Raw genomic sequence first — 61737 nt, forward strand, 5'->3', positions numbered from 1 at the left:
TGAATATAAACCCCAACATTACACAACTCCAGCAACGGCTACTTTTGCACCGTCCTATGTTGGTACGCCATATGTATCTCAGGGTATCAATGTTAGTACACCTTTACACGTAGCACCAGCTACAAGTAGCGAATCATATGCAGCATCCTTAGTACAGAGAAGACCAGCTCTGTACCCTCATATAGGATCAATGATACAACAACCTCCGCCTGCGTTTATGACCCCTGTGATGACAACAGTCGCATCGACAGGCCCGTCACCAATGCAAATTGACACTAGCAGGTCATCAAGATCACGCACTAAAAAGCAAAAGGAAAGAAGTCACAGCTCTTCGTCAGACTCCTCTCTTGATAGGGAGTACTCTAGATGGCAGGAAAACTCTGGGGCGAGAGACAGGAGTAGAAGTCCCCAGCTTCCTAAAATGCAAGTTTTCACAGGAAGAGGTTTTCTTACGTGGGAAGCCTTTATCTATCAGTTTGAAAGAACAGCAGGAAGGAGACAATGGGAAAATAGGAAGAAAGTTTGCCGACTATTGGACTGTCTAGCTGATGTGGCTTTAGAATATGCAAGAAAGGTCAACATCGATGATGACTATAAGGCTTTAAGGAAAGCACTGAAACAGCGTTTCAGCAAAAAGGACGAACCTGTATCAGCAAGACGTCAGTTGCAGTATGTGAGGCAGCAAGACAGTGAAACACTGGAGGAGTTTGCTGAACGGGTCCATTTTATTGCAATGGATGGGTATGATAAATGTGACAATTCTGTCATTGATCAAATTGGCACAGAGGCATTCCTCAGAGGTTGCAAGGACAAGGAGGCTGCCCGTCACGTGATAGAAAGAAACCCAGAGTCCATCAATAAGGCGTTGAAAATCATGAAAACGTCCATAGCAAATCAGAAGGCTATTTATGGATCTAGAAGTCCAAATTTTGCTCACAGACAGGTCTCATTTGCTGATAGCGCTGGTAAATCACAAGATAAAGAAAGTGCTAGTACTGTTAATAGTCCATTGGAAAAGGAAGTAAGGAACTTGACTCAACTTGTGACCAAATTGACAGAGGTGATGCTTTCTTCTGATCAACATACACGTGGTAGGTCTCCTGAGAGATATACACCACCTAAGTACAATGCGTATCGATCACCTACACCACCTCCTAATCAAAGTTCATACAGTCCCCAACAAAGGTCATATAGTCCTCAACAGAGGTCATTTAGTCCTCAGCGTCAACGTTCACCATCACCACGTCCAAATTCTAGAAATCCAGGCTACTTTAAACAACGGTCTCCCTCACCTGGCGACAGAGCTTATCCTAGCTCTAATCCAACAACTGAGTCGTTAAATGCCAACGGGTCGAGCCGGTAGGCCAACACTCGACTCTAAAATCACATGGCCAAGGGAAAATACCACCCGACAAATCAGAACCGAGGCCCACGGCTTCGTCTGATATTGTTATAAGACGTACGATTGGGAAAAGTTTGGCAGTAAGGGGAACAGTGTTTCAACAAAATGCAAGTATGATTGTTGATACAGCAGCTATGATTACACTCGTCAACGATAAATTAATACCCTAGAATATAGAATGTTCCGAAACAGTGACGCTACGTGGTTTGGGCGAGCAACTGGTCATTGGCAAGATCATTAGGAACACACTCCTGAATATAGATGGGTTAGAAATAAGATGGGACGTGTGCAGGGCACCACTTACAGATGATGTCATTCTAGGTCTAGATATCCTGGATACGCTTGGTGCAGTCATAAACCTCAGCACTCCATCACTTACAGTTAACAACAGAGTTATACCTGCATCATTCGTTACTGGATCTGATGATAGTGCTTCTCAACAAGTCTGCATTAAGCGTACAATCACAGTCCCGCCAAATTCAAAAATGATCCTTAGCATTGATACACACAGAGGATCTGATCAAGAGTTTATTTTGGAGCCATGCTCTCTTGCCAGTGGAGTTTTAGTTTCGCATGTTGTCGGAAAAGGCAAATCTTGCCCTGTAGCTATTTTAAATGATGGGAATCGTTACATACGTATTAAAAAGGGTACACCGATAGGTCATTTAGAAGAGATTGACAGTATAATGGAGGAGACTTCGGAAGAAAGTGAAACTCGAACTCCAGATGTCCGTCGTGGCATCGTAGAAACACAAACCAAGGTGCCCATGGCACCAGGTTTAAACCAAGAAGAATCTTCTAAGTTGCCATCCCATTTAACAGACCTGTATGAACGTTCTATAAAGCATGTGATTAGTCAAGAAGATAAGTTAAAACTCAAGAAGTTATTAATCGAATACCAGGATGTATTTGCACAGCACGACCTAGATCTCGGTTGCCTTACAGCTGTCCGGCATAAAATAGATACAAAAGACCACGCTCCAGTTAAACACCGGATGCGAAGAACACCTCTTGGATTCCAAGATCTCGAACAGCAACACCTTGACAAGATGTTACAAGCAGGTGTCATTGAGCCATCATCTTCTGAATGGGCCTCAGTTCCAGTGCTGGTAAGAAAGAAAGATGGAACCGTGCGCTGGTGCATTGACTACAGAGCTTTAAATGACAGAACAATAAAAGATTGCTTCCCTACTCCTATTATTGAGGATTGCTTGGACTCACTCCAAGGCACCACCACGTTCTGTACATTGGACCTTGCCAGTGGCTATTATCAGATTGAGCTTGAGCCAGAAGACCGAAAGAAAACAGCATTCATTACAAGATATGGGTTGTTCGAGCACACCAGAATGGGAATGGGCCTTTGTAACGCTCCAGCAACATTTCAGCGGGCCATGCAACTCGTTTTAAGAGGACTTACTTGGACACAGGTGTTAGTTTATCTTGATGATGTCGTGGTTCTCGGTCGCAACTTCGAGGATGGTCTCATTAATTTGAGGGCTGCATTTGAAAGATTTAGACAGTATACCCTGAAGCTGAAACCGAAGAAATGCCAACTGTTTCAGCCCGAAGTTGAGTTTTTAGGAAAACTGGTGAGTGCTAATGGCATCTCCGTTTCTCCTTCTAAGATAGAAGCAGTGAAAAAGTGGCCAACTCCCAAGTCAAAGAAAGAACTCATGTCATACCTAGGGTTTGTCAATTACCACCGGGATCACCTGCACAATTATGCAGAAATGACTGCATGTCTATACGACCTTGCTCACAAAACAGGAGAAGTTGAATGGCAACAGTGTCACGAAAAGGCGTTCCAACAGTCAAAAACGGCGTTAATAAGTGCACCTTGCTTGACATATCCTAATGCCAATGATAAATTCATATTAGATACCGATGCATCTGACACCACCATAGGTGCAGTTTTATCACAATTACAAAATGGTGAGGAAAGGGTTATATGCTTTGCAAGCCATGTTCTCTTGAAGCCTCAGCGTCGTTATTGTACAACAAGGAAAGAGTTACTGGCCGTTGTTAAGTTTTGTCGGCATTTCCGTCACTACTTACTTGGTAGACGTTTTATTTTACGCACTGATCATAACAGTTTGGTATGGCTGATGCGTTTCAAGCATATTGAAGGACAACTAGCGCGATGGTTGGAAGAATTGTCATCATTTGACATGGAGATCATCCATCGTCCAGGAAAGAAGCATTGTAACGCTGATGGTCTAAGTCGCATCCCAGACGATGTTCCTGAATGTGACTGCTATTGGGCAGGACTTGATCCCACAACACTCCCATGTCATGGTTGCAAATATTGCCTACGAGCTCACGAACAGTGGAGCAGATTCGGAAATGACGTAGACGATGTGATTCCATTGGCTACTAAGTCAGTGATAGCATCAGTACGTACTGTTTCAGTAGTCGCTGAAAATGACAAGGACATGTCCACTGACCAAGAGCCCACGGCTCTGGCAGGGGATTGTCACTCAGATCCATCACCAAATTTAGACGATACTTTACCATATGCTGATGGCAACCCATGTAGCAACTGGGCACCTGAATACCCACCTGAACAGTTAAAGATATTTCAGCAAGAAGACCCTGATTTGGCTCCAATATTAAAATGGATGGAGGAAGACGTCGAGCCAACACAGGCTGAACTACGTTTGCAAAGTAGGGCAACTAGGTCGCTTTGGTTGTGTAGACCTTGCTTTGTCATGTTTAACCATGTTCTATACTACAAATTCATAGGTTGTCCAGCACGCCAAGGTCTTTGTTTAGTTGTTCCATCAGAATTAAAAGGAGAGGTGCTTAAAAATTGTCATGACACCAAAACATCAGGACACTTGGGTCAGAAAAAAACGCTCGATAAGTTAAAGCAGGCTTTCCTGTGGTATAACATGCGCAAAGATTGTGACGATTATGTTAGTACTTGCGCCACCTGTAGTCAAAATAAAAAGGCGCATGTGCAACCTAGAGCACCACTTGGGCAGTTCCACGCTGGGTATCCGATGGAGAGAGTACATCTTGATATTCTTGGACCTTTTAATACAAGTAATAGCGGTAATAATTATGTTTTGATGATGGTGGATCAGTTCACAAAATGGGTAGAGATGGCTGCGTTACCTGAACAGACTGCGAAGTTGATTGCTGAGAAATTTATTGTGCATTTCGTGGTGACATTTGGGTGTCCCTTGGAAATCCACACTGACCAAGGACGAAACTTTGACAGTGACTTATTTAAAACACTATGTGATGCCTTGGAAATTGCCAAAACCAGAACAACCCCGTATCATCCCTCATCAAATGGCCAGGTAGAGAGGTACAATACCATTGTATTGGCCATGATTAGATGTTTTATTGAGAAGAATTGTCGTAACTGGGACAGAGACTTGCCTTTCTTGTCTATGGCAATGCACTCAATGGTGAATAGGCAAACTGGATTTACGCCGAATCAAATGATGTTGGGTAGAGAGACTATTCAACCTGTTCATCTTCTCCTCGGCATGCCACAGTACGGTCAGAACAGAATGACCCCCAACGTTTGGGTAAAACCTTTAGTCGGTCGGATGCAAAAGATTCACGAATTTGCAAGGCACAGTCTTCACACCTCGCAACTAAGACAAAAGCGGGATTATGACCTCAGGGTTGTTGAACATAAATATCAACCAGGCGATTTGGTGTACAAGGCAGACTCAACTACAAAAGTCGGGCAGAGCAGGAAGCTTAAATCACCATGGTGTGGACCGTTTCTTGTCGTGTCTAGTAGACCCCCATTGTACACTATCCGAGGAAGAAAAGGAGACTCAGTAGTGCACCATGACAAGTTGAAACTTTGCAACGACAGGGATATTCCGACCTGGATCAAAAGACTAAGGCATGCGTTATTCCAAGCTGAAAGTGAAATGGATGAGAGCTGGGATGATCTTGATGATACAATACCCTATGGTGTTGACTTTAATGTTCAGGGCATGTTCGATGCAAATCAGCCCACTTTTGATAGTGTTGTTTTACCCCAGTCATTAGGTGACCCGTCCTATACCCATACTCCGTTGACACAAGAACTGGATCAGGGGCCCCAGTGTGATACAGTTACCGCTTTAGATGCTACTAGTAATAGCATTGATGAACCTCAAAATTTAGACCTGGGGGAAATTTCAAGTTCAGATAACGGTTTCAGTGGGGACATTGTAGATGCCGAACTCAGCAGCACAGATGACGAGAAGAGGCCCTCGGCCTCTCTGTCTTCTGAGCACACATCCAGGTATGGTAGGCCAATCAGATGCCCACTACGATACCAAACGTAATAGATATTGTGTGGGATAATTTCATATGTATATATGTATATATTTATTTTTGCGTGTTCGTACTTAGTAATAAATGTGCATCATTTTCGCTATTGTATTTCTAATCATGTTATGTTTTGATTTCCTCTCATTCTAGGATGGAAGAGGGGTCTCGTTCAGACCAGGATGTGTTGTCACTGAGTCCACACAGCGAGTGGCATGAAAGTAAATCCGATTGTACCGATCTTGACGTGGCAGATCTAATGGTTATAGATGAAGTAGGGCCAGATGAAGACGTATGTCCAGATGAAGTAGGTCCAGCTGAAGAAGTAGGTCCAGATTACCAGACTGCTGGTGTAGCTTCTGGGGCCCTAGGCCCTGTTGAGACACACAGCAGTGTGGGTGTAGAAACTAGTATTGGTATATACCATAGTGAGATCGATGAGGAGAGAAGCGGTGCGGTAGCAGTCTCGAAAAACAGATTACGGCAGTGTCCAATATGTGGGATGGTGTCCAGGGAAAAGACACGCCGTCATGTCCTCAAGAGACACCTTCCATGGTTTTGGTCGGGTGCTACTGCCTGTTGGGATTGCTGTGAGCAGGAAATCCAGGCATCTTCTCTAGCCAGGAGACACACAGAGGAACATAGGATTGGTTGTTTCTTTGATGAAGAACACCTTCATCTGTGGTGCCAGTTGGTGAGTGGCTCTCTTCACCTTGTTAAATCGTGGTTTGGCTTAACAGATCTCGAAGGCTTGTTACAGTATGTACTTGACCGGCAATTACATGAAACCGTCACCAGTGGTTTCAGTGACCAAGAGCAACAGCTACTGGTGTTCTATGCACAGAACTATAGTCCTGACCGCCTGTCGCACATCAGTGCTAACCCTCCCAACCATGTCATCAGTCTGACCAACTGGGAGATTATGACTAGCCTATTACGCAGAGTAGGACCTGCTCAACAACAGTCTCTGTTATCCTGTGATAAATTTGTTACTTACGAGGGTGCATGGATTGTAGACACTGTACCAGTACTTCTAGAGCCATTTGTCTTTGTAGACAGTCATTTTCATTTAGACTTAATCCTCAAGAGACTACATTTTAACACATTTTTACATATGAGCTCACGAATATCTCCGGCTGAGCATAACAACACCTTTTACTACGGAGTTGCCAACTATGTATTCCCAGAACATTGGGACAGCTGGTCAGTACAAGTTGGAGCTGCAAAGTCAGTGTATGTATCATTCGGAATACATCCCCATATTGCTGCCAAAGGAGTAAGTCACAAGCAACTTGAGGACTTGGACCACCTGTTGGGAAACTACAAGTGCGTAGCAGTCGGCGAAATAGGCCTTGACTTCACATCCAGGTGTGGATGCAAGCGATGTCACACTCCACAGCAATGTCAACAGCGAATGTGGGACTGTCAGGAAAAAGCCTTGTTGGAGATGCTGCAGATCGCACAACGTCGACAGTTGCCTGTCATCTTGCACTGTCGTGATAGAGGTAGTGGTGATGCTGCAGCCCGTGTATTGGCCATCATTCGCAGTGGTTTTGCTGAATTGCACTATCATCGCCATTGCTTTGATGGTAGTATTGAGGAATTGAGAGAATGGCAAAACCTTCCTAATGTTGTGTTTGGAATCACGGGCAAGTTTCTAAAGGACACGAACACAAACAGTGATGCGATCTCAAGGATCTTACCACATCAGTTAATCCTTGAGTCAGATGCCCCGTTTCTTTCGCCAAGGTCATGTTGTGAGGTGAACCATCCCTGGAATTTGATAGATGTTGCTTTGGCAGTGAGTCAGCGCAGAAACATTCCGTTGAACATTTTAAACTGGATGGCTAATGATAATGCCCTCCGATTCTACGGTATCCCAAAGTTAAGACAAGAGCCAGCTAGCTGGGGCCCTAGGCCTCGTTAGCAATTTTTCAATAATAGAGATTTTGATAGATTCTGTAAATAGTTTTATCAGTACCAGGAAGGTTCCGATATATGTATATGCGTTTCTTTTGATATGGATGACTTTGAGTTTCTTAATCAACTCAATATTTTATACAGAAACTGATTTTCATACAGAGTGTTTTAATTTGCATCTCTAACTATTACCCGCAACATCAGAGAGTTATGAACTAGCGTTAAATTCTTGGCTGTATTTTATCTTGTTTTTAGGTTTATTTTTTAGTTTAAATATGTGACTGATTCTACATGAAGGGGACGGATGTGGTGCCGCTTATGTATACATAGAAGAACCAGTCCATATCTTACAGTATGCCAAGCAATACCTCTGGACGACTGACGTCACGAGGATTCTCTTCTACTTCCGTTTACTGTATTAACCACATGTATTATTATATTGCTGTCTACTGATTCATCAGATATACAGAGATTTACAGATATTAAAGGTATTCTGTTTATTACACATACACTTTACTTATTTGTACCATATCGGCACAACAATACTTCTTTAAATATTGTTTTTACAGAAACATGCTGTTTAACGGGTAATGTCTTATAGCTATATCAAGGGACTTTATATATTAATCTAATCTTTATATAAATCAAATTTAAATCGCTCGTCATGGTAAATCTATACGACGCTAAGTCCATAACACAGGGAGACACAGGGAAGTCTGTTATTGACTGTCCAAATAATTATGACGTCTGGAAACTCCTGGAAAGGCTTTTTTTTCTGGGAATCCTTCCTAATATGAAAATAAAAGTAAGTTTGTCAGCCAAGGTGGGCTTAGTTCTGCATATATTCTAAACTACTAGTAGGCTTATTTCTGCATATATCTGTATATTCATGCGCGTAGCTACGTTTACGTCAAAACGCCCGGGCGTACACTTGAATTTTGAAAATATAACAAATAATCGACATAGAATAAGAAAATCTAATCAAAAGCATATCAGCCTTGTGCTTCTTTTTGTAATGGATTGTAATTTTGAATAAAAAGGGACTAACTTTACTCAAATAGATCATTTAATATATTTGTTCGAATCTTTTGTAAAAGTCTGAATCCACTATGAATTCTACCTTCTTTTCTTATATTCAAAGCAATTCACTATCTGCTCAGATTCGATATGCTGTTTGTATTTTTGTCGAGAATGTGATTTATGTCCCAAAAGCGAGACAAAGCGGCGTCAATATTCAGGTTCCGAATGTGGATAAATTCTTTTAAATGACTCCGACCGTGAAATTTTACGAAAGTTGTACTGAAACTGTTTATGATCAAAAGAGTATTTAGAACAATATAATAATGCAATTATATCTTTAATTTTCCCGCATTTTAAGGATAAAATGTATTTCTTTCTGCAATTAATAAGTGGGCTTACATTTTGTTATTTCTTCTACTTGTCGAACCTTCATCGAAATTTATGAAAATGTCGAATAAACTTTTTCTATGACTAAAGCATTTGTTTTCGTTCATTTTTCGGTTCTTTTCTGATAGACAGATAGCCGGACTCTTCTTTACGCAATTACATGCTCAATTTATAAACCTGCATAGATTGTCGTGAAATATTCCAGATCAAGAAAACAATATCAAAAGAAAATTACAATTTTTTTTTCAAATCCCTTTAAATTGTGGAAGAAATCCTAGGTGTTCCAGAATTTTTTTATATTGCACCTCTTAGAAATATTTTTTTCGTGTTCATTAAAAGATGCTTTTGTTGATTATATGCTCACTCACGGCACCATTTAAACGTATCTAAAAGTAATATTGGTTTGGACGTTTTCTCTAAAACCAATGACCATTTGGGCTAGCTTCCAGTTTAACACGATGAATAAGTTAACATATTACAAAATTTAACCAAAAAAAAAAATAAACCATTTATATTCAAAAGTATGTTGTTATCAATGATTTTTTACTGACAGGAATCATATGGCATCTCATTCTCTATAGCTTTCGGGGGCTTCGTCCCTTTCGAACCCACTACCAACAGATGCTTTGACATTGAGCGGTTGGCACCCCTCATATCCCTCGCCAAGGTTCGGGCGTACACGTAAAAATGACCCAGCTACGCCACTGATATTATAAACTACTAGTAGTAGTTTCATCTAACTCGAAGTAGTTATAACTATAAAATCATGATGGACCCTTTTTGAAATTTAAAGAATTGTGAAATTGATATGATTATTTAAATATGAGGGTAAATTGATAGTTTGGAATTGGCTCTTTTACAAATTGGTTGTAAATAGTGTCCGTGGTGTGATGTTGCCATCAATGGCAGTGTACCTCATCTGGATCATCAAAACAAATCAAAAATGTGTAGTATAAGACAAATAAAAATACACAATAAACATCTCTTGTATAGAAATACAAATTTAAGTTTTTAATTTAACATGTGATATTGGTTGTGTATGTACCTATTGAAACAAGTCACATGATGTGATGAATACCATATATGGAATTCACCTGCAGAGCTAACATTTTTTTCATATCTAATTGTGTGTTGATGATTTTCTCAATATAGACTACATTTTTACTTTGGTAAAAATATTCTAAATATTCTAAATCACTGCAATTCAAGTTATATCTAAATTTGTGTACCACGTTTAACACATTGACCTGTATCCGACGAGAACAATATTCATGTATAATTCATTTACATGCAAGTCTTATGGTCCCTTCTCTATCTTTGAATCTACCTGATATTTAGAATTGTATATCTAAGGAAAACAATGACTTTTTGTCTATGAGATAAACATATATCTAAACAACCAAATAAACATGCAAAAGATCTCTAGATTAAGATGTCTCTAAAAATAATTAATATGATTACTTGAATTTTTACTTGCTCTTTCACTGGAATATAAAAAAAGAATAGTAACTGATGTCAGATTCTAGCATTGTTTGAGAATTGGTACATTAAAAATGTAAAAGATAACCTTAGTTATTGAATTACTATTAATATGAATTGTAAAGTGGTAAACAAACAAATAAATTTGAAAAAAGAATAGGACAGTGACTGATTGTGTTACACCTATTACAAGAAGTCACATGACATCCCATATATGGAACTTGGATCATGTTAAGATCTTTCTACATTATCCTTTATGCATTTTAAACATAAGGGCCATTTTAAAAAAAATGAAGCAAAAGTGTGACATGGGGGGTCCAATTTCAAACTTAATATTTTGTATTTCTTTTTGTCTTGCCCTATTACCAATACTTTAAATTTTATAATTCCAAAGTTTCAGGCCGAACGAAACAGACACATTGAATAATCTTAAATTTTAATAGCATACATCTCAAAAATATTTAACAGAAACCATACTACTTAAAAACAAGTTTGGTAATAAAACAGTCAAGAAAACATTGCTCAGACCTTTTCCAAATGAAAGTAAATATAAAAAGGAAAATTTTAAAACCAAAATTTCCATCTTTACTGCTAAATCATATAATAACAATCAAATTGAATAGCTTAATTTGAAAAAAATAATAGTAACTAGTGATTGAAGTTTTTGCCAATAAAAAGAATCTTAATATATTTCAGTTACAATAGTAAACTTTGAAAGCCCTGAGATTTTGTGATCATTTGCAAAAAACAAAATGTCATTTCATTGTACCGTTTTAATGTAATTGTATGTAGAAAAAGCCTTCTAATTTCAGTATTTTGTCACACTCCTGACATATTTTATAAAGATTGAAAAATGCTTTAAACTTTCACAAAAAATCACTAAACACATTGCTATATCATTGATTTCAATTTCTGATATCTTTACCCATAGAACAGAACTTTCTTTTTAGGACCATTTAAAAAAGAACAAAGAGAGGCACCCCAAAATGTCAGGAGTGTGACAACTGTCTTTAAACATCTACCAAAGAATACAAAGGACTTAAATGTTTTATTTTTTTTATTTTTCAGAAGTGGCTATTCCAAAGAAAAGAAAAAAAATCATTACCACTGTGATATGTTTATATCATAGATGTGGGAGTGCATTATATATGTCAGAAGTGTGACGCTTTTTTAAGGCATTTTCTGTCAATTCATAATTTCACAAGAACAAGTTCCACAAGTTTCTTTGTGTAAGAAATGTTAAAACCAAGTAATATTCATATCATTTACCTCTTAAATGTGTTATTTATCATGATTGTTTTGGCACAATCAGTTTTAATTAGTCATTTTTCTATTTTTTGTGCACTGAGTAATGCAAATTTATCAAAGGAAATAAGTGTGTACAACTATAATATCATATAGGAAAGTGAGGAAATGAATTTTGTACAAAATAGAACAATTATTTTGATTTAAAATGGTATATTTAAAGATGTTTCAAGGATTAACCATTCAGATGTAATTCGTCACACTCCTGACATGAATTTAACAATTTAAGAAAAATATGAAAATTAGCTTTATTTTTAGGACAGATAATTGAAAGACAGCTAGTAAAATGAAGAAACTTTTGGTAAACCTTCCATTCCTTAAAACATCTACTAGATTTGCTGAAATAAGCAGGGCAAAATTTTCTAGAAGAAATGATTCATAGAAAGAGACTTCGAATGAGAGAACCCGCAAATACTGGCTGAATCTGAAATTAAAAATTGATCAGCGGAAGTTGGACCATCTTAAAATAAAAACCTATAAAACCTAACAAAAAAAAGCTTAAAGAAAGAAGAACTTCAAATTCCAAATTTGATAAACAGTCACAGATCTGTCCTCATTTTAATTTTTGAGCTGTTTTTGTTAGATTCTAAGTCCTTATTCAACCCAACTTCTTTTGTATCTTTCTTCCTTTTTTTCTACTGTTTCTCTGCCACTGCCTTTGTTTTTCTTTATATTGTTTATCAAATTTGGAATTCAAAGTTTGTATTTGACCGGGAGAGACCAGCAGATAGACCAGCCATTGTTGAGGAAATAGATGATGATGAAGAAGAACAACAACAAGATCCACAACAACATCAACCACAACAACCAGAACCTCATCTTCCTGAAGAGCCACTACCCGAAATACCCAAGAAAGGTCAACAGAAAAGGAAAACACTAACATTGTTGCCATTAGTTGTGAAGAAGAAACCCATTACCAATTCACAAAGAAGCAGCAGTAGGAGCAGCAAAGGTGTTACGTCAAAACTGACAGACTATTATATATAGAACACTAGACATATGTGATATTTGAGACAATCATTTAGATTATATTAATAAAATGATGTTGTTAGCGTTACAAAATATATTGAAGGATGTTCACCTCTATTGTTTTTAAAATTTTCTAATGAAGTGCAATGTAAAAGTTTGGACACTGAACCCAACTGTTCGGTCCATAATTAAATATCATATATTTTGAAATGTCTTCTTTGTATAGCTTATAAAATTCTGGTTGTATTTTCATTGTTTTGATAGAAGAAAGGGCCAACGGTAGAAAAAAAAATACAGAGGATAATTATTTTTCACCAATAATAATCAAGGGCTAAAAATCTAGAAAAAAAGCACATCTTTGTTTTCTGTTTTTTACTTTTTTTATTTCATGTGCTGACACTATATTATAGTCTATTATTTTAAAATATAGTAGTGAACATCCTTATGTCAATTGTATATTTGACCCTGTGATATTTATATAACCATGTACATAACATAAGTTAAGTTATTTTTTTTTTTTAAATTATTTATTTATAAGGTAATAGAGATTTCTACAGACTTTGTTCCTTTTTTCATCATTGTGAACACAATTTAGTGAAGATTAAGTGGTAAAAAACACCATTAAGAAATATTGTAGATTAAATTATCATTTTTCCTGGAGCCAATTGTATATTTTTTCTATGCTAGATTATTTAACCATGTACATAAATTAAATTAATTTATTGTAAGAAAAAGATTCATTTTTCTGAAAATTAAGAAATATAAATTTCTTCAAACTTTTTTTCATTTTCTTAAATCATTGTCAACATTATCCTTTTCCTTAAGCCAATAGGTTTTGTCCAGTGCTAGATTGTTTAACCATGTACATAACAAAAGTTTATTTATAATGAAATAACTGAAATTGATTAAAAGCTAAGTATAAATATAGAAATCTACAAACCTTTGTTTTGAAACTTATATCATTATCAACAATAAAATAGAATGTAGATTAGATTATCATTTTCTTTTCCCATGTACCTTACATAAGTTAATTTAAATAGAAATTAATCTTTTCAGAAATTTAGGTAATAAAGGTTTCTACAAACCTTAGTTTCAAATTTTTTATCATTGTCAACATTATGCGTGTTTTTTTGTACTGGGTATGGATAGTAAACCCCATATTGACAGAAACAAATGCCTGTGGGTGTACCCCACATAATCAACGAAAATTGGTATCCAATGAATCATAATGAATCCACAGTAATATAGATTACTACAACCTAAGTTGTCTTTTTTTTTAAATCATTGTCAATGTACAGTTCCTTTATTGATATAGAAAGATGTGGTATGATGCCTATTAGACTCTACAAGTCACATTATATGTTGACAAGAAGATGTCAAAGTGAAAATAGATATAAAAAAATGTTAGTGCCAATGAGATATTTCACCTTCCAGGTCTCAATTTGTTAATGAAAACAATAGTCATGTTAGGTATTCGTCACAGAGCTTCAGCTCACACCTAACAGAAAGATATAAAGTGCCACAAAAATATCCTACTTGTGTAAAACCATTGAAACAAGAAACACTTATGTACTCAACAACAAACAACATACACCGAAAATACTTGGTTACTAATTTGGGACAGATGCAAACAAATGAGTTATAACTTTCAAAATGTTTCTAAAGAGTACCAAGCTATACCCTTAACTGAAACAATAGTGTAAAATCACAACATTACACGACAATAGCACTGTGTCCAGCTGTGTCCACCTGTAGCCAGCATATTTTATAAGTTTTATATAGAAATTGCGTTGTGTCAACTTGTGTCCGCCTGTGTCCCCTCATTTCTAGAAGTTTTATATAGAAATAGCACTGTGTCCACCTGTAGTCAGCAGATTTTATGAGTTTCACATAGAAATTACGTTATGTCCACTTGTGTCCACCTGTGTCCCTTCATTTCTAGAAGTTTTATATAGAAATAGCACTGTGTCCAGCTGTGTCCACCTGTAGCCAGCTTATTTTATAAGTTTTATACAGAAATTACGTTTGTGTCCACTTGTGTCCGCCTGTGTCCCCTCATTTTTAGAAGTTTTATATAGAAATAACGTTGTGTCCAGCTGTGTCCGTCTGTAGCCAGCAGTTTTCATAAGTTTTATATAGAAATTGCGTTGTGTCCACTTGTGTCCGCCTGTGTCCCCTCATTTCTAGAAGTTTTATATAGAAATAGCACTGTGTCCAGCTGTGTCCACCTGTAGGCAGCATATTTTATAAGTTTTATACAGAAATTACGTTGTGTCCACTTGTGTCCGCCTGTGTCCCCTCATATTTATAAGTTTCATATAGAAATTACGTTGTGTCCAGTTGTGTCCGCCTGTGTCCCCTCATTTTTAGAAGTTTTATATAGAAATAGCACTGTGTCCAGCTGTGTCCACTTGTAGCCAGCGTATTTTATAAGTTTTATATAGAAATTACGTTGTGTCCACTTGTGTCCGCCTGTATCCCATCATTTCTAGAAGTTTTATATAGAAATAACGTTGTGTCCAGCTGTGTCCACCTGTAGCCAGCTTATTTTATAAGTTTTATATAGAAATTACGTTGTGTCCACTTGTGTCCGCCTGTATCCCCTCATTTCTAGAAGTTTTATATAGAAATAACGTTGTGTCCAGCTGTGTCCACCTGTAGCCAGCATATTTTATAAGTTTTATATAGAAATTGCGTTGTGTCCACTTGTGTCCGCCTGTGTCCCCTCATTTCTAGAAGTTTTATATAGAAATTGCGTTGTGTCCACTTGTGTCCGCCTATGTCCCCTCATTTCTAGAAGTTTTATATAGAAATAGCACTGTGTCCAGCTGTGTCCACCTGTAGCCAGCTTATTTTATAAGTTTTATATAGAAATTACGTTGTGTCCACTTGTGTCCGCCTGTATCCCCTTATTTCTAGAAGTTTTATATAGAAATAACGTTGTGTTCAGCTGTGTCCACCTGTAGCCAGCTTATTTTATAAGTTTTATGTAGAAATTACGTTGTGTCCACTTGTGTCCGCCTGTATCCCCTCATTTCTAGAAGTTTTATATAGAAATAACGTTGTGTCCAGCTGTGTCCACCTGTAGCCAGCATATTTTATAAGTTTTATATGGAAATTGCGTTGTGTCCACTTGTGTCCGCCTGTGTCCCCTCATTTCTAGAAGTTTTATATAGAAATTGCGTTGTGTCCACTTGTGTCCGCCTATGTCCCCTCATTTCTAGAAGTGTTATATAGAAATAGCACTGTGTCCAGCTGTGTCCACCTGTAGCCAGCTTATTTTATAAGTTTTATATAGAAATTACGTTGTGTCCACTTGTGTCCGCCTGTATCCCCTCATTTCTAGAAGTTTTATATAGAAATAACGTTGTGTCCAGCTGTGTCCACCTGTAGCCAGCATATTTTATAAGTTTTATATAGAAATTGCGTTGTGTCCACTTGTGTCCGCCTGTGTCCCCTCATTTCTAGAAGTTTTATATAGAAATAACGTTGTGTCCACTTGTGTCCGCCTGTATCCCCTCATTTCTAGAAGTTTTATATAGAAATTACGTTGTGTCCACCTGTGTCCGTCTGTAGCCCCCATATTCATAAGTTTTATATAGAAATAACGTTGTGTCCAGTTGTGTCCGCCTGTAGCCCCCATATGTAGAAGTATTATATAGAAATAGCATTGTGTCCAGTTGTGTCCGCCTGTAGCCCCCATATTCAGAAGTTTTATATAGAAATAACGTTGTGTCCAGTTGTGACCGCCTGTAGCCCCCATATGTAGAAGTATTATATAGAAATAGCGTTGTGTCCAGTTGTGTCCGCCTGTAGCCCCCATATTCAGAAGTATTATATATAAATAACGTTGTGTCCAGTTGTGTCCGCCTGTAGCCCCATATTCATAAGTTTTATATAGGATTAGTACTGTGTACAGCTGTGTCCACCTGTAGCCAGCAGATTTTTAAGTTTTATATAGAAATACCGTTGTGTCCAGCTGTGTCCGCCTAAATCACAAGTTTTATATAACACTGAGTACTGTAACCACTATAATAGACATTGATTGTTTATCTGTTTATATAGTTCTATATATACGTGTCCATGTATCCCCGGACACAAAATGCATGCTAACTATATTTTGCACCGAAAATAGGACATATCTAGTCAGTTTAATTGAAGTCTGGAGCTGGCATGTCAGGTTATGCGTTTACTTTTCTACATTGGTTAGAGGTATAGGGGGAGGGTTGAGATCTCACAAACATGTTTACCTCCGCCGCATTTTTGCGCCTGTCCCAAGTCAGGAGCCTCTGGCCTTTGTTAGTCTTGTATTATTTTAATTTTAGTTTCTTGTGTACAATTTGGAAATTAGTATGGCGTTTATTATCACTGGACTAGTATATATTTGTTTAGGGGCCATCTGAAGGACGCCTCCGGGTGCGGGAATTTCTCGCTACATTGAAGACCTGTTGGTGACCCTCTGCTGTTGTTTTTTATTTGGTCGGGTTGTTGTCTCTTTGACACATTCCCCATTTCCATTCTCAATTTTATTTTTATAATGCAAAGTTTAAAATCCTCATTAAAGTTAATGTATAAGAAATACTGACTTAGAATGGCTCCGAAACTTTACGATTGGAAGTTTAAAGCATTTTAATTCGGAAAATCATGAAAGTATCAAATTGAATGTAATCTAAATTTACAAATGTTGTAACCACTTCGTTTAAATAATACAGAGTGTGCTTTCGTTAAAGTGAGTGAAAATAGACAAAAAAAATTTTAAGAAATTCTTGTTTTACATTTTGAATAAACAACAAATTTCCGTATTAAATTCAAATTCATATGTCAAAAGACAAAATATTTTTTTTAAAGTCAAATTTTTTCCACTATTGGAATTTGAAAAAATTAATAAACGAGTATGAACATTTTGTTTTTGTGTACGGTATACAGCAACTTAACTATGCACCGTACAGAAGGATTTATGTGCTCAGCTAAACACCGTACACAACGCTTCTTTTCGGAATAAAATATCGAAAAAAAAACATATGCATGAAAGATTTCAATGCCAATTATTGATACCATTATACTTATTACATACGCACAGTGGTTCTCTATCAGAAAAAGAGTTGTAATGGATATAGAATTATATCGGATGAGACGAGTGCCAACTTCTTTGACATGTTTTTAGTAATTGTTCTTGTTTTGGTGAAATAATGAGACATTTTTTATCATCAACCTAGTACGACCAAATCATTTCTTAAAACAATAATTATGTTTAGATTGAGGTACACATTGATATTATGTGAACACAACAAAGATTTTCGTTACCGTTTGAGGTTAAAATCGATCACGCCCGCTTGGTTAGTACCAATTAATATCCGCTGTACTGATGATACACGGTGTTTATGGTAACGGCAAATATGTGCCTTTACCTAGAGCGCTTCGATCCAAAGAATTGTAGTATTTGTCCTATTAGAATCGAAATAATTCATGGGAGCTTGAATATAAAAAAAAATGTATTCAAGCTCCCATGAATTAGTTCTTAAGTATTCGTCACTTGAGATTTTTCGCTATATATTGTATGTAAAACTACATTTTTCAAAACAATATTTTGGGGTCATTTTTGGTTAGATTTTAAGCAACTTGATACCAATAAAAGCAGAATTGTCACAGGTGTATTTGTTTATTTGGTTAATGTTTTTTTGTGGATCATTTTCATTTTTTTTACAAGATAAACACAAATATTTTTTTCTGCTCAGAAATTTGCTATACATTCAACAAAATTAAATTATAAAAATTCATTGTATGTCACGGTTTACATCAAGAGAAGAAAAAAACACCAGAAGACAAAACTATTACCAAATAAACGAACATATACTTTATACAATTATAATGTCTTTTAACATGTTTAAGGCCTTGTTGATAAAAATCCAACCATAAATGCCCTCAAAATATTTTTTTGAAAAAATGTGTTTTTATATGAAATATATCTAGCAAAAAAATGCAGGTGATGAATACTTTTGGCCAGGTACTGTATTTCTTGGCACCTTCCGGCGTTGAAGCCCCTTTGACATTTTGTTTCATAACAATTATTTGATCATTATTGATATTTATTGAATAAATTTCAATAACAAAGTTACTTTATATACATAATAGGTCAAGAAAAACACACCAAAAATTATTTTCAAAACTTTTAGTGTTTTCTTGTTCAGGGTTGGAACCCTCCTTTTTTGGACGATTAATGTATTTGAATGAGCCCAGAGGACATATGGTTTGAACCCCCTTTTATCCTAGGTTTGCCCCCTTTTGGATAAATGGCAGGATCGGATCCGCCCCTGTATTTACAAAATATAGAAATATAGTAGAGCTACTCGCACGAAAATGATTCTATGAATTTAGCAACACCATAGTATTATTTTCCGCGGGAAAACTGGGACCCATATGTAGTTTTCGAAGAGGACAAAACCACGGTTTTGCGCCTTTATTTATTGAAGCACTTGAGTTATTATTTACACTGCAAGATTAAATCATACAACTGGTTTCAAAGAAATGAAAACTTCACTCAAATTAATGCATAGATGTGCAGCAAATTATGATTTCAAGTTCAGTTCTAAAAATAGAAAAAGGAAGTAAGTAGTTAAAAACGAAACCGAAAGCTGGATTTCCCCTAGAAAATTTCCAGACACTGTAAGAATTCATGTAGTTTTGGTTTGATCTTTTGATATTTTACCTCGATGCATTGTAAGAATTATTTATGTAAATGAAATTTGTATATTCCAATATTATAACCAGATTTACATTCGCATAATTATGTCAAGTGACAATTAAAGGGTTAAAAAAAACAAATTCATCAGATCATGTTGACATGCAAAGGAAAACCCAAGTATTTGTCAAATCTATATGTTCTCAACTTGTTGCTCTTTAGTGCCTTATTTACCCCTATCTGTACATTGTTGAAGTGTAAATCTCATTTTATATAATTAGAAAATCAGAGTTAGGAAATGGCTACTTTCCTTCTAACATGTCTAAAAATAGGGCTTTACATCTTATATCTGATCTGGGTCCCTGTTGAAAAGAATTATCCCTTACTTAAAGCTGTGTCCCTGTTAATCATTAGGGACCAAAATGTGTCTAAATTTGATATGGCAAAAAAAAAAATTATTACATGTGTAAATTCTACTAATGTGCTGTAAAAAAAAAAAGGGTAGGTAGACTGTAGCTATAGGCAATATATTTTATTTTAAAAACATTTTTTAGCTGGTTTCTACTAGGGAATCAGTTTGACTCTATCAGTGCTTGTTCCAAAATGGCATAAAAACTGTTAGGGTTGGTAGGATAAGCGGAAACATGTATTATTTATTTCGGCCTAAACTTTAAAAATATTGATACCAGAAGTGAAAATCCTGTATTAGGCCACAATTAAAAATATTTCAGTTTGCCCAAACCCGACCCATGATGACTGGGTGTGGGTAGGTAGGTAGGCAAATTCTTTTTTTTTCTTTTTTTTATCAGAATTTGCATGAAAATATTAAAAGATCTTAAAACAGTATATCTTTTTTTTTCGTCAAACCATGGAAGTATTATATTGTCAATATAATACTTCCATGGTCAAACCTTTGTAGAGAAAACCAAAAGCCATGAATTTAAAACCTCTATAAATAAATTACTCTACTATATGATTTGTATCATGAGATGTTTATAACACTGACAATTGCTAGCTGTGTGAAAGGGCTGGTGGATTTATGAAGTGATTTTCAACAGTTCCATCAACACGATGTTTGTGTAAAAAAAATATCAGCTGATTATGTAATGATTAAATTTGTTTGCAGTTTTTAAATCCTTTTTCTATTAAAATAGATTAAATGTCCTAAAATATTTATATGAATTATTATCTACCATCCTTAGTTTGTGTCTTTTTTATGTTTTGAAAACAAATTTGTATTTACATTATCACACAGATAAACTAATTTGGCTATAAATAGATCAAAGCATGTTCTGTAGAATATCCAAACTAAAAACGTATTTGTTATAATTTTATTTCTTTAAATAATCAAGTTTAAATTTTTGAAAATAATCATTATTGATAAAATATAATTGCATAAAGTTAACGTTTTCTGAAGACTATTTATTTTTAGGTCATGGTTCTAGAGGCTTCCTCACAAATTTGTATAAAAATCCAATATGGCGTCCATAACATGTTTTTACTTTTGCACATGTGAAAAAAATATTTCTGACAAAAGTCAGATTTCTCTTGTCAAAGGGATTTATATTGCAATAAATTATTCAGAGGGAGTTACATTCAGTTAAGATTATATTTCTGATTCTGTGAACAATTATAGTTTTATCAAATTCTCCCAAACAGCAACGTACTGATCTTGTCAAATGAGACTGTAAATTTGAACGATTTGAATAAAAGGGCATCTAATTTACATGATAAAGAAAGATTATAATTAAAGACAACGATTTATCAAGAAATAATTCCTTTTTATTCAGTAAAAACAAAATCTTCTTGCAAGATTGTAAATTTGCAACTTCCGGATCCATTTCCTGTCAGAATAACATTGAAAATATTCGATTGCACATGGTTTTGAACAAATCTACCTGAATATTCTTATCAGATATTCGATAACACGATGAAATTAACATTGAGTATATAGGTAAGGGTTTGGTAGTACAGACAACTACAGCGTAAAAAAAAACTGTGCCACTTCACATGTTTTACTTCTTTACGTTCGTTAAATCAGAGATAAAAACAGAGAACATCGAATATCGATTAACTGCGTCTTTTATACGCTTTCTTTTATTTAATCTTATTCACAGTTACTTTCAAACGCAAAGACGACAAACATTAAGTTTTGTATGATGACGGAGCGGACCCAAAAAAAATCCGAAAAAAAAAAAATCTTCAAAAACACGTCAAAAAAAGAATTTGAGTCGGCGGGTTTATTTTGGGTCGGTCGCGTTTGGGCAAACATACAATCTTTTTATTTTGGCCTTATTATTATTTAAGATAAATGATGTATAGTCTGCATGTATAAAGTACAAACATAAGTAGTATAGAACATGGTTATTGAAAATAATTCATTTAAGTCTGCACGCATAAAGTACAAACATAAGTAGTTTAGAACATGGTTATTGAAAATAATTCATTTAAGTCTGCACGCATAAAGTACAAACATAAGTAGTTTAGAACATGGTTATTGAAAATAATTCATTTAAGTCTGCACGCATAAAGTACAAACATAAGTAGTTTAGAACATGGTTATTGAAAATAATTTATTTAAGAACATACAAATGACAAAGTTTGTCTTGAATGACAATAATTTTACATGAAACAGTAGGTTTTTCTTCAGTTGTTTTCATGATTTGTGTTTGCATGATTAACTGCTAGTATCAAATATATATGGTCTCTATTTTTGTAGAAAAAGAGTTTCAGATAAATGAAGTATTGATATGGGAGATCAGCAATCAAAAGACTTAGAAGGACAACAAGGTAAAGAACAGGTCTCTATAAGTACATGTAAATACAGTACAGTAATATATATAGTATAATATAACAGTAAAAATTTAACAATACTCATCATGCTCATGTATAGTTATTATTTTTTTTTATTACATAATTAAAATTATAAATCTTTTTCTCTTTCAAATTAAGTTGATGTAGACTAGCTTGTAGCTGAACTATAAAAATGATAAAAAAAAAAAAAACCAGCTATAATTTATGACTTTATTTGTTGCTTTGTTGTAAGGTCTAAAAATTCAATAAATTGCAATTCTTCAAAATGTTTGGAAAAATGTTAGAGCTGTTTGTATGATAATTTTATTACATGACAGAGACATTATCCTATATATAGATATAACGTATAACGTGTCGGTACCCAGATTGCACCTATTTTGACAGTTTTTTCATCTACGTTTTTTTATGATAAAGACAAAAATGTCCATTCTGTGTTTATTTTGTAGCCGTATCCTTCTTTATTATAAAGGTACACCAATTTGATTTTTATTCCATATGGAATAATAGAAAAATTGGTCTAAACTGACCTCCAAACCATCAATGATTCTGAAATGAGGAGTACCCAAATTGCATCCATGCTTAAATTCACATCGTCAAAAGTCTAATAACAGAGCTTTTGTTTAATTTCTTCAAATATTTTGAACAATTGGATATTAGTCCATGCTTACTCTTCATTATTTTTTAAGTGGATACTTGTAACATATTGTATTTGCTCATTTTAAAAAGATGACGTTTTGATGACGTCGCATGGCGACGTTTCAGTACATTTTGCTGTTTCAGTAAATACTTCATCTGTTGATAAATACTGTGAACGTTTTATGCATATCTAAATAGTGTTACCTATGTTGAAAGATGTGCTTAGTATCAAATCATAAAAATACAAATTGTTTAGTCTCTAGGAAATCTTGTAAGATTTTCGCTGCTAGTTTTGCTAAATAGGTGCAATTTGGGTACTCGGTGCAATTTGGGTACCGTTACGTTATATACCAAACCAAAACAAACGACAAACACATCATTAAAATAAACTCTTCATCATTTTGATTAAGATATCTAACTAATGTTATTGACACTATGTGTTAAAGTAAAGTCATATTTATGATATTAGCAGGTTTAGTTAATTCAGAAGAGCATCCTGAAGAGAATGTGCCTTATCCACCCCAACATAACTATAACAGAAGAAATGTGTATGGGAATACTATACCTAACGGTCATGTGTTCGACTCTGGTGGTGAATCAGATACACAAAGTAGTTCATCAAGTTCTGGAGCTAGACCAAAGTACTCAGGCTTAATGTCACCAAAGGAATCAATTACTGATAACCATATTGGTTCACAGTCCAAAAACATGTCAGGATTTTCTGAGTCAGTACCAGACCTTTCTGAAAAGAGTGCTAAAAATGACTGGAGCAGGATAAGGGATTTCAGAGAAGGGACCAAGAGTAAAGATGACAATTTTACACCCCTAAGAAAAACTTTAAGATCAAACAAGAATTTTAATGGACAAAGAAGTGTAAATAATCCACATGCACACATGAGTGTTATGGAATCAAATAGTCCTGCACAAAAACAACAACATTCACAATCTCTTAGGCAACAAAACATTACTTCACCAAACTCATCACAACGGGGACATACAGTGTTTCCTCACAAAAGTGTTGAAGCCAGTAAAGTAGGATTATCTGGATCACAACAAGTGTTTTCAAACTCGGCTTCTGTTAGAGTAAACCACAAAAAGCAGTATACAGTAGAACAGGAACCTGTTAGGGAACAGGATAGAATCAGTCAGAAACCAAAAGTTAATTCATCAGCTGTTAGCATGAATAATATAAATCATGTAAATGTTCAAGAGGCTTGGAGTCAGGTAATGTAATTAATATTATAAAACTGTATAAAAAGCAAATAGGGAAACAGCCATATATAATCTAAATTTTGCATTGCATTTGATGGTTTTGTTGCCAGAATGGCATTTTAGAAATTTTCAAAGTTCAACATGTTCAAAGGGACAATTTGATGAAAATAATCATGATTATGTCATGTTGAAACCAGATAAAATGATGTTTGTAATGTAAACAACATTGTTCTATATTTATTGTTTTATGTTCAAAAGAGAACAACAAGTTTATAACTTAAAAGACTTTAGTTAGATATCATTTATTTGCTTCAGATGTTTTTGCTAGCTCAGCTATTTATCATGTTTATAAAGTTCCACAAGAATTGCAGCTTATGTTATAAACCCATTAAATAAAAGTGGATCCCATTGAATTTTGTAAAGATGAATTAGTCAGCAAGCTGCAATAACAACCCTCTCCTTTGCTTTACACAACAGCTATAATGTCAACCACTTTCACCTAAATTATCTGCGAAAACAAACAATATACATCAGTGTGACAGTAACCCAGCAATTCCATACAATAACATGAATAAGTTTTCAAATGTCATCTTTAGAGGTAAAATTTAATGTACAATATATGTTCTCCAAACAACAAGTATGTTTATTTTCTGTGTGATAAAATTTTGAACGTAATGAAAGTAGTATAATTTTTATGCCTCACCTACGATAGTAGAGGGCCATTATGTTTTGTGGTCTGTGCCTCTATATGTTCGTTCCTTCGTGCGTCTCTTCGTCCCGCTTCAGGTTAATTTTTTTGGTCGAGGTAGTTTTTGATGAAGTTGAAGTCCAATCAACTTGAAACTTAGTACATATGTTCCCCATAGTATGATCTTTTTAATTTTGATGCCAAATTAAAGTTTTGACCCCAATTTCACGGTCCACTGAACAAAAAAAAGATCGTGCGAAGCTCAAGTTAAAGTTTTGGTTAAAGTTTTTGGTGAAGTTAAAGTACAATCAACTTGAAACTTAGTACACATGTTCCCTATGATTTGATCTTTCTAATTTTAATGTCAAATTAAAAGTATTGTCCCCAATTTCACGGTCCACTGAACATGTAAAAGGATGGTGCAAGTGGGGCATCTGTGTACTATGGACACATTCTTGTTTTATAATCTACATGTATCTAACAATTTTTCAATATTATTTAAGGAATGACTGTAATATTTTTTCTGTCTATGAAAAAATAACATAAAAAATTTGGTGCACACTGAATAACGCGCGTAGCGGGTTATTTAACAGTGTGCACCACATTTTTTATGTTATTTCTAATAGACAGAAAAAATATTACAGTCATTTCTTATAATTTAATTCTAAATTCCATTTTAAACCGTAGAAAACCATGAAAAAAACGTTGATGACGTCACGGTCACATGACTAAATTATGTCTCTCCGCTCATAACAAAATAACATCAGCCAATCAGAAGACCATTACATCCAAAATTAAATTAATATACAAATGTATTATATAGACAATTATATATTTCATAACCAACATAATCCTAAAAATATACAATGATGTGTATGTATAACCTTTTTATAGTTTCAGCAGATGCAACAATCACTAGAACAGTTACAACAAAGTAGTAATGAAATTCTACAGGATCTTGACAATGAGGAAAGGTATTATTAACAGTATTATCGATTATGGTAGATAAAAGGAAACGTATGTATATATCAACGAGACAACAACCTCACGACATAAAAAACCAAAAGGCATCTTTAAGTCAACATTCAGTCTTCAAAAATAGACAAAACTGTGTCTATACAATAATGTATTTGTCTGTCCATCATCCAATTGTGTTTTCTTACTTTTGTTTGCCTTAACCAAATGATATGAAACTTATTCAGATCTAATGATTTTACCACCAAACACAAACTTAGTATCATGTAAAACAATTATGTCAATTGAATATAAAAAAAGATGTGGTATGATTGCCAATGAGACAACTCTCCACAAGAGACAAGATGTGGTATGATTGCCAATGAGAAAACTCTCCACAAGAGACACAGAAATATACAACTATAGGCCACTGTAGTTTATTTTGTATGTTTTAAACTTTTTTATCCATTTCAGAGAAAATGAAGAATGGATATCTGTTATTAACAAAAGAGCTACAGGTAATTTAAAAGTAATTGTTATTTGTTTTGTCTTGATTTACAAGCCAAACAGATTCTGAATATTTTACTGTACAGATCTTTTTCACAGCCAATATGACACAACTTGAATGCTTAGATATGTCTTATAAAAGTAAGGAGAAAGCCAACTGTCCATCTCTTTTTATTTTCCTGTCATGAATAAGATTGATAAATGATTAATTTTTGTTCTATTTTTAGGTATTGAAAATCGTTTACTGAGAATAGAAGAGAAGACAAAGGACGATGAATTAACACTTCAACAGTTAGCAGATCTTGTCAAAACAATCAGTGGAAAATTTGAAGATATAGAAGATATTCTAAATACACTGTCCATTCCTAATGATTGTGATGATGTGAACAATGTTGAACAATTAAATGATGAATCAGCATCAGAGAATGTTTCAGTAATGTCTGTAACTGAGGAGGTATCCCCACTGACAGTTTCTGAACCAATGTCTGATGGAACAGTGTCCGAACCAATGTCTGGAGGAGGTAAGGAGGAATCAGACAATGTAGAGGAAGAATTACAAGACATTAATATTGATTATTCCTCTTTGCCAAATATATCCAAAGATAATAGAGGTTATAAACAAAGATGTACGGGAAGGAGTGATGACAACAGAAGACAGATAAGGAAAGATAGAAAAAATAAAAATAAAAATGCAAAGACAACTAGTGAAAGAGATCACGAACAGTCAGTTCAATCTCGTTCAGGAGCTTCTTCTTCAAATGTTACTGTTAGAAAAAAAGAAACAAAGGAAGCATCTAAATCAAGTGATCAAACAAATTCACCAGCGAGACGGGGGGAGAAACAGCAACCTACTACATCGCATCAAACTACTTCACCGGCAAGACAGGCGAAACAACAGCAACCAACTACATCGCATCAAACTACTTCACCAGGAAGACCTCCAGTTGTTAAACAAAGGTATTCAATATTTTCCATTGCTTTTTACATTACATGTTTTAAGTCAGATAGAAAAACATTTGTATGACCTTTTTAAAATAGTAAACAAAAGAAAGATGCAAAAATTAAAGGGGAGGTAAGGAAAGAGGGAAAAAGTAAAACAAAATTTTTTAGTTACATTCATATTAATTACCTGGCTTTGTATTCTAAATGCAGTTTTAATACATGGAATATATTGAAACTTAAAACTGATAATTATTTGTTAGAAAATACATATAGAATTCAGGTACAAAATATCAAAAATGACATATAAGAAACAGAATCAAAAACATGTCAGTCCCAATAATGTAGATTTATAAGCTAATTAAATAAACAGTTTGTCAATACAGTACATTTGCTTCAAGTCATTTCTTCACCTGAGGTAAATGTTCATTTACTGTACCTATGAATCATAAAAATAAAAAGAATAAGGTATATATATCTATACCACACAGGTACCATATGATAAGTTTTGAATCATGAACCTTAGTCAGTACTTCTATATATACTGATGATTTTAAAGTCATTTGTAAGTGATATAGACTCTTATACAAAATAGCTGACTATTCAGTATGGGCTTTGCTTATTGTTGAAGGCCGTATGGTGACCTATAGTTGTTAATGTCTGTGTCATTTGACATTGGCAATCATACCACATCTTCTTTTTTATATATCTGTTAATACTTATTTAGACTAACTCTAAACTAGAATTTAGGAATGCAACTACAGAAAATGTTTGATTTTAACAGTAGTCTAGGTTCCTGATAAATTATTCCCAAAATGATATTTTAGAATGTAAAAAGCTTGTTCAATCGAAAATATTAAACTATGACCAAGATAGAAGATTATTTTTAGGATAAAAGAAATAGGTTTCACACTTTGTGAGAATTTGCTATTTGATACATAATAATAATGAAATCGCCATAAATTACAAATAGATAACTCTAGCTGATCGATATCTAGTGATTTCTAATTCTGACTCTTTACGAAATATTTTAAGTATCTGACTTGATATTTCTGTAAACATCATACTCCTAAACATGGCATGTTTAAATATTATCCTCTTCTACTATATATATATAACTGATGTTCAAAGAAAACTATCATTATTATAAGGAATTTATTGAAATGAGTCTGAGAAGGTCTTCTTTTCCTTTTCAGTAAACCCAGTTTAGCATCCAGTTATAGTCTTCCTGATGATAGAGATGATTATAGAAACCTAGCTGTTCTGGCAAGTGGTAAGGCATAGAATAAAACAGTCAAATAATCATTATAGAAACCTGTCTGTTCTGGCAAGTGGTAAGGCATAGAATAAAACAGTCAAATATTCATTATAGAAACCTGGCTGTTCTAGCAACCAAGTGGTAAGACTGTCTGTTCTGACAAGTGGTAAGACAAAGAATAAAACAGTCAATATCCATTATACATGTTATAGAAACCTGGCTGTTCTAGCAAGTGGTAAGGGAAAGAATAAAACAGTCAAATATTAGTTATAGAAACCTGGCTGTTCTGGCAAGTGGTTACGCAAAGAATAAAACAGTCAAATATCCATTATAGAAACCAGGCTGTTCTAGCAAGTGGTAAGGCTAAAAATATAGCAGCAAATATTTGTTATAGAAAACTGTATTTTTTTCGGCAAGTGGTAAGGCAAAAAATAAAACAGTCAAATATCCATTATACATGTTATAGAAACCTGGCTGTTCTAGCAAGTGGTAAGGGAAAGAATAAAACAGTCAAATATTTGTTATAGAAACCTGGCTGTTCTGGCAAGAGGTAAGGCAAAGAATAAAACAGTCAAATATCCATTATAGAAACCTGGCTGGTCTAGCAAGTGGTAAGGCTAAAAATATAGCAGCAATTATTTGTTATAGAAAACTGTATTTTTTGGCAAGTGGTAAGCCAAAGAATAAAACAGTCAAATATTTATTATGCATAGAAAATTGGCTTTATTAGCAGTAGTTTAAAGTAAAAAACAGTCACATATTCATTAAAGAAACCTGGCTTAGTCTACAGTTCTGACTAGAGGCAAGACACAGAATGACATTATTATGATTAAAGTGTGTTAAACTGTTTTTTCTTTTTTATGCCCCAACTACGATAGTAGAGGGGCATTATGTTTTCTGGTCTGTGCATCTGTTCGTCCGTCCGTTCGTCCGTCCGTTCGTCCGTCCGTTCGTCCGTCCGTTCGTCCGTCCGTTTGTTCGTCCGTTCGTTCGTCCGTCTGTCCCACTTCAGGTTAAAGTTTTTGGTCAAGGTAGTTTTTGATAAAGCTGAAGTCCAATTAACTTGAAACTTAGTAAATATGTTTCTTATGATATGATCTTTCTAATTTTAAAGACAGATTAAACTTTTGACCCCTATTTCACGGTCCACTGAACATAGAAAATGAAAGTGCGAGTTTCAGGTTAAAGTTTTTGGTCAAGGTAGTTTTTGATGAAGTTGAAGTCCAATCAACTTGAAACTTAGTACAAATGTTCCCTATGATATGATCTTTTTAATTTTAATGCCTAATGATATTTTTTACCCATTTTCACGGTCCATTGAACATGAAAAATGATAGTGCGAGTGGGGCATCTGTGTACTTTGGACACATTCTTGTTTTTTGCTACATCAGACTTGTTACAAATGTTTTTTAAAGAAAATAGTGCGACCCTTTTTGAAAATTATGGTTATAGGTTAAATGTCAAGGTTATCTGATACATTTATATAACATTTATAAGGAAATGAAACTAGATCTTCATCAATTCATGTCTTTTAGTACTTTCCAAGTCATTATTATGACATTTTACATTGTTTTAGATGTTAAATCATCTTATTATTCTGTCTTCTTCAAAATAGTTGATGCAAATCATGACAGAAAAGATAATTCTGTAGACTGTTCATATAAAAAAAATCTCAATCTGACTTCAGTAAATTCATTGCTTTAAACTGAGTGTTGTCAAATCGTACACTATTGCCTAACCGGTTACTCGGATAATCATTTGACCAATTAACCAGTTAACCGGTAGTTTAAGTTGGTGTTTGAAAGCCTTATATCTTAAGTATCCTACAGATAGCTATAAGATGTGGTAACAACCTTCCATCCAAGTCATAAATTTACGCTTTTTGTTCTTAAGCATTATAAGGCTTGTTTGTGAGGATTCCTTGCGAAGTTTGACTTTTAATATTCAGATACATCGTATCAACTATGGCGTTAAATGTATCAACTTCAGATTGAGAAATAGAAAAAAACTTCTTGATCTAGTAGAGTAGAATATGTCTGAAACCAATTATTTTTTTCCTTTTCTCTTGTCTCCGATTTTAATGTGGAGTGTTTCAATTTGAAATGATTAAGCATGTTACTCGTACTATCATGTATACATTTAGTACATTCACATTGGTTTGCATTTCACAATATTTTAGTTAACATTTCGTTTTAAGTATATCAAAGCCTTACACGGCGGAGGTTGCACATTTAGAAACACGCTATTAGATCAAAAATAAAATAATGAAGTAAATCATAAAATTTAATCGTATTACTGATTTAAAGTTACTGTTAAAATAACAAGTATACTAATCATGTTTCATTAAGATCTTGCCCCAAGCTGAGCGACAAGTTCTAATTAAATTATGTTTTTCGGATTAACAATAGCAATCAATAGACTGGACAATTGATCTGTCAAATTAATTACCGCGACGACAATTTAAAAAAAAAAAACTATTGAATGATTTTCGATACAAATTTATATCAAATCTATTAAAATTGAAAAATATGTCCGGTTAATCGGTTAGTATTTTTGGTATTCGGTATTCAGTCGTTCGACCCGTTAACCTGTTAACTGGTTAATCGTTGACAACACTACTTTAAACATTATGTCCTTTTGAATGTTACTTGTTTATGATAATGTAAAACAAAAGCAATGCTGTAAATTGTTGAAGATTTTAAAAATGGTGAATTGATTGAGTTATTGCAGTTTTTGTCAATACATCTTTGAGGGTGGTAAAGAGTTATTTTCGTGCAAGACAGGTGCCATGTTCAATGTGCCATGCTTCTTTAATTTTACGTGCATCATGATTTTCAAATGCATATTTTGTGGGCTCGTTTTTTTTCAAAAAAATTTCAAACACTAGGCAGGGATCATCAAGAAAATTAAATGATTGAATTTTGTTTGTTGATAAAGCGGAAAGGACTATGAGGTTGTTCCTTTATTTGCAGTTTAATACTTATGAAGATCTTAAATACTTTTTTAAAAGTCGTAAACCATTTATATCATGAATGTGTATACATACCTAATTGGGAATATCAAGTAAAAGAGTTTATATATACATGAGGACAGTGACTCAGTCACAAAAGGTTCACATCAAAGTCTTTATTTTTCGTGCAAAGTTCATGATAGAAATTATTTCATGTTCAACATTAAATTGTGTCTTATTTCACGTTTTTTCCGTGCAAACACCCCTGCACTTTACCACCCTCATCTTTATTTATATTACAGGAGAACAAGTTTTACCTTCAATGCAGCAGGAGACCATTCCAAATGCTGATAAGTTTTGGATGGGATTGGTGGAAAGAGAAAAAGAAGCTGGTATTTTATTACAACTTTTAATTTTAAGGAGTCAAAATATGGTTTGGAGAGTTGTGGTTATTCTATCATTCAAGGAACATTTGAGAAAAGGAAAGACAAACGTCACTAACATAATTAATTAAACAATTTGATTGGGGGCGTGGGGGGGGGGGGGGAGGTTTTTACATGTTGTTTGTATTGTTAAAGTAATTTCTTGTACAATTGAAGAATTTCCTAAACTGTATTTAATTAGAATTCAATTAAAAAATTGAGATCAAATTTCAGTTCAATATATTGCTTTGCTTCTAGAGACAAAATTACCTTCTATATGGTCTTTATCTGGGATATGAAGATTTATTTATATAACTAAATTGTTTTGTCTTCCAAGTGGTCTTAGTTTTATTTGTGAAAAATAGGCTATCCATGTCTTCAATGCTAGTTAACAAGATTAAATGAGTTGGTAAATATAGTTTAACTTCTCTTTGTTTTTTCATAATGTTTTGTTTATTTTTTGTAGCTGAGAAAAGTTCACTACCTAAAGGTGATGGAGAGGACACCTATCTTATTTTAGACACATCAGCTAGTATGGAAGGGCAGCCATTTTCAGACTTGATGAAGACTGCTAGAACATTCCTCAATGGTAATATTAACAATAGTTTTTTATATAAGTATTCTATGTTTGCACCTCACTTACTTAGTAATGTACTTGGCTAAATGAAATATAATGTACATGTATTAACCAAGCAAGACAATTTTTCAATTGATTATATACAAAGAAGATGTGGTATGATTGCCAATGAAACAACTCTCCACAAGAGACCAAATGGCACAGAAATTAACAACTAGATAGGTCACTGTATGGCCTTGAAAATTAGCAAAACCCATACTACATAGTCAGCTATAAAAGCTATAAAAGGCCCTGAAATCACAAATGTAAAACAATTCAAATAAGGAAACAAAGGGCCTAATTAATATACAAAAAAATGAACGAAAAACAAATATGTAACAAAGCAACAAACAACAACCACTGAACTACACGCTCCTGACTTGGGACAGGTACATTCATACATAATGTGGTGGGGTTACCCATGTAAGTAGGATCCCATCGCTCCCTATATTCTGGGACAGTGGTGTAACAGTATAAAATAAGAATGATTGTCTTTTCTCTGTTGATTGATAGTTATATATATTCTATTGATTATAAACCTGATTATATTGATAAATATGGCCCGAGAACACAGTTATTTCGTAGTGCATTTCTTTTAGACAATAAATTCAAATTTAAAAAATCGCACCTGCTCTTTCTCAAAAAGATTTTTACAGTGTAGTGAACTACTAGTGAAACAAATAATATCAAAATTAAAAACCAGGTCTTTCCACATCAAAGAAATTTTGAAAAGAAGCAAGTTTCTTAGACTGATGCGATAAATAACTGGTTTTTGATATGCTTTAAAGTGAACTAAAGGAGATAACGTGCTACTTCTGGTTAAGGAAATGTTACTTCCGGTCTCATATGATAGCTTCTTTCACACTGATTCCAAAAATATATAGTTTTGCCTGTAAACCCAGATATAATTGACCACTTCCGGTTTACAGAAAGTCATTTCTAGTCTTTAGTGATAAGTAAAAGAATATAAATTACAAACTATATCAATTCTGAGTACTTTCATATGAAAAAATTGCAAAAATAGCTACTTCGAGTTTTCTCAAGGTCACTTCTGGTTGTCATTTTTCAAGGTCATTTGTCACTTAACCTTTTGTTAAAGGTCATAAGGCTTTATAATGCACCAAGTTAAAGTAATAATCATTTAACCTTATAATTAGACATTTCAGGGGCATTAACTCCTATAAGATGCCATTTGATTGTTTTAGACCAAATGTAACATATCTTCATTATAATGAGGCAAACATTTTGCACTTGTTTTTTTTAATATATCTTTTAAAGTGTTTGAGAAAATGCAAAAACAAGGAAAAGTCAAAATTTAGAATTTGACCTTGACCTTTGACCTTGACCTTATTTTCTAAGTTGGGACCTAGGGACCTCAAGTAAAAAGGTTCAAGGGTTATATGGTTAAAGATTTAAGAGTTAAAAAAACATACCGACAAATTTATTTTGTTAAGGTAGATAACTCCTATAAAATTTCATCGAATCGCTTTGATCCAAATAAGCCAAAAATTCATGAGGATGTAACGAACAATTTAGAAAAAGAATTTTGTCGATATCTTATTTTGTTACGAAGGAGATGCACTCACTTGATAAACAGTGAATAGGGAGATGACTCTAACAAAGTAAATGGTTCGGCTTAGCAGGGTGATTTAAAAGCATATAAACTATACGATACAATATAAAAAGTATTGAAGTGACATCTTACAAACAAAAATTTCAGAATGTGGCGGAAAACAAAAATAATAATCAGAACAAATACAATAGGTCTTTCCACAGAAAAGTGGAAAGACCCAATTATAGAAACTTTTACCAGCTCTAACTTAAAATATTGAAAATTCTGTGTTAAGGGGGTGTAAAATTTAGTTTGACAGCTTCAGACATGATAAATTTGACCTTTTTGAACTGGACCAAATCACTACTTAACATAAAGATTCAGCACCCAAATTCTTTTAACATGTAATAATATCCCCCTACTTTATATTTCTTGCATTAAACATCAAGAATTAAATTGGGAAAGTGTATCAAATAAAAATACAAGTTATACACTCTTCACTATAGGGACTATATTTGTAGACAACGAAAACCAAATGACTATAACTGTGTCCTTGGACCATATGGAAATAAGTTAAGGTCACTATTACTTATTTTAATAACCAAAATTTTCCTTGTAAGCATGGTAAACATACATACCATTGAAATTTCTAGGTTCTAGACTTTTTAAATGATTTAGATAATTTTAGGCTAATGTATACATGTTTGATTTCAGGACTATGCAAAAATGCTCAGCTTACACAGGAGAATGTTTGTATTGTGGAAGTTGGCAAAGCCACTAGAGTTCTGGTTCATAAAACTAATAATAGAGATAAATTACTGTCTTGCTTAGGTAAGACTAATAACATATTTACTGGGCTACAATAACATATTACATTGTTTTAGATATGTTGTGAGGGAGTAAGGGAGATATTTAAATCTGGTTTTATTGCACCAACCTTCCCATCTATATGCTGTCTTGCAATGTCCCATCAGGTGAAACTTCCAAATAAGCACATTTTAACTATTAGCAACACAAACCAACAGAATTTATCAACCACCACATAATTACTAACAGGTCCACATAGAGTCAATAGGTTTTTTTTGGCTGTCACACTCCAGAAATCAAGGCTGTGAGAGACAGCAATTAACACTTTCAACAGACTATCTACATACAGACCTGCCATAAAGAGTTGGTGACAATTATTTTCAATCTCAAGCAAATACATGTATAATGATATGAAAAATTATCATAATAAAAGATCAAAGATAAAATACACAAAATAAAGATAAATACTTGGTTACAAACCAATATTAGAGGAATGATATTTCATAAATCTTACCATTCCCTAGAAAACTTGACTTTTCTAAAAAATTGGGTTTTCTCTCAATTTCTGTTGTTTCTTGCAGGGTTTGTTTCAGGCTCTCAATAAACTCAAATAGAAGGACAATAATCTAGTTTCCTCCAAAAAAAATCTGATGTTAAATAGTTACTTTCTGAGGAGAGAAAATAATAACATGTTTTAAATTATAGTTTTGTATTAACATGACATTAAATAGCCATAGTCCAGTAAAATGAAGTTGAACCTCAAACTAATTGACACAGAAAATGTGTTAGTTCTAATCTATAGCAATTAGCCCCAAATATACACAGAAAAAAGTCCCATAAAACCTAACTTGAGGAAAACTCAAAATTAGAATTTTAATTTCCTATGGAAATTTACATTGGAAAGGGAGATAACTCTGCAAAAATGAGTCTTTTTTCAGTTTTTCATTGATATTCTTTAATATCATGTAAAGTATGATACTTTGTTGGGGTTACAAGTTTGAATTTGATTACATTATATAATCTCCTGCTCATGAAATGTACAAAACCGAAATATTCTGGGTATTGTTTATTTTTTTGCACATTTTCATTAAAGACATCGCAAATTTATGGCTTTGTGACCATTTTGAAAAAATAATGTGAATATTTGGTATTGTTTATATCTGTAAATTACGATAGTTCAGCATCTTCCTTGTTTCATGATACTTTAAACCACCAAAAGAAGAATAGATGCTTAATTCATTTTATTAAATTTGAAATTTTTACCATGACATGTTGAAAATTTTTATAAATGGTCAGCTAATGAATAATGAAATCTAGGTTGTAGCTTGATAAAAGATATGAAAACACCTTAAGAGTTGTTTGTTATACTATATAGACGACTAAATTATCAAGAATCAATACATTCTGTTGATAAGAAGCAGTAAAGTTAGAATTTTGTATCAATTTTTATCGATATTACTGGGTATTTTTTTTTAGTTTTCCTCAAGTTAGATTTTGTTGGACTTTTTACTGTGTATATTTGGGGTATAATGCTAAAGATTAAAACTTAAAAATCTTCTGTTGCATTTACTTCAAGGTTCGGGTCAAAGTTATGCTGGATTGACTGGACTACCATGTTTTATAATTATAAGGCCAACTAAAATTAATTAGTAGATTTTCATCCAAATTTTTTTTTAAATGGGGCGGGTGGGAGGATTTAATTTTTTAATTTTTATTTCTTATGAAACCCTCTTGTGACGTTTTCTTCATATATGCAAGTGTAATAATAAGCTTATATCATGTATATACATGTATAAGGAATCGTACATGATTTTTCAAATCTCACATTAAAATCTCTGATTGGCAACCAAGTGGCGGATCCAGGGGGAGGGGGTCAGGGGTTTGGAACTTCAGAGGCGGATTTAGGGAGGGGGGGGGGGCGATCAATGCATTTGAATAGGGACATATAGTTGGAACCGCCCCCTTTTAAAATGGCTAGATCCGCCACTGTTCCACATGTAACTGCTGCTTTAAAAACCTTTAGTAAACAGCAAAAACGTAGAGAAATGCTTTCTTCAGTTGGACTACCTCCACCAAATTTGATGGTCTTTCTAAGCGATGTTTTCTGTTTCCATAAAATGAAACTAATATGCATTGGTATGCAACAAACTTTTAAGTACAGATAAAATGAAAACTCAAACTGTTTTATGAATATAATTCTGAACTTAACAAACAAAAAAATAAGAAGAAGTTGTTGAATGACTCTACTATTGGGACAGAAGGTATTTGCTGTAACAGTTGATGTTTGTCAACAACAAAACAAAAGCCATGTGTAAATCTAAGTGTATGTTTGCCGACTTTTTGAACTCAATATACTGTTATAAATTTGACAACTTCGTGCTTGTGTCAATTTGTTTAGTCCAGTTATGTTTTAGTATCAATGTGTTCCACGATTCTTGCTCTTTGGATATAATTCACAGTCCAAAATTCCTGCCACAAAGTCATTTTATTAATAAAGATATTAACGGTTTCCTAATCACAGAAATTTATGCCCTGCCGCGATTTGCGTTCTTGGACACGGCGTATAACTTGTAACCCGATTATTTCATGCCCTTTCGAATTCTCGTAATCAATCTCTATTCTCCATAGATGATTTTGTCATCTTAGAGCTGCAGAGTCATTTTAGAATACTCGGAAGAAATACGAAAACCGAAATTTGAAACAGGAAGCTTTGAAGGAAACGAAATTTTTGACGGTCACCGAAAACGGAAATGAACAAAATCCGGAAATCGTAAATTTTCAAAAATAAAAAAAATCGAGCGGGACGATTTCAGAGGGGCGGGCGGGGATGAAAATCTATCAATTAATTTTAATTGGCCTAAGCTGATGATAAATATTCTTTTTTAGCTCACCTGGCCTAAAAGGCCATGTGAGCTTTTCTCATCACTTGGCGTCCGTCGTCGTCGTCGTCGTCGACGTCGTCGTCGTCGTTAACAATTTTTCAAACATCTTCTCCTCTGAAACTACTGAATGGATTTGAATGAAACTTAAAATGATTGTTCCTTAGTATATCCTGCACAAAATGTGCGCTTCGATTTTTGATCCGTCAAAAAACATGGCCGCCGTTACTTAAAATAGAACATAGGGGTCAAATGCAGTTTTTGGCTTATATCTCAAAAACGAAAGCATTTAGAGCAAATCTGACATGGGGTAAAAATGTTCATTAGGTCAAGATCTATCAGCCCTGAAATTTTCAGATGAATCAAACAAACCATTGTTGGGTTGCTGCCACTTAATTGGTAATTTTAAGGAAATTTTGCAGTTTTTGGTCATTATCTTGAATATTATTATAGATAAAGATAAACTGTAAACAGCAAAAAAGATCAGCAAAGTAAGATCTACAAATAAGTTAATATGACCAAAATTGTCAATTGACCCCTTAAGGGGTTATTGTCCTTTAATGACAATTTTTCACAATTTGTTCATCATATTTGCTAACTTTAAAAAATCTTCTCCTCTGAAACTACTGAATGGATTTGGTTAAAACTTAGCATGGTTGTTCCTTAGATTATCCTGCACAAAGTGTGTGCTTTGATTTTTGATCCGTCAAAAAACATGGCCGCCGTTACTTAAAATAGAACATAGGGGTCAAATGCAGTTTTTGGCTTATATCTCAAAAACGAAAGCATTAAGAGCAAATCTGACATGGAGTAAAAATGTTCATTAGGTCAATATCTATCAGCCCTGAAATTTTCAGATGAATCAAACATCCAATTGTTGGGTTGCTGCCACTTAATTGGTAATTTTAAGGAAATTTTGCAGTTTTTGGTCATTATCTTGAATATTATTATAGATAAAGATAAACTGTAAACAGCAAAAAGATCAGCAAAGTAAGATCTACAAATAAGTTAATATGACCAAAATTGTCAATTGACCCCTTAAGGGGTTATTGTCCTTTAATGACAATTTTTCACAATTTGTTCATCATATTTGCTAACTTTAAAAAATCTTCTCCTCTGAAACTACTGAATGGATTTGGTTAAAACTTAGCATGGTTGTTCCTTGGATTATCCTGCACAAAGTGTGCTTTGATTTTTGATCCGTCAAAAAACATGGCCGCCGTTACTTAAAATAGAACATAGGGGTCAAATGCAGTTTTTGGCTTATATCTCAAAAACGAAAGCATTAAGAGCAAATCTGACATGGAGTAAAAATGTTCATTAGGTCAATATCTATCAGCCCGGAAATTTTCAGATGAATCAAACATCCAATTGTTGGGTTGCTGCCACTTAATTGGTAATTTTAAGGAAATTTTGCAGTTTTTGGTCATTATCTTGAATATTATTATAGATAAAGATAAACTGTAAACAGCAAAAAGATCAGCAAAGTAAGATCTACAAATAAGTTAATATGACCAAAATTGTCAATTGACCCCTTAAGGGGTTATTGTCCTTTAATGACAATTTTTCACAATTTGTTCATCATATTTGCTAACTTTAAAAAATCTTCTCCTCTGAAACTACTGAATGGATTTGGTTAAAACTTAGCATGGTTGTTCCTTAGATTATCCTGCACAAAGTGTGTGCTTTGATTTTTGATCCGTCAAAAAACATGGCCGCCGTTACTTAAAATAGAACATAGGGGTCAAATGCAGTTTTTGGCTTATATCTCAAAAACGAAAGCATTAAGAGCAAATCTGACATGGAGTAAAAATGTTCATTAGGTCAATATCTATCAGCCCGGAAATTTTCAGATGAATCAAACATCCAATTGTTGGGTTGCTGCCACTTAATTGGTAATTTTAAGGAAATTTTGCAGTTTTTGGTCATTATCTTGAATATTATTATAGATAAAGATAAACTGTAAAAGGCAAATATGATCAGCAAAGTAAGATCTACAAATAAGTCAATTTGACCAAAATTGTCAATTGACCTCTTTAGGAGTTATTGCCCTTTAAAGACTTTTTTCACAATTTGTTCATCATGTTGACTTACTTTAAAAAATCTTCTCTTATGAAACTGCTGTATTAATTTCAGCCAAACTTAGGCTAAATGAGTTTCAGAGTTTCAGAGTATCTAGTATAAATTTTATATTTCATTTCCTTGTATGTCAAGAAACATAGCTCCTATGGCTAAAATAGAACATAGGAGAAAATGATTTTTTTTTGCTTTTGAAGAAAATAGGACGATTCAAAGAACATTTAAATAAATTGAAAAGCCAAAATAATCATTGATGAGAGATTAAACCAAAAAAATTCAGGTGAGCGATTCAGGCTCTTGAGAGCCTCTTGTTAACTATTTGGTTTTAGGTCAGCTAAGACAAGGAGGAATGTCACCTGTAACAGGAGCCCTACTTCTTATAGAGGGAATCATAGCTAGAAGTAAGTTTAGCACTAGAATGGGTCATAGAAAATGTGTGTTTAAAACAGCTTTTAATTTTTAATGAGTATGTTCCATCACCTAGATCTTTTATTTATCAGTTAAAATGAATATAACAAACAAAAGATACTCTGAATATCTTGTCTGATTAATATGAAGTATGCTTGAACAAACTAAAACTGTTAAAGCATTCAAAACTTTATTAAGACAAACTGGTATTACTTCTTAAAAAACTCCCCTGCTAGAATTTAACTGTTATTTCAGAAGATTTGTGCACATTTTATTGTCATTTTCACTTTAAAACAGAAATGTAGATAAAAAAAAAAAAATATATAATGTTATGTATTTTGAAATGTTTTGACAGACCCCGTTCCAAAAAAAGTAGTTGTTATATCAGATGGCAAGATGACACCTGTACATATTAAATCTGGGAAAGATTTACCTGACCTACATAATGAACAGGTATGAAACTTTGATAAATCAGAAGAACTATCTGACCTACTAATTAAACAGGTATGATACCTAGCTACAGAAAGGGAATTACCTGACCTACATAATGAACAGGTGTAACACCTTAATGAATAAGGGGAAGAATTATCTTGCCTACTAATTGAACAGGTATGACACCTATACATATTAAATCAGGGAAAGATTTACCTGACCAACATAATGAACAGGTATGACACCTAACATATATGGGAACAATCTGACCTACATAATGAAAAGGTGCAACACCTCTTATAGTTAACAAATAAGTGGAGGATTTATTTGACCTACATGATGAGCAGGTATGATACCTAAACACATAAAAGAGGGGCAAAAGATACCAGAGGGACAGTCAACTCATAGATTGAAAATATACTGACAACCCAATGGCCAAAAAAAGTAAAAAAAACAATAAGAGTACACAAGACACAACATAGAAAACTAAAGATTAAGCAACACGAACCCCATCAAAAACTGGGTGTGATCTCAGGTGCTCCTAAAGGGTAAGCAGATCCTGCTCCACATGTGGCACCTGTAAAGGAGAGACTTCCATGATAAACAGGTATGAGACCTATAAATTTGGCGATGATTTGTCTTACTTAAACTTTGAGCTTTGCAGATATGACTCCAATGCATGTTAGTTTAGATTTATATAAAGTACACAGTAAACAGATATGACACCTACTATGGAAATCCAGCAAAATTGGTATTCCACAAATTATGATGAATTCACAGTATATATTAAGTCTACATACCAAAAAGTATTAAAAAGCAGTATAATTGAAATAATGAGGATGGTCTCAGATGTATTGTTCCTGTATATTCAATTGATTAAAGCAATGACACATTCAAACTTCAGCATATTTCAGAAATAGATTATGACGTCCATTCTTACACAGTACAACCAAACTAAAGTTGATAGACACAAATCATTGACAGAACAATATCCTTCAGAATAATTTGGTCAAACAAATTGGCTGAAAACAATACCATATATATATAAAATTGAGAATGGAAATGGGGAATGTGCCAAAGAGACAACAACCCGACCATAGAAAAAAACAACAGCAGAAGGTCACCAACAGGTCTTCAATGTAGTGAAAAATTCCAGCATCTGCAGGCGTCCTTCAGCTGGCCCCTAAACAAATATATACTAGTTCAGTGATAATGAACGCCATACTAATTTCCAAATTGTACACAAGAAACTAAAATTAAAATAATACAAGACTAACAAAGGCCAGAGGCTCCTGACTTAGGACAGGCGCCAAAATGTGGCGGGGTTAAACATGTTTGTGAAATCTCAACCCTCCCCCTATACCTCTAGCCAATGTAGAAAAGTAAACGCATGACAATACGCACATTAAAATTCAGTTCAAGAGAAGTCTGAGTCCGATGTCAGAAGATGTAACCAAAGAAAATAAACAAAATGACAATAAGACATAAATAACAACAGACTACTAGCAGTTATCTGACATGCCAGCTCCAGACTTCAATTAAGCTGACTGAAAGATTATGATTTCATCATATGAACATCAGGCACAATCCTTCCCATTTAGGGTTTAGTATCATACCATCATAACATATATGAGAAGAACATAACCCGTGTCATGCCAACAACTGGTTTTTGAATAAATGTGTTTAGTTCCGATGCAAAGACCCTATCAGTGAATCAATATTAACGCCAAAATATGAAATCTTTAATGACCTGACAACAGTATCGTAACTATATCCCTTTTTAATAAGTCTATTCAAAGGTTTTGTTAGTTTTTTAGGTATATGTGTATAGATAAGATATGAAAGAAGAGTTTTATTGTAATATTCAAAGTACATTGAAAAATACAGTAAATGAAAAAGGATAAAAGGATATTTATGGTGAACCCTTAACCCTATTACTTTGTAACATGGTTTAGTGGGAAAACTAAGGACACTTTTTAGATAAAGTTGAGAATGGAAAAAGAGAAGAGAGTAGACATTAAAAGTCAGTTTAAAAAAAAAAACCTTAGCAATGTTATATAAGAATTATAGATAACTAGAATACTGGTTTCATTTTCAGAGAATTTACAGTATACAATCACATAACTTAAGTGTCTTCTACAATATATATTTAAGTTAATCATTGATATATTAGTTGATTTTATATCATTTCAGCTTAAAATCCAGCTTAAAATCTTAGGCCACAACATGCGTGCCTTGAATACCAGAATATTCTTTGTTCCTGTAGGACCTTATGATTCTGTAAGTTAACAATAACATTTACTTAGAGAGATGGTGTCCCTTTTATAATTAAAGATCATCCATTCAAACTTGATTAACTTTTGAAGTTTAAGGCTGAGATCAAAGATTGAGAAACATATATATATATAATATAACAATATTAATGATATTTCTAAATTGTTCAAGGCTGTTCATTAACCTTTGAGTCTACTGATATTCATTTCAATTAAAGAGATTTTGGATAAATTTGATTTACTAATGATATTTCATAAGTACTGTCCTCTTTGTTTAATACAATGATCTTCAGCAACATTTTTAAGTTACTGTTATTAACATTTATCTCTCTGGTTTTTACTCTGACAGTTTAAGGGATATATAGAAATCCTCTAGACTGTCCTTTCATCTATCTGTCTTAGCCTTCTCACTTTTAGTTTTGAGTTGATAAAAAGAACAGTGCCTTTTGAAATTAATTGAAGTTTTAATGGAAAACATATAGTTCCTGGTTATCATTAAAGCTATGAACAGTTTTTTTATTGAATAAAAGATATGAGAACTGGACAATCAGAATGTCATGGCCTATAGCTATGTATTCATTTGGTTTATGATATTTTGTAGAGTTTAATGGAAGGTCTGATAAAAGACACTAGAGGAGATGAAGTACTACCAGCCAACATTAGTAGACTTTACAACTGGACAAGAAATACTGTAGGTTATAAGTTTAAACATGCAATAATACACCCCCTTCTTTCCCAATAAACAACCGGAAAATAAAATTTCATACTATACTATTTAGGCTTCGCTTTTAATAGCTCTTGCATCTCATCATTGGATAAAAAAATCCCTGATTTATAAACCTCAACAAAATTTAATAAAATAAACTAATAAATGCAATATTCAAGATACAAGATACAACTTTAAAAATACCTTTTATTATTTGCTGTGACCAGTGAACTAGTTGTGTTGAAAACACCTGTTCAAAGTAAAAGGCACTGTTGAATATAACTGAGAGGGTAATGCAATTTTATAAGCAATTTAGACAAAGGAACTCTGGTTACATATATATATATTTACAAATAAAAACAAGATATTATAAATTGAGATTTATATTTTGTTCATGTTCCATCAACTGTAGTTACAGGTACTTAAAAGATTAGAGCTCAATATAAATAGAAGATGTGGTATAATTGCCAATGAAACAACTGTCCACAAGAGACCAAAATGACACAGACATTAACAACTATAGGTCATTGTACGGCCTTCAACAATGAGCAAAGCCCATACCGCATAGTCTGCTATAAAAGGCCCTGATATGACAATGTTAAACAATTCAAACGAGAAAACTAACTTGGCTGTCTTTGTTGTCTGAGTTATAAAAAACGAAATCTGGAACTTTGGTTAGCTGAATTTGTTTTAATTCTTGCTTCAAGATACTGAAAATTTAGAAATTTTTGCATTGGATCAATTGGTAAAAAATGCCATATTAAGTGCACACAAAATATTTGAATTTAAAGTTAATAAAAGAAAACACTACATTGTGCCTTAACTTTCAGATTTTGGCTTTAAGACTTGCAGCAGACTGTAGAAAACAGCACCCTGGGATTTCAATAGATAACGAACAGTTCCGAGCTGTTATTGAGCGTGCAGGCTCTGAATGTCAGATTGGACCAGAGGTAGGTCAAATTGTTTTCTTTAAAGATTGTGAATAATGAGTTTGAATAAAAGTGGAAGTTTGGTAAATATAAGTGAGACATACACCAAATAAGGTAGTTTTGAAGAAATAAAGGCAATAGAATGCATCAAGATGAAATAGACCCCTGTTTTTATCGCCAATTAATTGCTTAAGATTTATAGACAATTCTAGTAAGTGTTTGTATTGCATCTTTATCATTTCTTCAGTAAATAACATAAGAAACCACCTATCTGAGTCACAACCAATGATATCATACTTCATGAAGTTATAGTGTTTGCTATTAGAATTCAGCTAGTACACTACAACCTGACATTTCTTCTCAGTTTGGTCTATTGAGAAACTGAAGTAATGGCAGTCTTAGCACAGTACTGTTGTTTCTAAACATTTTTGTAAGGGTATTCTAGGACATTGATGTAAAGATTTTGTTAGTGCATAATATCATAAAGTTGCAGTGTACATACACATCATAAAAGCTTATTTGATTCCTAAAATGATTTTACATCAGCAAAATAACTATTTTGATGCATTTTATTGACCAAGGTTTGTATGAATTAATCTGCCTGCTTTAATTGTAGTTAAGTTGATATTGTGGAAAAGGGCACTTAAATTAAGGGAACCATCATAAACAACGTTTTTTAAAAGGATCAAAATATTACAAATTTCACTTATAAATAGTTTTGATATTACTATTGGTAGAAAAAAACATTCTATTTGCAATTGGCAAGTCATATTATTAGAATAAAAAAAGAATGACCCCTTTATTTTGTGTTGCAACATCAGTGTTGGTCCAATTTCAAAATTTATCACATTTCTCAGTATAATTTACTGTGGCGAATGTAACCCTAATCCAGAAAATATTTGTGCCCAGGAATACACTATAATGATTGGTACCTTTTAGTTAAAGAATATATTGGATCATAGGTTGTAGTCAAGGTTTTGCTTAAGCTTTCATATCTGAAAAATGCACAAAATCATTGTGTTTTGACAAAACATTCAGAATGTGCTGACTTTGGAGCCTATAATGTAATTTTTTTTTAAAGAAAATTGTTTTACTCGGCTATAAGGCTTTTGAAATAGATCAATTTAATAACCAAACTATAGCGTTTTTGATATTTTATGATTAAGTTGAAATTCAAGGCCATATTTGGCCAAAAATTGTTTGGTGATAAGGCCCATTTGGCAAGTCACATTTGAGGAAAATGGGGACAAGATTTGATTTTGACAAGTGGAACATGTTCTTTAATCATCTAACACAGGTTTTTCATAATGTTCAACCTTATAATGTAACATGAAATTCTTTCAAACTCAGCATATCACATTTTTAATGTAACACATATTTTGTTTTAAACTGCCAGCTGTTACTTTCTGCTATAACAGTGGTTTCATCATTCACAATACATCAGAAGTAACACATTCACATATGATTGATCGAAACTTACACATTGTAATTACGTAGTTCAGATTTGTATTTTTTGCCTACATAATGTGTCAATCATATACTACCTTTTGTTTTAACTAAACTAATGTTAACACAATTAAACTAATATCAATTTCTTAAATCATAGCAATATTTTTATAACATGGAACTCATTAATCAGAAAATTTCAGGACATATCCTTAGAGGTTTTGGACGATGGAGTAGGAAGGGTTTGCATTAAGAGTAGAAGATCTCTAGGTGCTATTGATGATTTGCAGGTGAAATTTGGTTTCTTGAGCATGCTTTTTGTTAGTTCATGGTTAGACTGAGGTTATAATAAAAAATTGTCTGCAACAATAAAGTATGACAGCTTCAGTCCAAAATTGCATGCTGCTGAACTGGAAATTGATGCTTCAACCAATTAGTAACATGACTAATGGCTTAACTGACTTAAATCAGCTATTAACCATCTTTATTGTCATGCAGAGGCGGATTTAGGGGGGGGGTCCCAGGGGGCTCGGGCCCCCCCTTTTTGGGAAAAAAATTGGTTGCTTATATAGGGAATCACTGAAGCGTGACTGGAGCGGGGCCCCTCTTAGATCAGTCAGTGGGCCCCCACTTATCAGAATTTCTGGATCCGCCACTGTCATGGTTATATAATATTCTTCAGGGCAATAGTTTATTTGACTCTCTGTGGAGGATATCAGTTATGTGGTTAATGTCAACAATAAATTTCATTGTATGAATAGTATATGTGCTTTCAATGATCTGCAGTCAGAATGCTCAAATTTCTATCAATTTACTTCATTTTGTATTCTGCATAATGAAGAGGTTACATGTGACTGAATAACTGCTTTCCATGTTATGTATTTACTATTGTCCAATCTCTGTGGAATCAGATATTTCTATATACAAGCCAAGTATTAGTATAATATTTTTCAGAAATCTTTAAGTAACAGTTAATTCAAGTATTTAGATTCAACTATTTATTTGCCTCATTTGAACTTCAGATATTGAAATCAGTTGCTGTATTTGGAGTTTTTTACCTTTTTTATTTCTTTTTCTGAAAAAATAATCTCTTTAAAATATTTTTGATGTTAAAAAAAATGTTCCAAAAAAGTCAGATTAACTTACAAATCTTGTTTTACAAAATGTTTGCACTTCTTGCATGTCTGATATCGAGTTCCTTTTAATAAAAATTGTTGGTTATTATCAATCAAACTAAAAGTTAAAAAATCAAGGCATTTATAGGACAACATTCAATCTTAAACAATAGATAAGTGCCTATGTAGAAGGTCAAACTACTCGTTGGAGCTCTTGTTAAATGTATACATGTTTTTGATTGACATTAATATGTCTTGTTTTCTTTTCTAGGAAGTGAATGACATGATGAAAGTTGCTGTAGAAACTGAGCAGACTGGATGCTCCTATATAGAATGTGATGCGAACATGCCACCTATTGGAACACGTATACGGAGAGGTCCTGACTGGAGATGGGATAATCAAGATCTAGAAATGCCAGGAACTGTTGTATCCCATACTAAAACTGGTAAGGTATTGTTCTTCTTTGGCATAGTTGTTTGCCATTTGTTTGAAGTTATTATTTTTTTTGTCTGGCCTAGACAACTTTGAAATACAGGAAAATTGGATACTCCTTGAAATCAACTCTCGTTATTTGATTTAATGATAAACTCGCCATAGGCTTGTATATTGTTTTATTGAAATTTAATAACTCAAGTTAATATCAAGCGATTTCCCATTCTCACTCATTATAAAACCTATAAATATATATATATGTGTCATTTTAGAATATAAATGATTTGAGTGAGGTTTTTAATATTGGGAGTTTGTGTTTCTAGTTCCCTACTGACAAGTTACAGATATGTATTTGTTTTGATGCTTTTGTGTAGATTTATGGTCCTTTGAATTAGAAAATTCACTTAAATAATCAGTTTTCAACACTTTTTTTCGTCATGCTGAAGATATTGACTTGATATTTGTAATATAGTTTACACTATGACAAATCATAGATCAAGATAGAATTTTGTTTTAATACAAAGATTTTATTTCACTAGTACGGGACTATGTACTGCCATGCAATACACACAGAATGCTTGTTGTAGGACATATTTGAGTAATGTGGGACTTTGGTAATATTAATTATTTATGTTTTTGTAGGACAAATTTGGGTAGAGTGGGACTTCGGTAATATCAACAGATATCGTTATGGAGTAGAAGGATGTTATGATGTTGTAACGACAGAGGATCCTAGACTCCTAGAAGAAGATCAGATTATAGCCGTTGGTTGTGTTGTCAAAAGAAGTTAGTATAATGATTCTATATGTGTACAGATATTAAAAATTTTAGTCTCACATTTTTCTCAAGTACTCTTAACAGAATGTCTGTATTTAGACAGATTAAAAAAAAACATCTGGTCACTTGTCAAAACCTTTCATATTGATTTATTTATCTAATCATATTTCCTTCCCAAGAATATGCTGTAATATTTGTCACTAGACATCTACCACATGATATTAATAATTTAGTCATGAGTTTTTTAGATGAAGCTGTAACTTTGACATTATTTTCAGGTAGTGGATGGAAAGATGGCCATACAGAAGATGGTGGACCTGGGAAGACTGGGTCTGTCTTCATTGTTCATGATGATGGTACAGTTCAGGTCAGTAACTGACTAGTCAGTCGATGTGGACCTATTAAGGTGACTGGGGTGTCTTAATTAGAATCCATAGATGTCAGTGATCGGGAAGGACGTGTGCCCTGTGCCTATAGCACATATCGACCAGAATTGGCGCATAAAGTGACAAATATAAGCGCCCATGTGGCGCACAATATTTTTCACTTCGTTTCCAAACGTTTAGATATCTTCAAATGGATTTCCGATCGTGTTCCATACCGCCATGTGTGTGTTCACAACTGTGTAATGTTCCTCCAATGATAGGAGCACCTATATATTTTTGGGACGTCTCAGGTGTTTTTATGATAATAGAACTATGCGGTTTAACGTCTCTGGTGTTTTCCTATGGTAATAACGGTTAAATAACCTGTCCTTGTCATTTTTTGGTCTTTGGCTCGTTTTGACATTTTGTAAACATGACTTCAGCGAATTGTTTTTTTGTTCTATCAATTAATGAACATGAACAAGGCAACATTACCAATTTAAACATTGTAAATAAAGGTTATCTTAAATATTGTTTGATTTGGAAGAAGTAATTGTATATTCATTGAAATTGAAATTACAGAATCACAGGAACAATATCCATGATATTATTTGAAATCATAAAGGTAAGTACCACCACCTCTTTGCCGAAATATATCAATACTTTTTAATTTTTTCACAGAAGTCAATTCAAATGGCCCACTCATTTGACAACATGGCCCATTATTTTTTAAAATGGCCCATTGAATTTATTTTTTGGGGGCCCTGTGCCCATAGTGAAAAAATCCGTCCAGATCTGGATGTTTTTAATAATTTGTCATAACAAAGTACCAGTATTTATCCTGCAATTGGGTGTCCTACTATACAGATACAGCCCTACAGATATCGCTATGCTGTATCTGTATACTATACAGATATCGCTTTAAAGCTCCGCCCACTGCCGGACTGAGTATTGTTTGAACCTGTGTGACCTCAGAATGTGTATTCCAGTTGCATTCCAATGACGATGACAATTGTCGATTTCAAAACTTGAATGTGTATGATTGTGTTACAAAATCAACCATGTCAATTTCAGCATGCATGTTTAGTGAATATCAAGTCTGAAGCGTAGGACAACTCGTACACTTCTGTTTCAAATTTGACAATGTTTTGTTATTTGTTTTTACTGTTGAAATTAGTTGTTATGTTAAAATAGATAATTATTCACCTTGAGCGATGTATTATTGTTGACCATTTGAGATTCTTTTTTGCGAACCCGTCTTCAGCGTAATGTGTGATTTTGATATTACTACGCGGGCCTCAAGGGATTACAAATCGAAAATAAATGCTAAATATGTTAGTTTTTGTGTCTTTCAAAACACAAACAATATACAGAATTAATTGCAGGATAAAGAAAATAACTGTTTAGTGTCTTTAAATATCAGCTGTATTTGTACTCGGCTCGAAACAGGTGTAGTAGCTCGCTAAAAGCTCGCATACACCTTGCTTCCTAGCCTCGTACAAATACAGCTGATATTTAAAGACACTAAACAGTTATTGTCTATTTATCTTGCTTTTTTCAATAATATAACAAAAAGTATAGGTCACCAAACTTCTTTTCACGCTTCAAGTTGTGAAAAATTGTCAGATTTTGTATAGATAATGCATGGAAAATCCAATTTTGTGTGATAAAAAGATAACTTTGCCATTGAATTATAAGATTAAATGTGAGAAGTTACCTCTTATAACATGTTTTCAGGTAAGAAAAAAAAAATGGGGTCACCAAATTTGTTTTCTTGCTACATTTTAACATAGGTATATTCATAATACATTCTATTATCTGAGTTATCTTATCTGAGTTATCTCCCCTTGTTTAGTGGAAAAAAAATTAATATTAACACAAATATGGTGGGTTTTTTTTAAATTACAGCTGTAAATATGGTAAAACACACAATTTTCTATATTTACATTAACAGCCTTCACATGAATTACATACTATCTATGGGTTCTTTGAAATTGAATTGTTGATATCCTTTTGGGTGATATATATATATATTTAGCAAACATACCAAGTTGTGGCCTGATAACAGTAAATTTATCTTATAGGTGAGATGGTCCAATGGGAAAATGGGACGATATCAGTGTGGATTTGATGGCAAATCTGAAGTTGAAATTTGGTAAATATCTTATTTTCCTTTTTAGCTCACCTGACCTGAAAGGTCAAGTGAGCTTTTCTCATCACTTGGCGTCTGTCGTCCGGCGTCTGTAAACTTTTACAAAAATCTTCTCCTCTGAAACTACTGGGCCAAATTTAACCAAACTTGGCCACAATCATCCTTGGGGTATCTAGTTTAAAAAATGTGTCCGATGACCTGGCCATTCAATCAAGATGGCCGCCATGGCTAAAAATAGAACACAGGGGTAAAATGAATATTTTGGCTTATATCTTTGAAACCAAAGCATTTAGAGCAAATCTGACATGGGGTAAAATTGTTGATCAGGTCAAGATCTATCTGCCCTGAAATTTTCAGATGAATCGGACAACCTGTTGTTGGGTTGCTGCCCCTGAATTGGTTATTTTAAGGAAATTTTGCAGTTTTTGGTTATTATCTTGAATACTATTATAGATAGAGATAAACTGCAAACAGCAATAATGTTCAGCAAAGTAAGACCTACAAATAAGTCAACAAGACCAAAATTGACAGTTAACTTTTTAGGAGTTATTGCCCTTTATAGTCAATTTTTAACAACTTTTCGTCATTTTTTGTAACTTGTACACAAATTTTCTTCTCTGAAACTACTGGGCCAAATTTAACCAAACTTGGCCACAATTATCATTGTGGTATGTAGTTTAAAAAATGTGTCCGATGACCCCGCCTACCAAACAAAATGGCTGACATGGCTAAAATTAGAACATAGTGGTGAAAGCAGTTTTTGCTTTATATCTTTGAAACTAAGATATTTAGGGCAAATCTTTCAAAATTTAAATGTCCATCAGAATAAGATCTTTCCCCTCTCAAAATTTCAGATGAATCTGACAACCCGTTGTTGGGTTGCTGCCCTAAAATTGGTAACTTTAAGGAAATTTTGCAGTTTTTGGTTATTATCTTGAATACTATTATAGATGGAGATAAACTGTAAACAGCAATAATGTTCAGCAAAATAAGATCTACAAATAAGTCAAACATGATCAAAATTATTAGAGGACCCCTTAAGGAGTTATTGACCTTTATAGTCAATATTGAACAACTTTTCGTCATTTTTGTAACTTGTACAAAAATCTTCTTTTCTATAACTATGGGGCAAATTTAATCAAACTTGGCCACAATCATTACTAATGTATCTATTTAAAAAAGTGTCTAATGACCCCGCCTACCACCCAAGATGGCCGACATCAGTAAATACAGTAACAGGTGAGCGCTAGTTTCTTGTTATATGCTTTCAAAATTATAAATCATATTGTTTCCTCACATAATGCATAGAGATTAGATGACTGAGTTTTACTCTGATAAGATTTCATCTAATTCAGAAACACTCAGTGGATGTATTGGGTCTTTGACCTTAAAAAAATAATATTACTTATTGTTGTGAAAGTAATACATCTAAATTGTTTACAAATATTAAAAGAATTATTTTCGTATGTCACTGTGTATGACTTAAAATGTTAGCTTTCTTTATTTCAAGTGATCCTTTTAATCAAAGTCAGTTAGACAGCTTGCCATTAGCAGCTGGTGGTGAACCTGCCCCTAATATTCTCCCTAAGGAGGAGGAAGAGTTGGAGGAAGATCCAATGGTAGCAGAAATGAACAGGAAGAATGCACTGAGGTCTCAGGAAGTCTCTAGTCAACACACTGAGATCTCAGATAATATACAGCGAGATAAACAAGCCTCAGGCTCAAAACTTAAAGAACAGGCTCAGGCATCTAGCAAACAGTCAATCCTCAATGATCAATCATCTGATGACAATATGAGAGTTCAACCAGGTATAAATATATAAATATTAGAAATAGGCAGGAGATAAGTTTCGGGGAATTCATTTATTTTCATGTGTATTATTTTTTTGGATTTAGAAAAAATGGTATTTTTGATTTCATAGTAATATCAAAATGTCTGCACATATACTAGCTTGTAGAAAATTTTCACTTTTTGAACATTAGAATTCATAAGTCACCAATAATTACAACATTTAGAACAATGTATATCTCACAAATAATAATAAATCCAAAGTACTCTACAAGAAGTTATCTCGGTAAAATTGCCATATTTGTATTCATAATGGCCGGCAATGCCCTAATGTTCTGGGTTGACATTATAGATTCAGTTGCAGCAATGAAATGAACATAATGGTTTCTTAATCATTCATTTTATGGCATTGATAACCTGTTTCCTTTTTATACGACCGCAAAAAAAAATTTTGCGTTGTAAATTGGTATCGTGTTGTCGTCGTCGTCCAAAGACACATTTAGTTTCCAGACAATAACTTTTGTTTTAGTAAAAAGATCTCTATAAATTTTTACGAGAAGGTTCAATACCACTAAAGGAAGTTTGCAATTAATTTTGGGGGTTATGGTCCAAATAGTTTAGGAATTACAGGCCAAAAAAGGGGTCCAATATAAGCATTTTTGTAGTTTTCAAACAATAACTTGTGTTTAAGTGTATGAATCGCTCTGAAATTATACCACAAGTTTCCATACCATGAAGGGATGGTTAGTATTGACTTAGGGGGGTTATTGCTCAAAATGTTCTGGAATTGGGGGCAAAAGGGCCAAAAAAGGGGGAAAACTAGGTTTTTCTGGTCAATGGACAATTAAAACAATTTAAAAGCAGTGTAAGGGAGATAATTCAAAATCATTTAACATACAACGTTGGGTATGTTCAGATTACACTTCTTGTAAATTATGTATAAAGAAATGTCAGGTTTAGGACTAATTGCAAAAAAAGGGGGATGGAAGTAGTTTTCAATTTTTCTTTCCAAATTTCTCAAATTCCAAATCTTTTAAAAGTTAGAAGAAGAAATCTTTAATTACACAATATTGGGCAATAGATTTGTAAGATCTTGACATTTGTTTTGTGTCAAAAACTAATATTATGTCAAAAATTTGATCACAACCCAAATTCCGAGCTGTATCAAAGTTGAATGTTGTGTCCATACTTGCCCCAACTGTTCAGGGTTCAACCTCTGTGGTCGTTTAAAGCTGCGCCCTGTGGAGCAGGTGGAGATTTTGTTTGTATTTATTATATTTTGCTTTTCAATGTGCTTTTGTAAAAAAAATAATAAAACCATTTGTCTGACTTCCTTGTCCCCAGCAGAGCAGTATATTAACTTGGACACTTTTTAGCTCACCTGGCCTAAAAGGCCATGTGAGCTTTTCTCATCACTTTCCGTCGTCGTCTTTGTCTGTCGTCGTTAACAATTTTTCAAACATCTTCTCCTCTGAAACTACTGAATGGATTTGAATGAAACTTAAAATGATTGTTCCTTAGATTATCCTGCACAAAGTGTGTGCTTCGATTTTTGATCCGTCAAAAAACATGGCCGCCGTTACTTAAAATAGAACATAGGGGTCAAATGCAGTTTTTGGCTTATATCTCAAAAACGGAAGCATTTAGAGCAAATCTGACATGGGGTATAAATGTTCATTAGGTCAAGATCTATCAGCCCAGAAATTTTCAGATGAATCAAACAAACCATTGTTGGGTTGCTGCCACTTAATTGGTAATTTTAAGGAAATTTTGCAGTTTTTGGTCATTATCTTGAATATTATTATAGATGAAGATAAACTGTAAACAGCAAAAATGATCAGCAAAGTAAGATCTACAAATAGGTTAATATGACCAAAATTGTCAATTGACCCCTTAAGGGGTAAATGTCCTTTAATGACAATTTTTCACAATTTGTTCATCATATTTGCTAACTTTAAAAAATCTTCTCCTCTGAAACTACTGAATGGATTTGGATGAAACTTAGCATGATAGTTCCTCAGATTATCCTGCACAAAGTGTGTGCTTTGATTTTTGATCCGTCAAAAAACATGGCCGCCCTTACTTTAAATAGAACATAGGGGTCAAATGCAGTTTTTGGCTTATATCTCAAAAACGAAAGCATTTAGAGCAAATCTGACATGGGGGTAAAAATGTTCATTAGGTCAAGATCTATCAGCCCTGAAATTTTCAGACGAATCAAACAAACCATTGTTGGGTTGCTGCCACTTAATTGGTAATTTTAAGGAAATTTTGCAGTTTTTGGTCATTATCTTGAATATCATTATAGATAAAGATAAACTGTAAACAGCAAAAATGATCAGCAAAGTAAGATCTACAAATAAGTTAAATATGACCAAAATTGTCAATTGACCCCTTAAGGGGTTATTGTCCTTTAATGACAATTTTTTCACAATTTGTTCATCATATTTGCTAACTTTAAAAAATCTTCTCCTCTAAAACTACTCAACCAAATTCAACCAAACTTCAACTGAATGATCAGTAGGGTGTATAAAATAAAGGTTGTGTTTTATTTTTCTTGATCATTTTTGTCGAGCCTGCAACTTTTGTTGCAATTAGCTTGATATAGGGATAGTGATCCGGCGGCAGAATTGAATAACTATATTTGGTACGTGCGTTCCTTGCAAGGTCCTCATGCCTGTCGGACAGTTTTCACTTGACCTCGACCTCATTTCATGGATCAGTGAACAACGTTAAATTTTCGTGGTCAAGTCCATATCTCAGATACTATAAGCAATAAGTCTAGTAGATTTGGTGTATAGAAGAACTGTAAAGTGTACATGTCCAACTGGCAGGTGTCATCTCACCTTGACCTCATTTTCATGGTTCAGTGGTTATAGTTAAGTTTTTGTGTTTTGGTCTGTTTTTCTTATACTATATGCAATAGGTCTACTAAAATTGGTGTATAGAATGATTGTAAGGTGTACATGTCTAGCTGACAGGTGTCATCTAACCTTGACCTCATTTTCATAATTCAGTGGTCAAAGTTAACTTTTTTTAGTTTTGGTCTATTTTTTTAATACTTTATGCATTAGGTCAACTATATTTGGTGTATGAAAATATTTTATGATCTATATGTCGGTTACGCAGGTTTTATTTGAACTTGATCTCATTTTCACAGTCCATTGCTAAGTTTTAAGTGTTTGTGTTTTGGTCTCATTTTCTTTATTTATAAACAGTAAGTCATATATATTTGTTATATTGAAGAATTGTTAGCTGTACATGTTTGCCTGGCATGGTTCAATATGTTCAATAAGGCATTGTTTACCAGGTGAGCGATTCAGGCTCTTGAGAGCCTCTTGTTTTAAGATTGAGTCACCCATACATTCAGTGAGTTCATAATCACCTTTAATATACTGCTTTCAGATGTCAAACTCAGATGTCAGTGTCCTACTAAAATAAAAGGCACTTTATTTATTAACCAGACTTTTTTTTCTTATTAAATATTCAAGGCTACTAGAATTGTGCAAGTTTTTCTTTTACAAGTTTGAAATGTGAAAATAATTTACAATTTAGATCAAGTAAGAAGTAGTGATATAAGGACAGACAGACCTAGGGATAACATAAAGTCTTCACAGAGAGGTGGCCAGACTCCGCAAAATGAAAGATCAAGGCCAAACTTAAGATTAGATATCCCAAAGTCTGGAAGCTCTGATAGCATTGATAAAACAGGGATAGATGAAATACCAGGTAATATAAGATACCCTATCATTGTTTTAATTTGACCAGTTTTATGAGACTTATGTGAATTTGATCCCTTTTATTTTTTCTAACCAAAAGGGTCAAGCAAGCTTTTGTGGTCACTTGGCTTTCATCGTCCGTCATCCCTTGTTGTTGTCATTGTCTGTCAACTTTTACAAAAATCTTCTGCTCTCAAACTACTGGACTAAATTTGGCTGCATTCATCTTTTGGGTATATAGTTTTTTTTTAAATGAGTTCAACAATGCTGCCAACCAAGATGGCTGACATGGCTAAAGTAGAAAAAGGGGTAAAATGCAAGTTTTGTCTTTTATCTTGAAACTTTTAAAATTAAACAAAATCGGACAGCAACAGAAATGTTCAGAATGTTAGGTTCTACCAATTGTCCATATACTTTGAAACTGTCAGATGACTTCGTATAGTAGCATCTTCCCCTAAATGACAATTTTTACCAATTTTTGACTTTTTTGCCTTATATCTTAAAAATTATAATAGATAAATAGAAATTTAGATAAGCAAAAACCAAGACAATATAGAGGAAATGGTCTAAAGACTCCTGATTGGAATTATTACACTTCAATTAGGCTTGCTTATAAGGGTAGTAGACTGTCTCTCTTTATAGAAGTGATTGCCATTAAATGAGGATTTATTTAACCCTCTTTTGTGTTTTAAAAAAAAGATAGAGATAAGAGAAACACATCAGACCAAATGATAAGCAATACAAGTTCAACAAAATAGAGATTTTTGTTATGAATTCTATTTTTGTCTACAATATTGGAGCATGTCCTTTGTTGAATATAAATGCACATAGACCAAGGTGACTGACACAGGCTCTTTACAGCCTCTAGCTATATATAGTTTAGACTATCATACCACAATATAAGACAGCTTTTGAACTTAACTCTTCTGAGATTATTTAACCAAAACGCTCGTACCAGGATAGTTTACCAACATATGCAATTTTTTTTTTAAGAGGCTTTTTCTTCTTTAACTATAATTTTGAACCTCTATTTTATTGATTATTCTTTTATTCACTAGAAATAAGTATAGCATCTCCTGGTGAAGGTCGATGGCAGTACAGAGATGGGTATGGTGGATGGAAGGCCTATAGTAAAGAACAAAATGATAAACTAGAAAAAGCATATTGTCATAACCCTAAAGGGGTCTCACTTATTACTGTGGGCAAGTCACAGTAAGTGGTGATCAATTAAATTGTTATTATTATAAACTTTCTTTTAAGGATGTACTTTATAAGTGAATAAAAAATGATCTAGAATTGATACTATAAGTCAGAAGGGCATTATTTAAGGAACAAAATAAGCTAAACATTTTGATAGGTTATGGACCTCTTTTTTGTCCATTGGCAACTATTTCATACATTTTCAGAATATACTCTATAATTAAATAATTCATCAAATGTTAATTACCTCTCTTGGACCTTATGCATTTACATGAAGAAACAGGATCAGTAGATCTATAGCAGTATACATTTTTAAAATGTTAAATATTAATTAAAATTGAAAATAATATTACGAAGTGATTTATTCAATTTATTAACCAGTATAATACATTTGTTCCAGGTACAGGATAATGTTTTCTAAATTTAAACAAGTCAATTTAAAGACCAAGGAAATGATAGATGTTAGGAGAAATGTTTGTAAGTAATTTGTTAAAGAGATAAGTTTTTCTTCACAGGAATTGATACAGTTCTGCATTGTTTTTAATGTGATATTTTGATTTTATTGTAGTGAAGTTGACATCTTTTTAAGCTACAGTGCTATTTTCTTAGAAAATAAGGCTAATAATTGGGAATTTGGCTTATTTCTAAGAAATAGTCTACCAAATAAAATTTCGAAAAAAATGCAATTTTGGTTTGAACTTTCTTTAAGTTTTATCAATTTATGCATGGCTCAGGTATAATAATTCTTACAATGTTTGGAAACAAGTATTTTGCAAGTTACAGTTGTTGCCTTAATATGTTTTATAGGAATTTCAAGTTTAAGAAAAGAGAACAATGTGCTTTCTGCTGAATGCAGAGCTCATTGAAAAAAGGCACAAACTCTAACAAAATACAAAAACTAATCATCTATTTCTTTCTACAACAAGATTTGTTTTAACTTTTAACTCATTGCATTTCATTGAATGGTCATTGTCACATTCATCAATTAATGCAGAACATGATAAACTACAGTGATTTAAAATAGAAACATGTGAAATAAAATAGTTGTATGTTAATATAATTTTTACTAATATATATATGAAATATTACCCTTTATTTTAAAGTATTTTGTTATTATTACAGCTTCATTGTGAGGAAATAAGAAGAACCTGAATATATCCAATGGAACAAAGATTGGCTCAATATAAATGGACAGCTTTGTCAAATGTAATGCTTGAGCAATACACACTGATATATGTTTTCATGTAATGATGAGGGAAAGAACAGAAATTAACCATTCATTTAAAATACTTTATATTATATCAACACTTGCCATTTTCATGATTCCTTTGATTGAGAGAATGAACTGTTGAATTTGGTTTTCAAATAATTATACTCATTGTTATGTTGTGTCTATATGTGACCATGTCCAAACAAAAAAGGACCATAATGTGAGATTCATGTATATATATATGACAATGATAATTGTTTTAACTATGTAAATATTGTGATACATGCCAGCTTGATGAGGGGTTTCAAGAGGAGCTAATGCATGTGTTTTACATCTAAAAAGAATTTGTCAATATTATATATTATAGTCATGAATGAGTAGATGTATATGTTAAATGCTATTTGTACTCACTAGAATGCCTGTTTTGATGTAAATAGTTTAATTTATGGAGGATTTTACAAGTCAGTTTATATATATAGCATCTCGTGGGGAAAATTCCCCATAAATCACAAAAGTTGACAGGCATATAGCGTAGGTAGTCTATCATACTTCTCTGTAATCTAATGATATCAGCCAATTAACATCAGACTTGGGGGTATTTTTAAAGTTATGGCTCAGCCATTTCTTGAAATATAAATTAAACAAAAAAATAATAACTATTCTGAAAAATTATTTGAACTTGAGTTAAATAAATCTTTAATTCTCTTTCATATTGGAGATATTGTCAAACCAATCAGTCTTCACACATGGCTGTCAATATATCGTGTATTAATTAATGAAACAAAATCAATCCTAACACAAACTTACTACTACTCGCATACTTTCTGCAAGTTCCAGTGACAAATCCAGAGGGGGGTTCTAGGGGTTGGAACCCCACCTTTTTTTGGGACGATCAATGCATTTGAATTGGGACATACATGTATGGTTGGACCCCCTTTCCCCCATCCCCTTTTATTCTGGGTTGAAACCCCCTTTTAAAAATGGCTTGGAGTTCAAGACAACACTTAATTGAGCATTTATTTTGCAAAATGTTGATAACACTGCATCTTTGCTTTTAAACACAAATTGGGAATCTTGATGCCTTATCTTTATATATTTTTTTTATATTCAGTTTGTTATATGAACCCAATATCATCAAATTTAACAGCAATAAAACTGTTTCTCTAATTCCATGGCAATTTTACCCTTTCTGAATCCATTTTATAAAAAGATTTAATCAATGTGTGGTTGCCAATGATCTCAGAAGATGATTGAATGAGGTTAAGGGTCATAACCTTTATCAGCTTACTGGATGAATAAAAATATGAAATATATGTTTATGAAATTGACATCTCTATGGAATGTGGAAGTCACATTGGAGAGGATTTTTATGTAACAAACAATGATTTTTATTATTCATTACAGAAACAAGATTCTTACATAGTTTGATTATCAGCTCGGACTTTAAAATAGATAGTTATATGGATTGGATTAATTCCGTAATCCACTGGTATCAATGTAAAAATCTATTTTCTCTAATTTTTGTGCTGTTTTCACATTTCCAGACCGGTGTGAGAAAAATATTTCTCCTCACTAGTGAAAAATCTGTTCTCGGGCAATGATTGGTTGAAATTTAATTGTGACGTTAAATTTTCTTGATTTCTTCTGAATTTTCTTATTGTGACGTCATGAAAAAAGGCGACCATGCCTGATGAGGTCACATCAAAAGTACACAACTTTCCTCAATCTTTTAAAAGGAAGTATACAAATCATAAGAGAAACAGATTCCACCACTGTAACTCTTTTATTACGATATTTCTCTACTCTCAACAGTTAAATTTTCATTATTTAAAAAGCTCGGCAAGCCTCACGCTTTAAATATCAAAATTTAACTGTCTCAAGTGGAGAAATATCGTAATACTCTTGTTGCAGTTGTGGAATCTATATTTCATTCATTTATTTTTGTTTGTATCCATTTAAAAACAATATAGCTTGTCATACCTATATAGGATTACATTATGTGGTTTCACCATTTCCTCCAGTGTTATATTTAAGTATTGAATGCTTCTTTTTGTAACTTCATTGGGGTGTAAAAGAGTTGACCGAAAGTACATTTTGTATGATGTGCGGAAGCAGTTTATTCTAAAAATATGCGCACGGTCAACAATTTTACAACCCTATGAAGTTACAAAAAGAATCATTCAATACTTGTAGTTACATTTTTTAGCTAGGACCATGAAAACACGATTTTTATCAAGTTTTTATTCAATTTTACCTGTGCACTTTATTGTGGGACCTCGTGTCATCATAAATGATAAATTTTATTGTGTAATGAAGTTGCTTAAGGAATAACGCGAGATTGCAGAGTAGCCAATCAGAATCAAGTATTATAATGAAAAATACATCTAATGTAATTATTTGTTATCATGAAGTAAGTTGATTTTTAATTCCTTCCTCTCTTCACACAACAATAGGTATCATATAAATACTAATGAATCTACAGTATTTCAAAAATTGTAGTTTAGTAAAAGGTAACAAATGAAGAAGGAAATTCTGAAAAATTGGATGACATTCCTTTTGAACCTGCAGAGATTGAATCTGTAAAATTGGATTGGACAATATCCTATTTCATTTCAATTGAGAATGGCTATTGTCGTTAATAGACCAATATTTAAGTTGACTTTCTGTTAAATAAATATATAAGCTTAGGCATCACTGAATGATAGCATGAGTCATATTGTAATTTCCTGTCCAGTTCATTGTTCATCAAAGATTACTACCTTATGACTATATTGGTTTGGATGACTGAGCTAGTTTCTTTCAAAATGTTCATAGGACTATTAGTATATGAAAGCAGTGGCAAGAAGGTGTAGAACAGGCGCGGATCCAGAGGGGGGGTTCCGGGGGTTGGAACCCCCCCTTTTTTTGGACGATCAATGCATTTGAATGGGGGCATGTAGTTGAAACCCCCCCTTTGTCCTGGGTTAGGAACCCCCCCCCCCCCTTTTAAAATGGCTGGATCCGCCCCTGTAGAAAACTTTCAGTGTTA

The 61737-nt window shown here is 33.4% G+C and overlaps 1 protein-coding gene across 7 annotated transcripts; it reads left to right on the top strand.

Moving 5' to 3' along the window:
- The first annotated feature begins 19255 nt into the window (after nt 1-19255).
- Nucleotides 19256-59089, top strand: LOC139519155 (uncharacterized). 7 transcript variants are annotated; one of them, XM_071310987.1, is made up of 25 exons: nt 19256-19368; nt 22162-22232; nt 23362-24116; nt 25687-25766; nt 26221-26264; nt 26481-27210; nt 28389-28465; nt 31703-31792; nt 32289-32411; nt 34705-34821; nt 40085-40156; nt 40519-40616; nt 42789-42875; nt 43470-43559; nt 44405-44524; nt 46153-46239; nt 47336-47510; nt 48140-48283; nt 48553-48641; nt 50724-50794; nt 52302-52600; nt 56136-56309; nt 57358-57511; nt 57900-57976; nt 58622-58761. In XM_071310987.1, the coding sequence occupies exons 2-25, from the start codon at nt 22193-22195 to the stop codon at nt 58630-58632; spliced, it is 3804 nt and encodes a 1267-aa protein (XP_071167088.1). In that variant the 5' UTR covers nt 19256-19368; nt 22162-22192; the 3' UTR covers nt 58633-58761. The 7 variants fall into 7 exon arrangements, with proteins under 7 accessions (XP_071167088.1, XP_071167090.1, XP_071167089.1 ...); XM_071310989.1 differs by having other exon boundaries at nt 23365-24116; XM_071310988.1 differs by lacking the exon at nt 19256-19368 and adding an exon at nt 19379-19480 and having other exon boundaries at nt 23365-24116.
- Nucleotides 59090-61737: the final 2648 nt, after the last annotated feature.

This window comes from Mytilus edulis, chromosome 4 (assembly GCF_963676685.1).
Source record: "Mytilus edulis chromosome 4, xbMytEdul2.2, whole genome shotgun sequence".
NCBI lineage: Eukaryota > Metazoa > Mollusca > Bivalvia > Mytilida > Mytilidae > Mytilus > Mytilus edulis.

Excerpts from the sequence above, each read along its gene's own strand:
- LOC139519155 (XM_071310987.1), top strand. The coding sequence starts at position 22,193 with ATGGGAGATCAGCAATCAAAAGACTTAGAAGGACAACAAG. Across the intron at positions 40,617-42,788 it reads CTGACCTACATAATGAACAG|CTTAAAATCCAGCTTAAAAT; the intron begins GTATGAAACTTT and ends ATATCATTTCAG. Across the intron at positions 48,642-50,723 it reads ATGATGATGGTACAGTTCAG|GTGAGATGGTCCAATGGGAA; the intron begins GTCAGTAACTGA and ends TTTATCTTATAG.